This window comes from Zingiber officinale, chromosome 8B (genome assembly GCF_018446385.1).
Source record: "Zingiber officinale cultivar Zhangliang chromosome 8B, Zo_v1.1, whole genome shotgun sequence".
Lineage (NCBI taxonomy): Eukaryota > Viridiplantae > Streptophyta > Magnoliopsida > Zingiberales > Zingiberaceae > Zingiber > Zingiber officinale.
Genome location: NC_056001.1, coordinates 4821166 through 4892564, shown reverse-complemented (window position 1 = coordinate 4892564; position 71399 = coordinate 4821166). Strand labels below are relative to the sequence as shown.

Here is a 71399-nt window from a genome sequence, read left to right as displayed (position 1 = left end):
GAATTTGGCACCAGTTGGCCGAGCGGAATACCGAAGAAATTACAGACTTCGACGATGAAGGGGTGAAGAGGAAACCGCAGACCGGCTGTAAACTGATCGCGGAAAAAACAAACAGTGCCACGAGGCGGTTTGTACGGCCGAGCGGAAGGCGAGGGCAAAATAAATTCGAAATCAGAAGGGAGATCGAAGGCGTTAACTAAGCTCTCTGCGTCACGCCGATCGAACCGTGACTCCATGGTAGTATACCATGGGCCAGGAGTAAGGTCTGAGGGCTGGGAAGAGCTGGCCATTGCCGGAATAGTGGAAAGACCAAAGGCAGAAGGAAGAGCAGGGGGCTCAACGGAAAGACGATAATAACAGTAACCACGGAGCACAAACACAGCAAAGAAGGCGAGAAAAAGCACGAGAATAGAGGAGCAAGAGGCAAGAAATCCTTACGGAAAAGAGGGCGGCCGAAAGAAGTGGGCAAGGGATCGCCAGAATGCCGAGGGACAAAGTCGCCGGAGCACTGAGCGAAAGAGAAGGCTTCTGGACATGCGAAGGCAAAAGTGCGGCGGAGGAGAACGACGGGAGCTTTATAAGGTTAAGCTCGGTCCCGCCGAACCGTCGGATTCAGGTCACGGGACCCAAAGCCTATATCTGACCGTTCATTTCAAACCGTCGGAGGTCACATCGGACGCGACGCCACCGCCGTACGATGACGGCAGCAGCGCCACGTGGCATCTGGTCACAGGAGCGCATTTAATCAGCCCCATTACGGAGCAGGGGCAGCGTGCTCCGCCTTAATGGCAAGGATTTGCACGCATTCCAAGGAGATCCGAGAGGCATCAGGGTTGACCGCCAGCGGGTCGGCAGGATAATCATCAGTAGTCGGCCGAACGCAGTACGTGACTCCGTTTAGGCCTGGCGGAAGGGCATTATCGAAAGTGGCAGATCGGCTGTCACTCGGATAGACTCACAGTCCAGTCAGTCGGACTTAGCGCCTCCTTTGACTAGACTTGAGAGGGAGGCACGTGATCAGGTGGTAAGGACGCGTGGAGGTCAAAGGTCAGGAGGGTCAACCCTAAAGTCCTGCCGAGCGGATAGGTCATCCAATCGGCCGACCGGAAATCCCCCCAGGCCGGACGAAAGACGGCTCGACCACGGGTCGGGTTTCCGACGCTCAAGGTAAAAGAACTGTCGTTCCGAGTGGCCAGGCCGCTCGGAAGAATCGCAGACCGAGAAGGCGCAATCTCATCCGAGCATGTGACCGTGGACTTTCCCGGTCGGTCCGATACACTCAAATCCCCGTACGCCAGGAGAACCAAGTAGCCGTCCTGACCGGACCATTAGATGACAAAACCCAGAAGGAGACAAAAGGAGTAGTTGACGCTATCAGCCTCGAGACACCGGCCGCCAACAAACAGCATGGTCGGCGGCCGAGACGTACAGAGGATCGTACGGTGGAAGCTTCCACTGTCATGCCAGAGATATGCTCGGACGATTGCGGAATGGCGTCAGACATGCTTTTCTGACATCCACGTTTGAGGTATGTCTGGAGAAGCGTACACGCCTCAAAAAGCGTGCACGTGCCTCTCCGGGGTCCTATATAAAGACCCCCAGACTTCATTGGAGGTATTCAGAATTCTCGTCACTGTAGCCATAGTTACTCTGCCTCCTTTCTTCTTCATTGCCTGACTTGAGCGTCGGAGAGTCGTTGCCGGGAACCCCTTCCCGGCTCGGCTTCTTTGCAGGTTCGCCGGAGATCCACATCACCAGTCGAAGACAGCGGAGAGCGCCACGTCCCCAGCATCCATCGACTCAGCGCTCGGACAGGATCAATACTCATTTTCAAATGTATGCCATGATGAAATAATTTCATAATTTTAAAATCTCCAGAAGTTAGTAACATATCAAGTGCAGTAAAACATAAGAGAAATTCCTTTACTACCAAAGCTTCACCAATGTTCCATGTAACAACCAATCAAAGGTGCAGCATGTTGCATGTATCATCATGAGGAAGTCACAGAGCTTAAACACGGCACAAACTCTTCATATAGACCTTTTAGTACATTATTATAACTCAAGGCTTTTTCACCTGATATGAGATTGGACAACTGAATTTGCAGAAATCATATGCTCAAGAAATAAATTTTCCAGCTGGGTATGCATATTGGAGCATAGATACAAGTTTAAGGGGAGAAGAGACATATGACATAGACCATATTTGAGAATCATCAGATTATGAGATTAACAAAACTATTAGCAAGTAAAACAAATTGGGGAAATTAATCACAGGTCATTAAATCTACTTGACAACCATCAACAAATTTAAAATGTGCTTATAATTTAATTTTGAACAAAACTTACCATCTTCAGATTGGTCACAAATACTCCAAATTGAAGTTCAAGTACATGAGAACCACTATTCTCGAAGAGTTTACAAAGCTTCCATGTTGGACATTGAGTATCTGATTAATATGATTTAGAAGTGAATACCAAAGTAAGATGAGGATGATAAATATGGATCCAATAAAACTCAAAATGAAAATCACCAATAGTAGACTACAGACAAAATAATAAATAAAAACTAATACGAGGGCAAAGAAAAGAAGTAGCAATATGTCCTGAATTTTTATCAACTTTATTTCGCACTCAATTTTCACAAAAAGAGGTTTAGATAGGCATGCCTGGATGCCATAATACCATAAATTTATGAAGCATGAAGGAGAGAAATGGTGGAGTAAGACAGACAGGGACTAGTAATGCTCATACATGAATCAGCTAATAATTACCAAATGTTTGAACCAAACAAAAATCATATGCCAAAAAAAAAAAAAAACATTTTAACAAACTTCTTTAACTATATATTCTTGCTTTGAGTCCACTAGCAAGAAGGAGCGTACGAATGACCATATTACTGATGTTAAGGGTTTAGTTTGTTATTAAGGAGTTGAGGAGTTTATTTGTAATGTGACGAACATATTACATATATTACTATCAAATACAAAGGTCCAGGGAAAACGAAAAGATATGCATATTGAACCCTAGTTTATAAGTATTACCTTCATCGATCTCCTCCCATAATGAAAACTTTCCATCTTCGCAGATGCAAGCTATGGCATCTCCACACTCTGGAGGAGTCCAGACGACCTTCACAACGGAGCTAGAATGCGCCTGCAACGTCGTCAATCGAGCAAGGCCAAGACTTTGATTAAATATTCAATTCAATCAAAGCCCTAAAAGAAACTTAAAAAGATTTTTTTTTATAAAAAAAATCGCCTAGTTACAAAAGAAACCGCGGATATTGCGAATCAATCGATTTCAAAGCTACATTTGAGTCTCTAACAGGCGTGGGGGGAGGGGAAATGTGGCTGTATCGACCTTCCATTTGGAAGAGGAGGAGGGGGCGGCGGGATAATCATGGGAGTCGTGGATGGAAACAGAGCCATCGATGTGGCCCACGGCAATCCTCTGTCCGCAGTAGTTCCAAGCGCAGCAAACGGCGCCCTTCTCCAAGCTCGCTACCTCCCTCTCCATCGCTCGCTCTCTCGCCCCTGCGATGCAAAAAAGATTTGGAGTTCCCTGTGACCCCAAAAAGCCGGAGTGCCACGTAGATAACAACAAATCATCTCACGATTTGGATCACGGCCTGTGTCCCACAACGGAGGCCCACGGACCCCGGCCTGTCCCTATCCCGCACATGGGCCCTGGCAAACATGGCGTATATGGAAAGCCCGCCGGAGTAATAAAATATTAAAAATCTATATTTTTTAAAAATATTTATTATAAAATTAAAAAAAATCTACTGTTGATATATATTACAGACTTTTGGATAACAAAATAATCAAATATGGCAAAATCTGAATTTAAAAAAATTAAGAAAAACAGTGGAAACATCACAATCACAAATGCAGCCGAATTAGTATCATAATTCGGAACGCCAACAAATTAAAATCTAATTCAATTTTCTTTTCAGACACCAGCAAATTCCGTTTCTCAACTGCTCCGGCTCTTGATTTCTTCTTTATAATTTCAACAAAAATCTCTTATCTTTAAAAAAAAACATACTGAAAACCATTTTAGAAATAAAACATATAATTTATTTGATGTTCGGGCCATAGCATTGTCGAATTTGAGATCCGTGTGGAAAACGACCATCAACGATTCTCACTGTTTTCTGTTTTGAAACAAAAGATAGAAACTTAATCTGATCACAATTGCTTCGAGAAAACAGTACAAACATAACAGAGAGATACGGAGAACAAGAACTAAAACTTCCACACTACTTCACAATTTTCTCCAACAAATAACGCACGGCAGCACGCATAGATTTAAGCACCGCATTGATCCTCCTCTTCTTCCTGCCCCCTTCCTTCTCCGACCGATCCCTCAAAGGTCCGGCTGCCACCGAGTCGTCGGCCGAGAAGGGCAGGACCATGACGTGCCTCTCCAAGCAGTGGCTCAGCGAGGCAAGCTCAAAGGAATCATACAGTGGGCTTCCACAATCCCAAACTCCCACTGCTTTCTCTTCCATTCCTTCTTTCCTCGCTTCCTCATCTGTCCCCACTGTTTCCATTAGCTACATCAAACATTAAAGCACTGAGTTGTATTGATATATACACTTCGTACCTCAAATATTAGAGCAATTGACCCATCATGAATTATTAAGTTGTGATGATATATATATATCACTAAAAAAAACAGGGTTTCAGAAACGGATTTTTAAAATGAAAATAAAATCTGTTTCAAATTTATATAAATCAGAGACAGATTTAATACAGAATTATTAATCCATTTCATTTTAGTAAATAATATATATTTTTAAAAAATTTAAGACAGAATTTAAAACAAATTTGAAACAAAATTACATATAAATTTTTATAAACAAAAATAAATATGAATTATAAACAGAATTTGAGACTGTATAATTTCTGTGGCAAATTTCGTTTATAAATTAATTAAAAGTTAAAACGGAAATAAAATCTGTTTCATATTTATATAAATAAGAGACAGATTTAATACGGAATTATTAATTCGTTTCATTTTAGTAAATTATATATTTTTTTAAAAAAATAAGACAAAATCTAAAACAAATTTAAAACAAAATTACATATAAATTTTTATAAACAAAAATAAATATGAATTATAAAATTTGAGACTGTATAATTTCTGTGACAAATTTGGTTTATAAATTAATTAAAAGTTAAAACAAAAATAAAATCTATTTCGAATTTATATAAATCAGATACAGATTTATTACATAATAATTAATTTGTTTAACTTTAATGAAATATAATATTTGAAAAGAAATTTAAAACAAATTTTGATACAAAGCTATGTATAAATTTTATTTAAAAAATAAATATGGATTATAAACGGAATTTGTGACCGTTTAAACATTTAATGAAAATTTTAAATGAAAATAAAATCTATTTTATATTTATATAAATAAGAGACATGAAATTGTAAATATGTTCACTTTGACAAAATATAATATATGAAAAAACTTTAAGAAAGAATTTAAACCAAATTTAATATGAAATTACATATAACTTTTTATAAACAAAAATAGATATGAATTAGATTTTCTAACCCTTTCTCCTCGTCCTAATTTGGCTTTGGCTTTGTCTTTAGCTTTATGAGAGCAGGTACGAATTCTTTTTCCCCCTCCTTTGATTTTTTTTTCTCGTGCTTGGTGGCCATCTCATACGGCTGCAAGGTCATTCGTAGCTGCGAGGTCGGTCGTAGTTGTGAGGTCGGTCGCAACCACTTGAGGTTGTCTACAGTTGCTTCTCAAGGTCGCAAGATTCGCAACCTTTTCAATTAGCCCCCTCATATGACCGTAAGGTCGTCCATCCTATAGTCCCTGAATTCTTGTTATTTTTATTGATTTTTATTAATAATTGTGCACTTTTATTGTAAATTACGGTAATAAAATAATAATAATAATAATTAAATAATAAGATTTAATTGGGGAATAATCTTAACAGAATTTTTAGAAATTTTTAAGATTTTTTTTGTTGGAACACGTAAAGCGTAATTAGAGGGGATGCATTTGCGGGCTTGAGAAATGCATATTTGGAATATCCAATTTAGTAGGAGTTGATAAAAGAAATTACTTAGACTTTAATTAAAATAATCCTAATTTTCTAATTTAATTAATCAATTTTGGTTATAATTCCTCACCGTGCCCTACTCCTCCCTAATCGCCGAACCCTTCCTCACCTTATCTCGTCGCCGCCCCGATTATTCCTCCTCTCTCGCGCCGTTAACTCTCTGCTCTTCTTCTTCTCCTCATCTTCTCCAATCGGCACCCCTTTCTCTTCTTCCGCGTCATCTTCCCTCCTCTGCCATCGTCTCCTCGTCGCGGAGGTCCTCACCGCGCTGATTGTCACGAGAGCACCGCCGGCAGCAGTCCTTCTCTCCGTGAGCCTCACCAACACCAAGCTCTCTGGGCTATCAGGCGGCCCGATCCTCTTCTACATTTTCCCCTTGCATCTCTGCCCTAGATGCAGCCGGCGTCATCGCATCCGACCATAATACCTGCAATTTGGGTGGCTAGCATCGCCACCATCTCTTTCACCGGTTGCCACTTCTTCCTCTTCCATCTGCCACTGTCGGAGAGCTGAGTACACAGGAGAGTAGGGTTGTTCTTCGTATTAGCAGTTACGAGGGGTTACCACGCGTTGCCCCCTTCAATTGTACCGTGGCCATCCGACCAACCACAAGGAGGTATGAGATGTTGTCATCTCTATTCCTCATCCCTGTTTGACAGCCATCACAGCTTATCAACAGATTGGTATCTTCTGGATTGCAGATCCATTGCTGCGGTGACCCCATTTGTGCTTGGATTTGTGTCACTGTCGTGTATCGGTGAATTCTGAGGCGGTGAGGGTTGTTGGACAGATTTATCATCATCAGAAGAGCCACAAACTACTGATAAGGGTAATAATCTGAACCTGATCAGATTTATTGGGTTGTTTCTTTTATCATGTTGGATGTGTGGTATGTTTCTTATTGAATGCTTATTTCAAACTTGATCTCCCTTAATTAGATTGCACACACTTGGCTTTAATTGTTTCATGCACCCAACTTGTTTGATAAAATGTTCCGTAGTTAGGTTCTAATTCGTGCATGTCATGTGTTCGGTGAAATGTCTCTTTCAATAGTTAGGTTCAATCTGATGCATCTTAGTTTACTTAACTCTTACTTTGTATTGCTCTTTCAATTGTTAAGTTTTATGTCTTCATTTAAATTCAATTAGGTTAAGTTAGATTAGGTTTCTTTAATGCTCTAGGTTTTATTCCATGCTTAGTTTCGTTAATTACTTCATGTTGACTTTTATTTTCTGCAATTGTAGTTAGGTTAGACTTAGCTCTCAATTCTTACATTGTATTTTATTCATTAGGTTTGATTTTATACTTGCTTTGCTATTTCAAATCTTAGTCTTAGAATCTAAAATCCAAACTCCCTTGTTAATTCTTTAGCATTGACAACTATGGACTAATTAGTGGGTGATCATTGATACTGATTATGACTTTTGTACAATTTTAATTTATTTTGTATTAAAAATTTTGATATTGTAAGACTTACTCGTTTCATATTTTGATTTGTTAGATTTTCTCAACAAAATTGGTTGGTTCAATAATCTGTACAAGAGAAGCAATTTATCTCATGAAATTCGAAGACAGGGAGAGCAAAAAGAAGAAATTGAAGGCATGGATGCTATTAGCTCGAGGATGGAGGAACAAAATATTGAAAAGGAAAAAAAACTTGTTATTACATAAAGTAGGCAGAGGGAAGAAAATCTCAAGGAGATGATTCAGAAATGATTCAAGAAATGGAATGTACAAATCATTTATATCTAGGAAAATTTAGTCTTTATGGCTTGATTATTGGTCAAATTTGTTTGGATAATGTAAATATTTATTTATTTTAATATTAATTGTATAATACATTTGGAATTAGAAGTTATTTCTTTTTAATAATTTTTAATTTATTTGAAATGAAGAATTATTAAATATATTGATGAAAAATATAAAAATATAATATAATAATATTTAATGATAAATTTAAAAATAAAATTATATACAGATTTATAAATAGAATTGTAAACTGATTATAAACAAGATTAATAACAGATTTAAAACAAAATTAGAGACAGAATTTACATTTGAAATTAATTTTATTTTGTTAATTTGAAAACAGATTTATAAACAGTGTTTTCATCCGTTTCTAAAATTAGAGACGAAATATTTTCGTTTCAAAATTAGCTACGGGGCTTTCACTAACGGATTTTTGAGACGGAATATTCTGTCTCAAACTTTCTTTAGAGACGGAAAAATGATTTTCAGAGACAGATTTTTTCGTCTCTGAAGCCCTGTTTTCTTGTAGTGTATAGATAAAGTACGTACGATTCTTGGTGAAATCTTGGCAAAGTAGATGTGACTAATAATCAAACAACCACAAATTTATTGACATGTCGCCCAACCTCAGTGTGCTAATTGACAGATTGCCTGATCAAGTATCATCTTTTGTTTAAAACTAATAAAAGTAAGTCATTGGTACTTTTTATCAAAAAAACAAAACAGATATATATATAGCGACCGTATTTGACTTGTTCTCAAAATACAGTTGAATTGAAGATTGTTTATTGATGCACAGGATGAAGGAATCAAACGACGACTTGGATACGTTATTATTATTAATTTGCCTATGCTGATTCTGTTTAGATTCCAACCGACATGAAAATTGTCTACTGACGGGGATGCTTTTATTTAAAAAGAATGCTTAATCTAGTTATTTTTAGCCACATGTGTAATAAAAATTTATACAAATAAATAAATATATATATATATATATATATATATATATATATAAAAGAATGTTTTCCCGACAAACGCTAGCGAGCATGCTTAACACAATTTGCATTAGGCACAACCTCATCTTGTTTTTATTTCCCAAAATACCCTCTTTTCCAAAATATTATTGCATCAGGTGCTTTGATATTATCTAAAATTATTTTAATATTATTATCATACGTCAAAATTATCCAATTTTGACCAATATTGCAATATTTTTTTAACCAACATTAAACATTTTTTTCTATATTTCAAGTTAATGTTAGAATAATTTTGAGCAATGTTGAGATAATTTTAATTAGTTTTAGAATAATTTTGATTAATGTTTAATATTGCTCAAATATAGAGCAATTTTATCTAAAATTATTATTGATCCTCTTTAAAGTCGAAGAGATGAAAAGTCGGGGATATGACATTTCCGTTGATCTCCTATGGACTCCGCTCCGATCTACAATAAAGATAATGTCAGTATTGAGATAGGGAAGGGGTCCCCGGTGTTGGTCCTTCGACACTCAAGTCAGTCACCGTCGATAAAGTATAAGATGGAGCAACAAGAAGACTGTAGCGTAAACAATGAATATCGCATATATTACGTACCTAAGCCAATGTTTTGATCCCCCTTATATAGAGCTCCCATAGTGCATGTGCACACGCCCCAAGGCGGACACACTTCCCTAAGTTTTTCTGAAAAGACTTGTCAGTAAAGTGTCTCTAACACAGTACCTTAACAGGTCGAGTATATCTCTGAAGTGACAGTGGAAGCTTCAGTCATACGATCTTCTGGTTGTCCATGTCTGATGTCAGCGGCACCAACTCCTAAAAGGATATCGATGGATATCAGAGGGAGTGTATTGTTAGGCCGAGCGGGTCAGCCGCTCGCCTGGAATTTCATCGCTCTGGTATCTCGTCCGGTCGGCTAGAACTTCGCTACTCCTACGTGTGTGTCTGCTCGACCGAAATTCCACTTTGCCACTGTCGAGACTTGCTGTCGAGTCAAGCGGGATAGTCGCTCGGCCTAAGTTGAACTCTGCCCATACCAGGCTCTACTGTCTGGCCGACGGGGTAGCCGCTCGACTCGACTTATGTGCCTCGTGTCCTCCTCTGTTCGGCGTCCAATAATTCATTGAGTGTCAGTTATTTGACACCTCTCCCGTGTTGAACGTGAGATCGGACCAGAACCTTCTCTCCTAGTCGGGGCATGGTTGCCCGACCGACCGATGATATCTAAGCATTGATCACCTTGACTTTGACCTCCACTGTGACAACTATCTTTCGTAGGGTGGGGCTCCTCATCATCACTGTATCATTTGCCTCCCCCTCAAGTCTAGTCGAAAAGAGGTTGCAAGTCCGAATGACTGGACAATTGTCTGTGAAGCGTTCCATCAGATCGGCTTCGTCACTCCTTGACTTATGATCGGGCTAACGTAGCGCAACGGTCGGCTGTGTGACCGCTTTCTGCCAGTCGGCTTGTTGAAGCTTGTCGTTTGGTTGTAGGTATGCTCCCTTAAGCCGATTGGAACAACGAGCATTCATACTTGCCAATCTTTTCTGGGGCTCCCTCAACGTCGCTTCCATGTTGGTCGGTCAGAAGTATAACATTCACAAATTGTTGTTGGAGGGTGTCCTCTACATCTTCGGTCTGATTCCAATCCGCACCCCGACTTCCGTCCAGGCTAGGTATGCAACTTCTTCAATCATTCTTTTGATTCTAATTGATTTTTCTTCCTCTTTTACAGTCAAAGGCATGCTACGTGCACGTCTGGCTGGCAAGGCGAACCTTGCGGATGTCGCGATCAATGTGACTACTGTGGAAGAATTGGAGAGTCGGCCTGCAGCCAGTCGGCTCACAAGAAAAGCCGCAAGATGAGAGCGAAGCGACTCCCATCTTGGAAAGTGGTGGAGTGATTGGTGGCTCATAACCTCCTTCCGAACGGCTTCCGATCATTCAAGTTGAGGAGGTTTTGAGCTCAGCCGCCTTAGGTGAGCCACTGATCAGGGCATCAGGCGCAAGAGGCGGCGAGCGGAGCCTTCATCACGCTCCGCATCCTCCTTGGAAATGTCGACCCCCTCTCCAGTCCAAGAGATGGCAGCTCATACGTCATCTGATCAGACTCCCTCCCTATCTGGTTTGTCACAAGGAACCGTCTGCGCACCGCTAGTGGCCTTCATGCCACCAAAATCGAAGGCCAAGAAGTCTGGCATCCGTTCACCGTCTTCGTCTCAGGCTCTCGGGCGAACAACTGTTGCCCAATCTGCCTCGAGCGGCCAGCGTCATATAACAGCAGTGTTGCATCTGCCGACCGAGGAGTGGCACGAGTCTAGCACTGAATCTCGAGGTCCCGAGCACTAAATAATCATCCAAGGGTCGCTCGCCCAAATATGAGCTGATGCCTGGGGCTGTGCAGTGATGATGCCTCCAGGGACATTTGCGGACAACCATACCCAGATGTCTATTGGGGTAAGTTTTGCATTTTCATAGTTTATTTTCGATCGATGCACATATTCTCTTTGTTGCTTGCAGTACTGGGTGGAGAGTCTGGTCATGTGTCAAAGACTCGTATTTTTGGAGGAGAAAGTGAAGAGAACTGAAAGTGTCGAGCGGCTAGTCATCCTCCTCTTAGCAGCAGACGAATGCTACAATGGCTAAGCTGAGGACTGACCTGGAGAAGAACAACCAATTGCTAGAAGCTGAGCGGGGAAAAGGTGCAGAGCAGGCCACTCTGCTGGCTCGACTCAACAAACAGGTCAGCACCTTTGACAACAAGATCGAGTTGGCTAATGCGAGGAAGCTTTGAGCCATCGAAGACCTCGAACTGAAGAATAAGGAGGTCTGGGCTCTCGCCAAGAAACTCAAGGAAGCTGAGGATTTTCTGGTCGTTGAGTGGATCAGCTAGTCGGCCATAGAAGCTGCCCTTTACGGCCAATTCTCCGCCAAAGATAATGTGCTGGCCACCGCGAAGGATGAGCTGGAGGCCTCCCGAGTGGCTTTAAAGACTTACCAAGATGCCGAGGCTGGCCGATTCGAGACTATGAAGTAAAACTACATCCACTCGGACGCTTTCAATGACAAAGTTGTCGGTCGGACACTTCGCCTGTTCGATCTAATGATCAACGAGACAATTGTCCAGCTCAAAGAGGGAGGCTATTTGTTGGCAGCTCTGACCAATAACATCATTAGCCGAGACAAGCTTACTGCGTCGCTGCCTGATGACGCCCTAGATTACCTTGAGTAAGGTTGCGAGCTCTTGTAAAAATTTTGAAGTTTTAATGAATGATTGTCCGTCTGGCCAAGATTTATCTTCTTGTATTTAGTTTTTCAACTCATCTTTTGAGCATTGCAAGAACTCGTGGCCTCGTGACTCCTCCGATCGTCCACGATTAGTCTATCCAGCCAATCGATTTTTTTTCTTCAGAGTTCCATTATGATTATGCGACCTTCCGATCGGCCCTGGGATTATTTTGAAGAATAGTCCAGAGCGGTCCTTGTATTCTATAGACTTCGAGCTTTTGAGTAGCCCGGGTTTAAGGTCGCTCAACCATTGGGGAAGATGAGGGTTTAAGATCGCCGCTTGACCGTTAGTGAAGACAAGGGTTTAAGGTCGTCGCTCAACTGTTGAGGAAGATGAGGGTTTATGGTCGCTGCTCGACCGTTGGTGAAGACAAAAGTTTAAGGTTGTCGCTCGATCATTTATGTGGTCCCAGGTTTAAGGTTGCCACTCGACCGTTGATGTAGACTCGGCTTTAATGTCGTCACTCGATCGTTGGGGAAGACGAGGGTTTAAGGTCGCCGCTCAACCGTTGGTGAAGATAAGGGTTTAAGGTCGCCACTCGACTGTTGAGGAAGACAAGGGTTTAAGGACGTCGCTCGACCGTTGGTGAAGACAAGAGTTTAAGGTCGCCACTCGACTGTTAACGTAGACCCGGGTTTAAGGTCGTCGCTCGACGGCTGGGGAAGACGAGAGTTTAAGGTCGTCGCTCGACCGTTAAGGAAGACAAGGGTTAAAGGTCGTAGCTCAACCGTTGGTGAAGATAATAGTTTAAGGTCGCTGCTCAACCATTGACGTAGACCCGAGTTTAAGGTCGCCGCTCGACCGTTGGGGAAGACGAGGGTTTAAGGTCGCCGCTCGACCGTCGACGAAGACTAGAGTTTAAGGTCGTTGCTTGACCGTTGACGGAGACTAGAGTTTAAGGTCGCAGCTCGACCGTTGACGGAGATTAGAGTTTAAGATCGTCGCTCAACCGTTGACGGAGACGCATCTCAAGAGGCCTTCGCTTTTTATTTATATTTTGCCTTGCGTTCGGGATAAAAATACATGTATTCATTCGCGCACCTCTCATCTGCCCCTGTAGGGTTGGAGATGATTCTCGCTCCATGGCCTCTCGAGCTACCTTCCATCTTCATCCTTCAAGTAGTATATGCTCGAATGAAGCTTTTGCACGATCTTGAAAGGTCCTGTCCATGGGGCTTCGAGCTTGGTGACGTAGCCGACCGACTTCACTTTCTTCCAAACGAGATCGTCAACCTGGAAGGATCGTGGCATCACCCTCCGGTTGTAGTTCTATTTCATCCGTTGCCGGTTCGTCGTTAGCTGAACAGCTGCTTTTGCCCGCGTTTCGTCCACTAAGTCGAGCTCCATGAGCCTCCGTTCAGTGTTTCCTTCATCGTAGAACCGCACCCAATCAGATTCTACTATGACCTTCACGGGGATGACTGCTTCACCACCGTATACCAAGTGGAAGGGGGTTATGCCGGTTGCCTCCTTCGGGGTCGTGCGAAGGGCCCACAACACACTGGGGAGCTCGTCGACCCAGCTGCCTCCAACATGGTCGAGCAGAGCGCATAAAACTCTGAAGATCTCTCGATTGACAACTTCGATTTGTCTATTGCCTTGGGGGTAGGCCACCAATGTGAAGGTCTGTTGAATGTCATAGCCCTTGCACCACTTTCTGAGCCCCTGACCAGCGAATTGCCTCCCATTGTCTGATACGAGTCGACGTGGGATGCTGAACTGACATATGATGTTCTACCAAACGAACTTAATGATAATCCGCTCAGTTATTCTTACAAGCGGCTCGACTTCCAACCACTTCGAGAAGTAGTCCGCTGCGACGAGCAAAAATTTCCACTGGCCGATCGCCATGGGGAATGTCCCAATGATATCCATGCCCCATTGGTCGAACGGGCAAGATACTATGGATGCCTTCATTTCTTCAGTCGGTCAGTGTGAAAGATTGTGATACTTTTGACAAGACAAGCAGGTGGCCACCGTCCGAGCGGCGTCTTCTTGGAGAGTCATCCAAAAATATCCGGCCAAGAGTTTAGGAATTACTTATCAGAGGCCGGGATTCAATCCCAATTGTCTGCACCTGGAACACCCCAACAGAATGGTGTAGCAGAACGAAGGAATAGGACTCTTATGGAGATGGTTAGATCAATGATGAGTTATTCAGAATTACCAAATTCGTTTTGGGGATATGCTCTGGAAACAGCAGTATACGTTCTGAACTTAGTACCTTCTAAATCAGTTTCTTCTACTCCCATAGAATTGTGGAATGGGCGAAAACCCAGTCTAAGACATATTCGGATATGGGGTAGTCCAGCACATGTGCTGAAACCAGATGCTGATAAGTTAGAATCTCGTACAGAAGTTCGCGTGTTTGTAGGATATCCCAAAGGAACGAAAGGTGGTTTATTTTATAGTCCTAAAGACCAGAAGGTCATTGTTAGCACCAATGCCCGCTTTTAGAAGAAGACTATATAATGGATCACAAGCCCGAGTAAACTTGTTTTAGAAGAACTTAGAGAGGACATGTCTACTTGATTACAACAGGACAAGATGAAGTACCACAAGAGACCGCAACACGTGTCACACATGATACACAACCACGCATAGTGCCTCGTCGTAGTGGGAGGTTGTAATGCTACTGAAAGATTCATGTTTTGGGAGAGTCTTGGACTTGATCCGGGTAAACATGAACCCGATCATATAATGAAGCACTCCAAGATATAGATGCGGCATCTTGGCAAAGACAATGAATTACGAAATAGAGTCCATGTACTCTAATAAGGTGCAGGAGCTTGTAGAACCACCGATGGTGTAAAAGCCGTTGGATGCAAGTGGATCTACAAAAGGAAAAGAGGGACGGGAAGGTAGAAACCTTCAAAGCTAGGCTTGTTGCGAAAGGTACACTCAGAAAGAGGAATCGATTATGAGGAAACCTTTTCACGGTAGCCATGCTTAAGTCTATCGGATACTCTTATCCATTCGCTCATATGGATTATGAGATTTGGCAAATGGATGTCAAGACTTTCCTTAATGGAAGTCTTGAAGAGAACATCCATATGAAGCACAGAAGGATTTATTGAAAAGGCAAAGAGCATCTAGTATGCAGGCTCAATCGGTCCATTTATGGATGAAGCAAGCTTCAGGTCTTGGAACATCGGTTTAATGAAGTAATCGAGTCATATGGATTTATTCAAGGTCGGATGAGTCTTGTGTATATAAAAAGATGGCAGCGTGGTGGTATTTCTTGTACTATCGTAGATGATATTTTGTTAATTGGCAACAATGTCGGTATTATCGGGCGTAAGGGTATGGTTGTCAAACAATTTGATATGAAGGACTTAGGAGAATGTGCACATTCTTGGGATCAAATTATAAGGGATCGCAAGAAAAGAATGTTGTGTCTATCCCATCTTATATAGATACAATCCTTGCTCGTTTTAGCATGCAAGACTCGAAAGGTTTCTTACCTTTTAGACATGGAGTAGCTCTATCTAAAGAGATGTCTCCAAGACATCAAAAGAGATAGAGGACATGAAAGCGGTTCCTTATGCTTGGTGTAGGAAGCCTAATGTATGCAATGCTATGTACGAGACACGATATCTGTTTGCCGTAGGCATGGTCAGCAGATATCGAGTAACCTGGACAAGGACATTGGATTGCGGTGAAGCATATATTAAAGTACACGAGAAGGACTAGGGATTATATGCTAGTTTACCAAGCGGATGATTTGCTCCCTGTGGGTTACAGTGATTTTCAATCGAGATAAGGACAATAGTAAGTCTACATCGGGCTATGTGTTTACTTTGGGAGGTGGAGCCATTTCATGGAGGTGTTAGCGAAATGCGTTTGGACTCAACCATGGGCGAGTATGTAGCGACCTCGAGGCGGCTAAAGAAGCGGTATGGCTCGGGAACTTTCTAATGGACTTAGATGTGATTCTGGTTTGCCCAAGATCATCACAATTTATTGTGATAATAGTGGTCCATTGCAAACTCGAAGGAACCACGAGCTCATAAGGCGAGTAAACATATAGGCACAAGTACCGATACGAGATATCGTGAGCGAGGAGAAGTTGTCATCGCCAAGATTGCATCGGCGGATAACTGGCGGATCCTTTCACTAAGGCCCTTCCACAAAGCTTTCGATCGGCATGTGGAGGAATGGGAATCGGATGTATGGTAGAAGATATGGCGACTTAGTCATTAGTATAAGTGGGAGATTGTTGGAGTGTATCTTGAGAGCCTAAGCTTTGTAAACATTCATTATGAATAAAGAATCACATTTGGTCTAATTATCTACATTTGTTTGTAGTTGTTCATTTAATTTATATTGTAGATAACATAGTATGTGGTGTCATATGAAGAAGATGATGTCGGTACCTTATAAATTATAAGCGGTAGCTCACGACCGAATGGAAAGGAACAAACCATTAGAAAGTCGTAGTGTAATTGGGTATTAGTTTATCTTGACTATATAATTACACTAGTACACTCGAGTGTATTGAGTAGGACCATTTGAGGTCGTTCCTTTTATCTTGACTTTATAAAGGACAAAGACCTCGATTATTATGGAAGTGTGTGCTCTTAATCCTAATATAATAACAAGCACATATGTTTGATATTTATTTCTTTAATTTATCAATGGGTGAGATTTAGTTCGATGAATCAATAAACCCGATAAATTGGGAAATGGTATCACTCATAGTGTGTGTTGTTGATTATAGAAGGAAACTGTGTCCTAGTGATACTAGGTTGATAATGTCCTCAAGAGGAGCTCATAAAGATTGTCATGTTAAACCCTGCAGGTGGACTTAGTCCGACATGATAATAAGGTTGAGTGGTACTACTCTTGGACTTAGATATTAATTAAATGAGTTGTCAGTAACTCACTTAATTAGTGGACATTCGATATCTTAAACACAGGGAGACTAACACACTCATAATAAGAAGGAGCCCAAAAATGTAATTTGGGATTGGTGCGGTAGTTCAATGATAGTTCTCTAGTGGAATGAATTATCATTGATAAAATTAAGTTGTATGTTCGGGGCGAACATGGGATGCTTAATTTTATCGGGAGACCAAAACCAATTCCTCCTCTCGGTCCCTATCGTAGCCTCTTATTTATAGAGTACTATACCCACATATACCCACCTTCTGTTAGGACCAAAAGTAGCTAGAGGGGGGTGAATAGCTTGTCGCGTTCGCTCGGTGTGCTTCATTGCTTGTCGTTGCTTGTTTCTTCTTGGATGTACAGCGGAAAATACAGAAACAAATACAAAACGCTAACACTAGGATTTTACTTGGTATCCACCTCACAAGAGGTGACTAATCCAAGGATCCACACCAACGCACACACCCTCCACTATGAATAACACTCCTTTATGGTAACTACCAAAGGCGGAGAAGCCCTACAACACTCTCAATACAAGAAGAAGAAAGGGAAATACAAGTTAAGCAAAAGCTTACAAGATGTGCAGTAAAAACCCTAACCCTAACTTCTTCCTCTTGCAATAGATCCGCCTCTTGACTTGGAAAGCCTCCAAGAACCTTCAAGAACTGGCGATCACGTGCTTGTTGAGAGCTGTGGAGGAGCTGGAATGAATCTGAGAAGAGCTCGTGAAGGGATTGCCGAAGACCACGCTCGCCTGCGGCTTTAAACACGACGCAACGGTCGGATCTCGATCGATTCAAATGTTCCGAATCGATCGAGGAGGCTTTGGATCGATCCACGGATCGATTCAGAGCGCCTCTGTGCTCAGGAAACGCGCCTGGAACGATCCATGGATCGATCCAGCGCTTATCGCGCGAAGCAGCATCGTCCCGATCGATCGGCTGATCGATCGGGACCTCTGGATCGATCCAGAAGCTTTCTGTTCGCTGGGAAGAATCTAGATCGATCCACTGATCGATCCACATCCTGGATCGATCCACGGATCGATCCAGCACTTGGTTTTTGCCCAAAACCAAGTCCCAAACCTCCCTAACCAACATCCGGTCAACCTTGACCTGTTGGTACATCATGCCTAGCATCTGGTCACTCCCTTGACCTGCCAGGACTCCCCACCAAGTGTCCGGTCAATCCCTTTGACCCACTTGGACTTTTACTCGTCGTGCCAAGTATCCGGTCACTCCATTGACCTACTTGGACTTCCCCCAGATGTCTGGCCAACCTTGACCCATCTGGACTTCCTTCCTTGCCAAGTATCCAGTCAATCCCTTTGACCTACTTGGACTTCCCAACACCAGATGTCCGATCATCCTTGATCCATCTGGATTTCCTTCCTTGCCTGGCTTCACTCACCAGGACTTTCACCTAGCTTCACTCACTAGGGTTTTCCATCTGCCTAGCTTCACTCACTAGGACTTTCACCTGGCTTCACTCACCAGGATTTCCAGGACTTTCACCTGGCTTCACTCACCAGGATTTCCTTCTGCCTAGCTTCACTCACTAGGACTTTCACCTGGCTTCACTCACCAGGATTTCCTTCTGCCTAGCTTCACTCACTAGGACTTCCATTCTGCCTAACATGCCAGTTAGGACTTCCCTGTCAAGTATCCGGTCAACCTTGACCTACTTGACTCTTCTTCGATCAATATCTTATTGTCAAACATCTAAACCCTAACCAAGACTCAGCTTGATTAACCAGGTCACCCTTGACCTGAGGGATATTGCACCAAACACCTTCTATACCCACCTAAAGGGGGCCGGCCAAGCTAGCTTGGGAACCAAGCTAGGGCCGGCCTAAGCTTGGGTTTAAGGTGGCCGGCCCTAGCTTGAACCCAAGCTAGTAGGGCCGGCCATAATTAAATAAAAAAGAAATTTAATTTTAGATTTTATTATTATGTGGAAGATATAATTTAAAGAGAATTAAAATTAAAATATCTCTCTTGTAAAAGATTTACAAAAGATTAAAGAAAGAGATTAGATCTCTTTCTTTATTTGTAGATTGGAGAGTTTTTTATTTTCTCTTTAAAATTATTCACATGTTAATAAAATTAAAATTATAGATATTTCCTTTTATTAACCATGAAGAGATTTTTAAAGAGAAATTTTATTTTTTAAAATTTCCGGAAACAAATAAGGAAAGTTTTAATTGTTGATTAAAACTTGTCCAATTTGCTTCCTCTTGATGTGGCCGGCCATTAGAGTTTATTTGGGAAATTTTATTTTATTTTTCTCAAATAAATCATGTCAAGGAAATTAAGGAAATTTTATTGTAATTAAATTTCCTAATTTGCCTAGGCCAAGGAATATAAAAGAAGGAGTGAGGGTGCCTTCACAAGACACAACCTCTATTGTTTTCTCTCCCTTTCTCCTTGGTGTTGTGGCCGGCCATTACCCTCTCCCTCTCTTCCTCTTGTGGTGGTCGAATACTTCATCTCTCTTGGAGTTCTTGTGGTGGCCGGATACTACTTGGAGAAGAAGAAGAAGAAGGAGAGAAAGTTAGCATCTCTTGGAGCTTGGTTAGTATTTTGATTTTCTTCTTTGGTAAAGTTCTTCCTTTGTGGCCGAACCTTGCTTGGAGAAGAAGAAGGTGGTTGGTGGTTTCTCATCTCGGTAGATCGTTGCCCACACAACGTCCGAGGTTAGAAGAGGAATACGGTAGAAGATCAAGAGGTTTTTCTACAAGGTATAACTAGTAATTTCTATTTCCGCATCATGCTAGTTATTTATGGAAATAATACCAAATACAAGAGGCTTACGTTCTAGAATTTCGAATATGGTTTTTCGAAGTTGTGTTCTTTTGTTTCTTTCTTTTCTTGTGATTTGATTGTTCTCTTTGGTTAACCAAAGTTATTTTAGGAAATTAAATATTAGCTTTCTATTAAAGGTTTTGTCTAGTCGGTGGTGGTTGCTCCCATATCCAAGAAGGCCATGTGCCTCGCCACGTCAGTACTGGGAACCTTTTATGGAAATTAATATTTAATGGAATTAATAACTTAAGGAGACTTGGGTCGAACGTGTTAAGTTCCGCAGGAGATCCAAGTCAAAACCTAAAAGAACAAATAGATTAAGTTTTGGATCAAACGTGTTAAGTTCCGCAGGCGATCCAAAATTTAATTTAAAAGAACACATGGTAGCTAGGAAAAGGTTCATACCTTTGTACAAAATTTTTGTACAGTGGAACCTATAGGCTTTCCGAGTAGCAACCAACATAATGACCTCCTGAAAGTTGGATTTCAGCTTCTCGAAGGTCTCCGTATAGAGCCCGAGTCGGACATTGTTTATCTCGAACGTCCTGGATAACTGTTGAGCGGCCAACTGAGAGTCTCAACATACATACAGATGAGCAATATGTCAATTCCGTTGCCTTTCCGAGGGGACAAGCCGTCAAAATATATCTTCCATGTTACCTCCGGCTCGATATTCTGGACCTCTATGATAAAATCTGTAAGGCATGAGCCTTGATTGCCGCTCGGGGTTGATATTGTATATCAAATTTGCTTAGCTCGGTTGCCCATTTGATTAGCCTTCCTGATGCCTCAGGGTTGAGAAGCACTTGTCCCAAGGCGCTGTTAGTTAGCACAATGATTGTGTGCGCTAGGAAGTACGAACGAAGCCTCCGAGCGGCGAGAATCAAAACATAAGCTAATTTTTGAAGACCGATGTAGCGAGATTCTGCATCCTTCAATATATGACTTAAAAAGTATACATGTTGTTGCTTTTGGTCGTTCTGCCTAACCAGAGCTGACCCCGACCGCATGCTCGTTGGATGATAAATAGATCCAGAGTGGCTCACCAACAATTGACTTGGCTAATACAGGCAAAGAGTTAAGATATTCCTTAAGCTCTTCCAATGCCCGATCGCACTCGGCGTCCTACTGGAATGTTGTAGCTTGGCTAAACACTTTGAAGAATGACAGACTCTGGTCGAATGACTTGGATATGAATCTGGACAGTGCCGTGATCCGACTAGTCAGCCGTTGAACTTCCTTTAAGGTCTGAGGTGGTGGCATGTCTTGCAACGCTTTGAACTTGCTTGGATTGGCTTTAATGCTCCGCTCGGTGACGATATAACCCAGGAAGCGGCCACTCTTCACGCCGAACAGATACTTGTTTGGGTTTAACTTTATGTCATAAGCCCTCAGCGTTCGGCAGGTCTCCTCAATATCTGCGCAGAGGTCAGTAGCTCCGAGGGATTTTATTAATATGTCATCGATATATACCTCCATATTATGACCGATCTGTTGTCGAAACACCTTGTTCATCAGCCTCCGGTAAGTGGCTCCAGCATTCTTGAGTCCAAACGGCATAACATTGTAGCAGTACGTTCTGTCGGCCGTAATGAAGCTTACCTTCTCCTGGTCTTCGCGGACGAGCGACACTTGGTGATACCCTTGGTATGCATCGAGCATGTAGATCAACTCACAACCCACCGTTGAGTCCACCATCTGGTCTATCCTCGATAATGGATAGAAGTCTTTTGGGCATGTCTTGTTCAAATCATGGAAGTCGATGCAGACTTGTCATTTATTGTCCGACTTGGAGATCAACATGACATTGGCTAGCCAGCTCGAGAATTGAACTTTCCTAATATGACCGACCTCCAGCAACTTCTCTATCTTCGCCCGGATGATCAAATTTTTCTCTCCGCTGAAGTCTTTCTTTCTTTGCTTCACCGGCCGAGCGTCCGGTCGAACATAAAGCTCATGTTGAGCCACACTCGGGGAGATACCGAGAAGCTCGTGTGTCAACCATGCGAATACATCATGATTTCGTCTAAGGCAAGCGATCAACTCTGCCTTCTTCTCCATCTCCAAGTCGGCGATAATAAAGGTGGTCACTTCTACTCTAGGGTGGATTGAACCTCTTATTTTTTCTTTGTAACCTACTCGGCTAGGGCGAACACATCATGATTTGTAAGAGATTTCTCGGTGATTGCGTTCACCTCCAAGCATAGATTCTTTCGAGCGCTTCTTGCTTCGAACTTGACCATCTCGATATAGTATCATCGAGCGGCCAGCTTATCGCCTTTGACCTCGCCCACTTGGTCACCCACCGGGAACTTGATCTTTTGGAAATAGGTATATACCATCGCCCGGAATTTGTTGAGGGGCGGTCGACGATGATGTTGTAGGCCGACGGTGCGTCCACCACGATGAAGTTTGTGGTCCTTGTTCTCCTTAGTGGTTCTTCTCCGAGCGAGATGGCTAATCGGGCCTGTCCAAGCGGCATACTTCATTGCTCGTGAAACTGTACAGAGGGATCGTCATAGGCAGTAATTTATTTCGATCAATTTGTAATTGATCGAACGCTTTCTTGAAGATGATATTCACCAAACTCCCTGTATCAATAAAAGTTTGGTAAATAGTGTAATTAGCGATTACCGCCTAAATGATCAGCGTATCGTGGTGAGGGATCTCCACTCCCTCTAAATCGTTGGGGCCGAAGCTGGTCTCGGACCCTTCGACCTTCTCCTTGCTACCGTGTGGATCTCCGTCCGTCGATTGTATGACTTCCTGGCCCTGTTGGAGTCGTCGCCGGTCGGCCCTCCGGCGATCATGCCTATTTCTCCTCAGGACGCATTGCTTTTGTTTTCTTCTATCTAAGCGGAGGGTCTATTTCACTCGGTTAGAACTTGGGAGGGGTCGGTGTCATCCCGCCGCTGATATTGATGGTCCCGCTCGGGCGCCCTTCTTTTGTCCTCTCGCCACCCAATAGAGCGATGTCTTTGTCGCCGATCGAGAGAAGGAGATCGACGACGGTATCCTCTTGGAGCAGGTCAGCTGACGATTGGTGTTAGACCATGACAATCACGCGTGTTGTGGGTCGCCGACTGGTGGAAAGAATAGAACATCGGTGTCCACACCTTGCCTTTTGTCGCATTCTACCGACCGGAAGTCACATGTTGCACGACATGTGTCCTGGTCTTCTGGTGCGACCACGCTCCTTCGGCTCTTGGCCCTTTGGACAGCTGATAGCTGCTTGACTGTCGGCGCTCGGTCATCGTCAAGGGTTCGGTTGGCGCCTCTTTTCTTCTTGTCACTTGAGCCTCTTCCACATTTATATATTCGTTGGCCTTCTTGAGCATGTGGTCGAAGTCTCTGGGTGGCTTCCTGATGAACGATCGGAAGAAGTCTCCCTCAACGAGCCCCTGAGTGAAGGCATTCATCATTATCTTGGATGAGACCGAAGGGATGCCCATGACTATTTGATTGAATCGTTATATGTAGGCTCGGAGTATTTCTTTTGATCCTTGCTTCAAGGAGAAGAGGTTGACGCTCGTCTTTTGATAGCATCGGCTATTGGTGAAATTGTGTAAGAATGCAGCTCGGAAGTCCTTGAAACTACGTATAGATCTGTCCGGTAATCGTCTGAACCAACGTTGCACCGATCTGGAGAGTATAGTGAGAAAGACTCGACACTTCATCCCATCTGTATACTAGTGCATCGTGACTTCATTATCGAACCTATTCAGATGATCATCTGGATCGGTTGATCCATCGTATGTCCCGATCGCCAGCGGGGTATAGTGTCTGGGCAGAGGGTCTTGTAAGATCTCCTTGGAGAATTGTCGATTGATCTATTCGGACGGCACGTTGTTTCGGGGCGCCTTGCCTTTTCACGCATCCTGAACGAGCGCGTCGTCCGAAGATGATCCCCGTTCTTGATTCACCTGGGCTATTTCTAAGGGGGTTTGGAATAAGGCGCGATGGAAGAGGATTGGCGTGAGCGGCACTTCCCCCTATATGCCAATCGGCCTTCTATTCTGCCCCCATACAGATATTTGCTCCTCTCGGTCTTCTTGCCCCGCTCGTCTCCTGGCTGCCGATGTCGCAGGCTGCGGTGTTTGCCGATCAGCTAACGCTTGTTTTTTGCTGCTCGATCATCTTTGCCATTCGGGCTTGCACAAGCATGTCGAGCTCTTCCTGGGTGAGCGTTACGGTGGTGTGTCATCCAGTGTCCTCTATCCTCTCAGCTTGGATGCAGGTTAAGTTCCCACAGACGACGCCAAATGTGATCCTGTTCGAAAGTCGAAGAGATGGAAAGCTGGGGATGTGACGCTCCCATTGACCTCCTGTGGACTCCACTCCGACCTACAACAAAGATGACTTCAATGCCGAGCCAGGGAATGGGTCCTCGACGTTGGCCCTTTGACACTCAAGTCAGTCACCGACGATAAATTATAATGCGGAGCAACAAGAAGACTGTAGCACAAATAGTAAATATCGCATGTATTACGTACCTAAGCCGATGCTTAGATCCCCCTTTATATAGAGCTTTTGTAGCGCGCGTGCACGCGCCCCAAGATAAGCACGCTTCCCCTAGTTCCTTTTGAAAAGACTTATCGATAAAATGTCCCTAACACAGTACCTTAACAAGCCAAACATATCTTTGAAGTGATAGTGAAAGCTTTTGCCGTACGATCTTCTGGCTATCCATGCCCGGTGTTGGCGACACCAACTCCCAAAAAGATGTCGATGCATATCAGAGGGAGTGTACTGCTAGGCCGAGCGGGTTGACTGCTAGGTCGGAATTTCGTCGTTCTGGTGTCCCGTCTGGTCGACCATAACCTCGCTACTCCTGCGCATGTGTCCGCTCGACTGAAGTTCCGAGCGGGGTAGCTGCTCGGTCGAAGTTGAACTCTGCCTATATCAGGCTTTGCTGTCTGGGCGAGCGGGGTAGCCACTTGGCCCGGCTTCTGTGCCTCGTCTCCTCCTCCATTTGGCGTCCAATAATTTATTAAGCGTCGATCATTTGACACCTCCCCCGTGTCGAACGCGGGATCAGACCAGAACCTTCTCCCCTGGTCTGGGCATGATCGCTCAACTGGTCGATGATATCTGAACATTGACCGTCTTAATTTTGACCTCTACCGTGATAGCTATCTTCCGTATAATGAGACTCTTCATTATCATCGCATCAATTATAACAAAATGAATTTTAATGGGATGAATAGCTTTAAAAAACAATACATATGATTTCTTATGATTATAAAGTTTTATCAAAAATAATTATTTGATAAAGAATAATAATTCCTGGCTAAATCTATGCCACATTATTTCAATTCTACTACACAAACGTATTTGATGCCATTTACAATTTGTGGATGGAATCTTTACATAAGAAGCCAAAGGTAGGCTACTTGTTTTATCTCAAATGATGTAATCCACTAATTTATTCTCTCTCTGTTTTTTTTTTTTCAAATTTATCCTCTTCCTCACTGGTCACCACTATTTTTTCTTTTTTTTTTTCGAAAAGGGGAGGGAAATTGGATTTTGGAAATTGTGCTCTTGCAAGGTCACTTTCCTCTCTATCCAATTGAGAGTTTTCTAAAAATTAGAGGATTAAATTATGAGGTGTCAATTTTGTTTCAATTAATTTAATGAAATTTAAACTATCCAAATTGCTAGGGTAGAATGGTAATTTGAACCAATAATTAGGTTTTGTGTCTGTTGACTCAATTCCCCCAACAACAAAGGAGATGTTTAAATAGGAGGAAGGGCTGAGACGATTCGATCCCTTCTCGCTTGACCCCCCTCCTTCAGGTAGACAAGCGCCGCCGCCAAGTGGCCCGACGCCTTCCCAGACTACCAGTCCCAGCTGCTTCTGCCCTCCGCCATCATCGGCGTTTATAGAGATCGGAGTCGGCCGCAACCTGACCTCCCTCTTTGAATCCGAGCCTACTCTCTCGTCTGCTCGCTGTCAGGTCGAGGTTCCCAGTTGGCCAGGGTACGTTCTATGGCATCGGAGGATGTGGTTGGAAAGAGTACGGGGGAGTCGGCGGTCAATACGATCGTGAACCTGGCGGAGGAGGCAAAGTTCGCGAGGGAGGGCGTCAAGGCACCTGGCCACGCGATCCTTAGTATCTGCAAATCTCTTGTTGCAGGAGGTGTCGCCGGAGGAGTGTGAGTTGACTCATCTGCTGTCTCTTTAGGTTAATTGTTGCAAAAGCTACGTTTTATCCTTTACAAAAAGGTCATTTCCAAGCATTATCTGCAGCATTGTTTCTGTGTTTCTTTTTAATTTCCTTTGGTATTGTTGCGATTAATGATATTCTAGCTTTTATTTTTTTGGATAATACTTTCACGTATAGATTAATTCTTGCATGCTGTCCCCGGTAAAATTAATTTGGATTATACTATAGCTTGAGTATCTGTTAGTAGGAGTTTCTTTAAGGCTCGTTAGATCCCTAATCCTCATAGAGAAGTTGGAAGACAACCTTGAAGAACTAAGAATATATTGTTCGTAAATGATTCCGTATACATCAAAGATAAACAACTGTAATCAGTACAGCAGTAAATATTGCATGTTCTTTATGTGGGATTTTCCCGCTTGTTTGCGAAAGTATGGCGTGTAAGTGTTTCAGATTCCATGGATAGGGTGGTTTGAGAATATAATTTTCCTTTCCATTCTCATCTAATCTCGCATTTTCTCTCTTATGCATGACATAATTCCTGAGTAAAACTAAATTTCTTTGTACGCTCCATTTAGCTTTAGAACCTGTGTCCATAGTACCATTATTCACTGGTATTCTTGTTCAAAGTAGGCATTCAAAGGAATTACAACAAAGTGTTAATGCAACAGAGTCAATGGTTACTTGTATTTCACTTTTTCAGCTCTTCAAAAACATATATCTCAATGACTTTTCCATGCAGTAGTCCATGGAGAATAGACCAAAAATTCATGCCCTTAAATACTTGACTTAATATAAGTAAACAGAACAATTCAATCTAATAAAGACTGACCTTTATTTTTTCCTCGCTAGTATGACTTGCAATTTTATTTTTTCAAGTTTTTTTCTTCTTCAGGAGTTGTTTTAGTAGATTTGATGGTATGCTATTATTTATTCTACTAATGTAAAGACGAATTGGCATCTGATAGCAAAATGTTTGCAGATCAAGGACTGCTGTTGCTCCACTGGAGAGGCTAAAAATCTTACTTCAGGTAAAGTTTCCTTTTCATCTGTTTTTTTTTTGTTTTTTTCCTTTTATGGATGTTGAAAATATGACATGATTTAGATTATCTAGTCCTTTTTGGCTTTGTTTATGGTGAAGTTTCCGAACTTACTCTTTTTTTCGAGATCTTGTTTGAATATAGAAAATCGATTTTTTTCAACACATTTGATTATTTGGTACCTGAAAACTGAATCAATAATCTAAGTTTTAACACATTACAGCAGAAGCCAGAAAGTTAGAAGCGTGATGTATGAAGGACTGAGATTGAAGAAAGAAATAAATGATTCACTTTTTTTTAACAATTCAAATTCCAATTTATTGGAATGTAAATAATGCATGCCTCCTTGAATGTTTTTTTCCTCTTTGCCAACTTGATCGGAATTCATAAAAGTACCATTTGGTAACTTGGTTGCAAATTAGAACCATTAAACTGCTTTTTGAATTATACAATCAACATCATGATAATATAGGCATTGTTGGGCAGTTGAGAATATACCGTCCAAAACTCACGGGAGAAATATGATATATTAGAAATGCTTGACATAGTAAAACAGTATCTTAGTACGGTTGTCAGAAGTCCAGGCCATCACTAAATTATTGGTCCTAATCCTATTATTATGTAAGTACTTAGAAGCAATATCTGGGGCAGTACCAGCCGTTTATTATTATTGAATCCAATGTACTTAGCTTCCTGCTCTCCTTATTAGTCATCAGATATGATTCAAATTAAGTATCACAACAAGAAGAACTTTGCTAGTTCTGATTGGTTTTGTGGAGTTTTATTTTGTCAGATGCATCAGCAGTTAAAAAATCTGTATGGAATATTAGGGGACTCGCAAGAGTTCCTATATAATAAAGAACTTGAACACATGGGCATAATGCAAGCATGTATGACCATTTCTTGAAATCTACAGTGTGTGTAGCTGACATAGTGCAACCACATGTTGTAGTTGATGATCTCACAATGCAAAGGGTACGAGGAAGGAGAAAAGGATACCAAATATACATGTAAAAATAATAAAAAAGACTATTTCTGTTACCAAATACATCAAATTATATTTTATAATAATTTTCAGTGTATTTTCTTCTAATATAGTAAATAACTCTTGAATACACTTAATGAAACTCTCTAATGCTCGAATGGATTATCAATAAGCAAGGCAATCAGATCAATGATTGAGAGTCAATAATGATAAATAAAGAGTCTTGAATTTCTGGTTTTTTACCAACTAGTCACCCAAGTAAATTACTTGACTATGGCTGACATCCTTAATTTTACCTTCAATTGATTGATCAAATTTAGTTGGACGTTGAATACTTTCATATGGGTTTTCAAAAATACCAACAAATTGATATCCATATCACATATGATGGACATAGATAATCTGCATAATTTAACAATCTTCTTATAAACAGTCTGGCTATATGTGATTCATTGTTTTTTTTTCTACAATTAAATTTCATTTTGAAAATCAATCCATAAACAAAAATTAGTCTAATTGAATAATTGATAATGTAAAATGGAATAATCTAATAATTAATCTGTAGATATCCTAGAAATGAAAATGGTCTGGACTTGAGAACAGTCTTTGCTTTTGTTAGCTGGCCGCCTTTGTATTTATGTAAACTAGTGTGTTTAACTGAATAAAGCTGACTGCATGCAGGTGCAAAATCCTCACAATATTCAGTATAATGGAACGATTCAAGGGCTCAAGTTCATTTGGAAATCAGAGGGTTTCCGAGGGCTATTTAAAGGCAATGGAACCAACTGTGCACGTATTGTCCCAAATTCTGCTGTTAAATTCTTTAGCTATGAACAAGCTTCAAGGTATTTCTATATTTTTATCGTTCCCATATAATCAATACTTCAATGAGAAAATACATGATGCTGTGCCATATGAAGATTCTAGATAACAAGTAGTTTACACCTTTTCCCTCAAGCTACTGTATATATATCAGCAAGGCTTATTATTATTGATGTTTTTGTTGTGTCGGGGAAGCTAGCTTTGTTTTGGTGTTGATGTTTTTGTCGTGTCTTTTTTTCAACTAAGCAGTGCTAATTGTTCTAATCCTGTACTTACACAAATTTTAATTCTATTGCAGTGGAATTCTGTGGTTTTATCGGCAGCAGTCTGGCAACGGTATCATTCTCTTTCCTGTTGTGCCATTCTTTGTTTTTTTTTTCTCTCCAATTTCTTTCACTGCTAATATTTCTCATTTGAGAATACCGCTTTAAGAAGCAAACTGCTTTTGTTTGGATTCTCTGAGCTCGCATATTTCACACATGTTAAGGTGTTCACTTCGTTAGATTTAATTGAATTACCGATATTCCCCCGTCTGAAAAGCTTAAACTTTGGGAAAGGGCAAATTATACTGTGTTATTCTAATCACGTGCAAGTCAGATTAACAACTGAAAGGCTTGCGCATGAAACCAAGTAAAGTGTGGTAAAAATCAAAGACGGAACACCAAGCCAAAAGTGTGAAATAAATTCTGTGAGATAAAATCTCTTGATTACTCTTGCCTGAAGTTGAAGCTCTTAGGTAAGGATTGCTTAAGATGACACAACTTATTTATACCTTTGATGATCTAAAATAAGTGTAACTTTTGGCCTTTTACCTCTGTGTTCTCTATTTTATTGATACTTTCATCTCGAGAACTCTGACTAACTTGATTGTGTTTGGAAATTATAATATGTAGAATCACTAAAGCTATTTCTACAGAAAGAGAAATAGGTATTTGGTTTGACAAGGACTTCTTGTTGACTTGCTATTATTTACTACAATTGGTAATAAAGAGAATGTTAATACAATTTGATAAAAGTATTGCATACCCACTCTAGGTCAATTATGTCTGTGAACTTCAAAGACCAGTAGACAAACGTCTAACAAGAACTGACTTCTTTCAGTTTGGGTTGTACATCATTTATCTAGGATGGTATCCTATAATTGGAATCAAATAGTGCTACTGTTTAATTTACTTAATAAGGGAATGCCACACACATACAGATGTGCATCTATGTTTTCAGATCCAGATAATGGGTAGTATCTTTGAAGGAATAAGTCTCAACATTCTATTTCACACTGTTATCGTTGTTGTATCTCAGTTGCTTTCTCTTTTTTTTTTCCATTAAATAATTGCACTTTTATTCACTAAATGTGCTTTTAATTGCTACCTGTACTTCTATATGCAATAGAAGATTACAACATGGTAATAGATTTGTATTTAAGGGTTGGTTGTGTTTGCTGAAGCTAACCAGATCAAGGACACCTATTCATGCATCTTTGTAGTTGGATAGTATGATTTATATTGTATGGCAACATTGTACCTAATTGGTTCTGTTTACCAAAGCCAAACTGATTAAGGGGGAACTGTATGGATATCCATCCATATATTCTTCTGCATTGATGGTTGGTGCCAATTTTCCAATGTGTCCCGCATGTTTCACTGAAATTTGTATTTCACTCACTTGTCCAGTTATTCTTCAATAGTTATCAAGTTATCTTGAAACATTATTTACCTGCATACTTGCATTATTCCTTCAGTTGGTTGCCTATGTTTTAGGTTTTTAGGGCATGTTTAATTTTTCTTCCTTGCGAGTATACGATCCTCTCAGCTGAAGTTAATTCATTCACCTTGCTCACAAAAAATCCAAAAGATTCAAACTTAACTGTGTATCTTTTTTCCCTTGGACATTGTCTTTGGATGCTATTTTTCTGTTTGTGGGACAAATCCATTGACATATAAAACAAGATCAATTCTCTTTCAAAATTTTTCCCCATTTCTTTGCGATGTTTTGGAACCAGTATAGGGTTGCGTCATCCACACCTATGTCAGTTTTTTTTGGTTCAACTGGTCAAAAATTGGGTTCAACCAGGTATTTTCTATCATTTCAACTGGGTCGAATTGGCCTTTGTTTCCAAGATTATTTGATTGATTTGGCTGGTTGAGGCTGGTTTTAAAACACCACTAGTTGGAGTGGATACGTCTGGATGAAACAAAATCAAAAATAAAAGATGCTCTCCTCACAACCATGGAAAAAAGAATATTTGAGTTTTCTATTATTCTGTTGTAATATTATTATTCTTGGTTATAATAAAACAGTAAATTATCAGTATGTTTTTTATAGTATGTGCAATTCTTGCAGAAGATGCTCAGCTTACGCCTGTTTTGCGGCTTGGAGCGGGTGCTTGTGCTGGAATTATTGCAATGTCTGCTACTTATCCTATGGACATGGTTCGTGGCAGAATCACTGTGCAGGTGCTCTTTATCTTCAACTAGTTACTCTTCTTTATTAAGATTTGCAATCAGCAATGAGTTTGATTGGTATTATTGCTCATCCTCTTGGCTTGTTAATTATGCAGAGTGAAAAATCCCCTTACCAGTACCGAGGAATGTTTCATGCTTTAGGATCTGTGTATAGGCAAGAAGGTTTTCGAGCTCTTTACAAAGGCTGGCTCCCATCAGTCATTGGAGTGGTATGTTTCTATTTACTATGCCACTAGTGATAACAAATACATATATGTGCCACATATACATGCGACACAATTGACATGGCTTTAGCAAAGTCATTACAATAGTTTGATTATTTTGAAGGAAAAAAATTTGATCCTGTTTTCCTTTAATCTGGCTATTCCATGCTTTGCTTCTTCTCGATGTTTAATTTTTTATTTAAATATTGCGAACAACTTAAATTACTCTGTTACTGTCCTCTCCTAATGTTATCCGAAAGCCTATTCCTTGAGTTTTCACAAAATGTCCACATTTCGCGCTTTTTTTAATAAATTTGAATGATCTCTGTTTGAAGAAATTCCCTCCTGGTTCTAATATGGGAAAAGAACAATCCTGTACTCATTCCTAATTTAAACTGGTCAGTCCAATCGCATGTGCAAGAAGATAGCTAAAACAGTAAAAAATCTGCATCCTTTTTAATACAGTGATAACCTATGTTTATAAACACTGGCCATTCAGCATGGTTTCAAATCTGTTCCTCTTTATATGAAAAAGGTTACCTAAAACTTATTTTTCAATATCTAAGTTTTTTAATTTTCTTTTTCTAACATCTCGTGATATATTTTTGGCTTGTAGGTTCCGTACGTGGGGCTCAACTTTGCTGTCTATGAATCTCTGAAGGACTGGTTGCTCAAAACCAACCCATATGGTATTGTCAAAGATTCTGAGTTGAGTGTCGTCACACGGCTTGCGTGCGGAGCAGTTGCTGGAACTATTGGTCAGACTGTTGCCTACCCTCTTGATGTAATCAGGCGAAGAATGCAAATGGTGGGTTGGAAGGATGCTGCCCCTGTTGTCACAGGTCATGGGAAGATCAAAGCACCCTTGGAGTATAATGGAATGGTCGATGCCTTCAGGAAGACTGTCCACAATGAAGGCTTCGGTGCATTATACAAGGGTCTTGTTCCCAATTCCGTGAAGGTTTGTGCTTCCATGCTATATGCCAGTAGCTTTCTGAGATTGTGTATCTCAACAAACAAAGTGTCATCTTGAAACCAAATCCTCCATCTTTGTTCTAAGGTAGTGTTCGTTTTTTTCCAGGTGGTGCCGTCTATTGCGATTGCATTTGTGACGTACGAGGTGGTGAAAGATGTTCTTGGAGTAGAAATGAGAATATCAGACTGATGTAGATCCAAATGCTATTGGAAGTAGGCTTGTTCCTTTTTTGTTGTTTTATGCATAGAATTATAAGATAGGGAAATGTTCCATCTTAATGGTATTCATCCCTAGTTGACACTGAAACATTCAACGCTTGTTTCTGGACTTGATCGTCTTGATGAATAAAATTGTTGTTAGCGAAGTGTAGTGTGGGTGTTTCTCACACTATCAAATCTTAATTATTGTGAAACTTTTACTGGTGATATATTAACAGTATGCAGACTTTATATTTCATCATGGTCTCTACATTTTTAAAATTTTAAACTTTTATCTTACTTCTTTTTTTTTTTTTTTAAACAAACTATTTGAAAATGGACTATTTATAGTGGGTAACGTTAGCCTTTAGATGACCCTTTAATTGTTTTTTTTTTTAATTTTAAAAGTTGGCTTAGTTTAATTTACTGAATTTACTTATTCAGCTCTGCTTGATACTTTTAGCTCATAAAATGCAAAGAATTTAATAGTTTTTAAAAGAAAACTATAAATTTGGTTCATAAAAATGTAAATAAAAATAATCTAAAATTAAACTATTTGAAAGATCTTTGATTCTTTCAATTAAATTATTATTTTTTAATATTTTTATCTTGTTATCAAAGATCTTTGATTCTTTCAATCCACTAAATAAAAAAATTATTCAGGCTTGTAAAGACACTGGAAATTAATATCTGTGACTATTCTGCTAAATAAATGAGGTCCAAGAAAAAGGAAGAAAAGAATCAATGATGTCGGCTTGCGGTACGCTTACCCCCACAATCGCCACCTCATAGATTGCGCATGATCCAGTGGCATCCACCCAAGCGGGTACCAACCAATCGCAACATGTTTTAGGATTCGCATCCTTATCTTCCTTCGCCCCCCTGTGATTTTTATAACTCCTCTCCCTTTGCCCCCAAAAGCAGAAGCTGCAGCAATTCAAGAGCAAGGAGAAATGGCGTCCACTGCCCTGCGGAGCTGCGCCGTTCTCTTCCCCAGCCTCCTCTCGTCTTCCAAGTCCAAGTTCGCCGCCGGCTCCCTCACCCTCCCAGCCTCCCATGGTGCCTCCGCCGGCCGCTTCTCCATGACTGCCGACTGGATGCCCGGCCAGCCCCGGCCGCCCTACCTAGACGGCTCAGCCCCCGGGTGAGTCCTTCGTCTCGTCGAACATGTCGTCGTTGAGTTCGCTTGTGCAATCACCACCAGCTGATTCGCTTTCTTCCCCAATCCAGTGACTTCGGGTTTGACCCGCTCCGTCTCGGAGAGGTTCCGGAGAACCTGGAACGGTACAAGGAGTCCGAGGTCTACCACTGCCGGTGGGCGATGGCCGCAGTGGTGATTAACTCAATCCATCCATTCTAATTCAATACCATTTTTTTTAAACACAATTGGTTTTGATCTCTGAGTCATGGGCCTTAATTCAGCCGGGGATCTTGATTCCGGAGGCGTTGGGACTGGGCAACTGGGTGAAGGCCCAGGAGTGGGCGGCCGTGCCCGGCGGCCAGGCCACCTACCTTGGCAACCCGGTGCCGTGGGGTACGCTGCCGATCATCCTTGTCATTGAGTTCCTCGCGATCGCCTTCGTGGAGCACCAGCGCAGCATAGAGAAGGACACGGAGAAGAAGAAGTACCCCGGCGGGGCCTTCGACCCCTTGGGCTACTCCAAGGACCCTGTCAAGTTCGAAGAGTACAAGGTCAAGGAGATCAAAAATGGTACAACACTATCTCCTCCTCCTCCTCCTCAATCCTTAATTCGATACACAAACACATCATCTATTCCCCTCTTGTCAGGTCGGCTCGCTATGTTGGCATTCGTGGGATTTTGCGTGCAGCAATCTGCTTACCCGGGCACTGGACCTTTGGAGAACTTAGCCAGCCATTTGGCTGATCCATGGCACAACAACATCGGGAACATTGTGATCCCCAGATCCATTGTGCCATGAGTTAGAGGGGCTTGTAGCTTCCTCGCTACACCGTAATTAAAATTTCATGTCGAACATGCCTTGGCCCTGTTGGGTAGTTTGTTGTATTTAATCGGTGACACGATCGATATTAGTTGCATGATCTTGTTTCTAATCCAAAAAATTTGGACAAGTGAATCACTGATCTCAAAGTTTCAAGTTTCCCATGGATAGTAAGTACATCAAAACACTAGATAAGAACACAAACTCTATTGCATGATCTAAATAAATGTATTGATTACATAGTTCGACAGAATTTCTAAACTATCGCGAGTTAGATTGAATACATGAATCTTGTTCAGTTATTTAACTTAAGTAATGTGATTTACTAAACGTTGGTTTTCTCCACTTTAAACAATTGCAAATGGAGAGAACTGGAGCAATGGCCTTTGTCGCTAAAGTGTGTTTTTCCTATAAACCATTCGCACATGCTATCTGATAATATCTCCTATAATTTTATAATTACGATGAAATCTAATAATATCTCCTATAAATTTAAACTTGAAAGTGGACTTCAATGCCAAAACCTTAATGCTAGAACTGAATACGATGGCAAAGCAAAATGGGAGAGAGCAACTTGCTACAGAGATTGATCCAGCCGAAAACACCATCCACTCTCTCCTTATTAGAAACACCAATACAATTGTTCGATACAATCCTTCAGCCATGTTCGATACAATTGTTAACTGCCTCCCATACCAAATTCTTTTGAACTGGCTTGGTAAAATCCCTAGCTCGCAAAGCAGCAGCTCTAAGAGTTCGAAGTGTCATCTTGTTTGCCTCCGTGAACGAGGCACTGAAGCAGGGCAGCTTGTGGTTCTTGCGTAGCTCCTTCACAAAAGGTGAGATCTTCCTTAGGCGGGCGTTGTGATTCCGCTTCCACCATGCAATGCTGATGCTGGTGAGGCAGTTTCCGGAGACGATCTGCACCAAGTGATTGAGGGGTGGATCGGACACCATCCAGTAGTGGCCGGAATTGTGGAGGAAACCCATCATCCGACCAACAAGGGCGTGGACAACAGTGCTACCGGAGAATACATGAGGGGAGCGATGAGACCCTTTCAGCCGAATAAGACAGCAGAGAGAACTAAGTGGCTTATCGAAAGGGTCAAATAAGACCCTTTTGAAAGGATCACACAAGAAACAACGCAATAGTTATTGGCTTATGGCATAGACAGATATCTATTAATTATCAAACCTATACTAAAGCTTCTCTTTAGGACGCTACCTCGAAACTATAGCATATTTCATTCATATAGTGATCCTGTCCGAAAGCTGAATCAACGGACGCTGGGCACGTGGCGCTCTCCAAGTTACTGGCGTAGATCTCCGGTTGATCGCAAGGTGCTCCGGCGAACCTGCTCAGAAGTCGGGCCGGGAAGGGGTTCCCGACGACGACCCTCTGACGCTCAAGTCAGGTGAGGGAAAAACAAGAAAGTGGCTTCAAGGATTGAAGATTTTCATCATACCTCCGGTGAAGTCTAATGACCTTTATATAGAGCCACGGGAACTTGGTGCACACAAACCGAGATGTACGCGTGCCCTACACCATACCGCAGCATGAGATTGTCAGAAGAGCATGTCTGACGCCATACTGCTACAGTCTGAGCGTCTCCTTGATGGGACCGCAGAATCTTTTGTCATACGATACTGAGTATGGCCTGGTCTTCAAACATGCCGGTTGTCAACAACAAGGGTTACTGAGATGACGTACATGCTGTTCCATACTTTTTGACTTCCTCGTCCCGGATCGGCCTTCAGGCCGCTCGGCCAGGATGTTCACTTTTGGTCCGACGTAGGTGGTTGTCCGTCCGAGAAGGTTCAGAGTCGTCGCCGACCCGGCTCTCATAGCCTGACACCTAGGCCGAGCGGACAACCGCTCGGCCTTCACTCTTGATTTGCAATGCAGCCGAGCGGAATATCTGCTCGGCCATATGATCTCTCTCCCTTGGAAATTTGGGCTCACGGTCAGCTGGTTGCTCTCTTGGGTGAAAATCATTGCCCAGTGATCGACCTGTTCCGCCCGCTCGTCGAGCCCATGGGATTGACCCCCCTTTGACTGTTGACCTCCACGCGTCGTTGACCTTTCCCTCATGAGGGTCCTCCGGCCTTACCACTGGATCACTTGCCTCCCCCTCAAGTCTAGTCGAAGGAGGCGGAGTCCGACTGACTAGACCTACGGTCTGACTGAGTGACCACCACTATGTTAGGCCCGAGAAGGTTCATCCGCTCGGCTTACCTTCTTCTTCATGCCCGTTCGGCGCTATCATGCTGACGCCTTCAATATCTCCTCGGAATTCACGCCGAATCTTCTCCATTAACGCCAAGCACGCGCACTGCGCGCGGTAAGGGGCGTTAATTAAATGCGCCCCGTGTCCTGTTGACACGTGTCGCTCCCTCTGTCGTCATCGCACGGCGCTGGCCTCACCTCCGATGGGACAACCGCCGTTTGAAATGAGCGGCTGGATGACAGCCTTGTTCTTTACGACTTGAATCGGACGGCTGAGGCTATCCGAGGCCAACGCTATAAAGCTCTTGATTCCTTCTCTCCTCCGCATTCCTGCTCTATCGCGCTCCGAAGCCCTGCTACTCTCTTTGCTCCGACGACTTCATTTCTCAGCTCTTCGACGACCTTGCAGTCCCTTTCGATCATCCTTTTACTTGTAAGCCCCTCCTTTCCTCACTTCCTCGCTCCTCTACGTTTTCTGTTAGCTGCCCTTATCGTCCTGACACCTTTCTTCCCTGCCTGATTTTCCTTTCTTTTTACCCCGCATTTCTTTGTCGCTTTCGACTATGACTAGCACTTCCCAGCCGACCGCCGGCGCTCCTGGTCTTTGGTACACGACCATGGAGAGTCGGTTTGACGAGGAGGACGCCCTGCGCCTCGCTCGGACGTATGAACTCCCTGCTAACCACAATATAGTATTAGCCACCCCCACCGACCGACCCTATGAACCGCCGTCCGACACCGTTCTCTTTTTCCGAGACCAATTTTTGGCCGGGCTGTGATTTCCTCCGCACCGATTCTTCTTACAAGTGTGCAACTATTTTCACATCCCGCTCGGCCAACTAGTTCCGAACTCCATTAGGCTGCTGAGCAGGGTGATAATTCTTTTTAAACTGAACAACATCCCCTTGGACCCCAAAGTTTTCCACTACTTCTACTATCCGAAACAATCCGAGTGGGGCACTTTCATTTTCCAGTCTAGGATAGGTTTTGTTCTTTTCGATAATATGCCGAGCTCCAACAAGCACGGGAAAGAACATTTCTTCTACTTGCGCTTTCCCGAGCTGCCGGCTTTCCGGACCAAGTGGCAGACAGCGGTGCCGATCCAACCGGAGCTTGGCAAATTTAAGAGCGATCCAGCCTATCTTCATGCAGCCAACCGGCTGGTCGACCAACGATACAACATCGATAAACTGCTCCTTCCCGGAGTGCTATATATATTCGGCTTGTCTCCTGTCCACGCCGACCTGCCCTACAGCATGAGTAAGCATTCTTCTCTTCCTTTTTCCTTAGTTCTAACTGATTTATTCTTCGTTTCTGCAGCGGAAGTCATGTGGCGCGCTAAGGCTACCGAGCGGCTTAAGTTGAGAGCTGCTGAGATTGAGGCAGCGAAGAAGAAGGAGGTCGCCGAACGAGGATTGATCTTGGCGGGCTCGGCACCTGAAGGGGATGAAGGGGATGAGGGGACTCAGATTGCCCCTGAAGCCCTAACTGCTTCTGCCTCTCTCAACGAGGCTGGGGGCGATATCGCATCCTCTGCTCAAGCCGAGGTAGCGGGCCGCTCGGCGGATGAGGCCCCTCTAGCGACTCGGAAACGCAGACGGTGAGAGCAGACCTCTCAGCCAACCCCATCCGATAAACAACATTCCGAGCGAAGTGATGATGCTCCCTTGATCTCCGGCGCGATCTCCACGGAGAGCACCCATACGCCGCTCAACTCCCCCCGGGCTGCCTCCGAGGTGCCGCCTACTAGTCCTCCTCGGACCCTGCGTCGCCTGAAACGATTGGGCGACCGTCCTTCCACAATCGGCGAGCCGTCTGGCACAGCCACTGCGCCACAAGATGATCCGAGCGGACCGCGGTTGATAAAAACTGTTCTGCGATTTCCGTCGGAGGAATATTTATTGGCTGCCGACAGGCCAACGGTTCCCGAACAGCAAATCACTCTCACAGGTCCTCTGGCCCAAGATTGGGAGGACGCTCGACTTCGCATCGCTCTTATGACCCCCAACCAACTAGGGGACAACAATTTGCAGCAGGCGACCGGGGTATATCCTTTGCCTTGCTAGTCACTTTGATTTAACTTCTAACTAGATCATATCCATTTGCAGAACTGGGTGGAGCAGATTGCAATCAGCAACCGCCTAGCCGAGCTGGAGGACGAGCTGAAAAAACTCAAAGCTTCGGGAGAAAGCAGAGGACAGTCCACGGCCGCTCTGGAGAAGGCCAAGAAGCTACTGGAAGCCGAACGGAATAAGTCCTCCGACTTGTTGGGTGAAGTGGCTAGACTTGAGGCTTTGGTCAAGCAGCGGGACAAGGAGATAAAGACTGCAACCACCCAGAAGCTCAAGGCTATCAACGACATGGACCTGATGAAGGTGGAAAATCGGGGGCTAGAACAGCGAGTGAAGGACTTGGACGCCCTATTGACCACCGAACGGGAAGGCCGCTCGGCTGACCAGACTAAATCAGAAGGAGCTTTGAAAGATCTTCCGGCGGCCCTTGACGCTTCCAAAGCCACTCTTAAAGAATATCAAGATGGGGAGCCCGGCCGATCGGCGGAAGTGCGCAAAGCTTTCGTTAGCTCGGACGAATTTGGCGAAAAGTTCAGCGACAAGCTGTCCTTAACTTTTGAAGAGGCTATCAAGGTGGCTGTTGATTATCTGAAGACTAAGGGCCACCTACCAGCCGAGCTGTCTGTCCCCCCCGAAGATCTGGCAGTCATGATGAGCTCTATCCCGGACGCCCTCTTTAACTTTGATGAGTGAGGAGTATTTGAGCTGTTTTTTGTACGCTCATCGTTCGGCGCTAATACCCTTGTTATTACTATTTTTGTCTGTCTGCCGTTCGGCGTAAACGAAACCTGTTTTTATTTGCTTGCTAGACCAATATTCCTCTTTAGCCTTTGTTTCCGTCATAATAATTTTTTCACGCTAAGTATTCTTTATAATGGAGCCGCACGGCCGTACAATGGCCTTATTCTTGTCTTTATAGTAGGACCGATTATGGGTCGGTGATTACAACCGGGTCGCGTCATGCGAACTGCTATCCGTTCAGCGGCTTTATAAATGTCTATTCATCGCTCGATTTTTAACGTCGGCGCTCAACGGTTTTCCGGCCGGTGGGTTAATAGAAGCCGGTTCGTCTCTCGATTTTTAACGTCGGAGCTCGACGGTCTTCCGCTCGGAAGGTTTATAGACGCCGGTTCGTCACCCGATTTTTAACGTCGGAGCTCGACGGTCTTCCGGCCGGCGGGTTTATAGACGCCGGTTCGTCTCTCGATTTTTAACGTCGGAGCTCGACGGTCTTCCACTCGGAGGGTTTATAGACGCCGGCTCGTCTCTCGATTTTTAACGTCGGAGCTCGACGGTCTTCCGCTCGGAGGGTTTATAGATGCCGGCTCGTCTCTCGATTTTTAACGTCGGAGCTCGACGGTCTTCCGCTCGGAGGGTTTATAGACGCCGGCTCATCTCTCGATTTTTAACGTCGGAGCTCGACGGTCTTCCGCTCGGACGTTTATAGACGCCGGCTCGTCTCTCGATTTTTAACGTCGGAGCTCGACGGTCTTCCGCTCGGAGGGTTTATAGACGCCGACTCGTCTCTCGATTTTTAACGTCGGAGCTCGACGGTCTTCCGCTCGGAAGGTTTATAGACGCCGGCTCGAGCTCGACGGTCTTCCGCTCGGAAGGTTTATAGACGCTGGCTCGTCTCTCGATTTTTAACGTCGGAGCTCGACGGTCTTCCGCTCGGAGGGTTTATAGACACCGACTCGTCTCTTGATTTTTAACGTCGGAGCTCGACGGTCTTCCGCTCGGAGGGTTTATAGACACCGACTCGTCTCTTGATTTTTAACGTCGGAGCTCGACGGTCTTCCGCTCAGAGGGTTTATAGGCGCCGGCTCGTCTCTCAATTTTTAACGTCGGAGCTCGATGGTCTTCCGCTCGGAAGGTTTATAGACGCCGGTTCGTCTCTCGATTTTTAACGTCGGAGCTCGACGGTCTTCCGCTCGGAGGGTTTATAGGCCGGTTCGTCTCTCGATTTTAACGTCGGAGCTCGGCGATCTTCCGCTCGGAGGGTTTATAGGCTCGTCTCTCGATTTTAACGTCGGAGCTCGGCGGTCTTCCGCTCGGAAGCTTTATAGAGCCGGCTCGTCTCTCGATTTTAACGTCGGGCTCGATTTTTCGCGCGGTTTATAGCCGGCTCGTCTCTCGATTTTTAACGTCGGAGCTCGACGGTCTTCCGCTCGGAAGCTTTATAAACGCCGGCTCGTCTCTCGATTTTTAACGTCGGAGCTCGACGGCCATTAAGGCTAATTTTGACACTGTCGTTCGGCGAAGCTATTTGCCATCCTTTAATTATTTCTGCTTCCTGCATTACAAGGACATAGACGGCCAAAACATATATAAAATTACATCAGCGCTCCTCTCACCCAGCTCGGTACGGCTGGAGATGATTCGCGCTCCATAGTCGATCTAGCTGCCGCCCGTCTTCATCCTCCAAATAATAAGCACCTGAACGAAGCTTCTCGATGATTTTGAAGGGGCCTGCCCAAGGAGCTTCTAGCTTGTCGACGTCGCCGACCGGCTTTACTTTCTTCCCGACAAGGTCGCCGACCTGGAATGATCTGGGGACTCGCCGGTTGTAGTTTTGCTTCATCCGTTGCCGGTACGCCATCAGCCGGACGGACGCCTTGGCTCGCTCCTCATCAACCAAATCCAGCTCCATGTTCCTCCGCTCGACGTTGCCATCATCATAATTCTGGATCCGAACGGATTCGACGCCGACTTCGACAGGAATCACCACTTCACCGCCGTACACCAGATGGAAAGGCGTGACGCCCGTTCCTTCCTTTGGGGTCGTTCGGATGACCCATAGGACGCCCGACACTTCATCCACCCAACTTCCTCCCAGATGGCCGAGCCGAGCGCGCAAAATGCGAAGAATTTCCCGATTGGCTACTTTTGCTTGACCATTGCTTTGGGGATATGCCACGAACGTGAAGTGTTGCTCGATGCCATAGCTTTTGCACCAATCTTCGAGCAACTTTCCTGCGAACTGTCGCCCGTTATCGGAAACAAGTCGACGGAGGATGCCGAACCGACAGATAATATGTTGCCAGATAAACTTCTTGACCATCTGCTCGGTGATCTTGGCTAGCGGCTCGGCCTCCACCCACTTAGAAAAATAGTCGACCGCCACTAGTAGAAATTTCCGCTGCCCGGTCGCCATAGGAAACGAACCTACAATATCCGTTCCCCATTGGTCGAAAGGACAGGACACAGTAACTGCTTTCATTTCTTCCGCCGGTCAGTGTGAAAAGTTATGATACTTTTGGCAAGAAAGACACGTCGCAACGGTCCGAGCGACGTCTGCTTGCAGAGTTGGCCAAAAGTATCCGGCTAGCAGGATCTTCCTAACCAGCGATCGTCCGCCCGGATGTCCTCCCCACGATCCTTGATGCACTTCTTGGAGGATGTACGCCGCGTCTTCCGAGCTCACGCATTTCAGCAGCGGGCGGGAGAAAGCCTTCTTGTAGAGCTGGTCTCCAATAAGCGTGAACCGACCGGCTCTCCTTCTTAATTGCTTGGCTGTTTCTTGATCGGATGGTGTTGCCCCCGATCGAAGAAACTCCATGATAGCTGTTCTCCAGTCGCTCGAAAACTCGAGACCCTCCATCCGGTCGACGTGCGCCACCAAAGATACTTGCTCAATAGGCTGCTGGATGACGACCGACGTTATTGAACTTGCGAGTTTGGCTAACTCATCTGCAGCCTGGTTTTTCGCTCGGGGTATCTTCTGGATAATGACCTCTCTGAAATTGACCTTGAGCTTTTCGAAGGCTTCCGCGTAGAGTTTGAGCCGAGCGTTGTTAATTTCAAAAGTACCTGAGAGCTGTTGCGCGGCCAGCTGTGAATCTGAATGTAGTGTCACCCGACCGGCACCCACATGCCGGGCGGCCTACAAGCCTGCTATAAGAGCCTCATACTCTGCTTCATTATTTGTAGCTCTATAATCCAGCCGGACAGACAAGTACATCTTTTCTTCTCGTGGAGAGAGCAACAGCAAGCCAATCCCGCTACCGAACTGGGTGGACGATCCGTCCACAAATAATTTCCACATTGCTTCGGGCTCTGACCTTTGTACTTCAGTGATAAAATCAGCCAAGGACTGCGCTTTTATCGCCAAACGAGGCTGGTATTGAATGTCAAATTCGCTCAACTCCGTTGTCCATTTGATGAGCCGTCCGGACGCTTCTGGGTTCAACAGCACTCTTCCCAATGGGCTGTTCGTCCGGACAATGATAGTATGAGCCAAGAAATAGGGACGGAGGCGTCGAGCGGCGAGGATCAAAGCGAAAGCCAGCTTCTCGAGCCCAGTGTAGCGAGATTCAGCCTCCTTTAAAATATGACTTAGAAAATATACAGGTTCTTCTCCGCTTGCCTTCACTAGTGCCGAGCCGACTGCTTGTTCAGTTGAAGATAAATAGATACAAAGTGGTTCACCCACAGCTGGCTTGGCTAGCACGGGCAGAGAATTCAGATATGCCTTCAGTTCTTCGAACGCCCGATCGCATTCTTCGTCCCAGTGAAATTTAGTGGCTTTGCGCAATATTTTGAAAAATGAGAGACTCCGATCGGCGGTTTTTGAGATGAATCCGGACAATGCTGTTATCCGACCTGTCAAGCGCTGCACTTCCCTCAGATTTCTTGGAGGCGGCATATCTTGTAGAGCTTTCACCTTGCTGGGATTTGCTTCGATACCCCGCTCGGTCACTATGTAACCCAAGAAACGCCCTCCTTTTGCTCCGAACAGACACTTCTGGGGATTTAGTTTAACTCCATAACTCCTCAGCGTTCGGAAAGTCTCCTCCATATCTTTAAAGAGATCAGCCGATCGGACGAACTTGATGAGAATGTCGTCCACGTATACTTCCAGATTTCGCCCGATCTGCTCTTTGAACACTTTGTTCATCAAGCGCTGATAAGTGGCTCCCGCGTTCTTCAGTCCGAACGACATCACATTATAGCAATAGGTGCCGTTAGCTGTAACAAAACTGACTTTTTCTTGATCCTCTCGGGCGAGCGGCACTTGATGATAGCCTTGGTATGCGTCGAGCATGCATATCAATTCGCAGCCGGCCGTAGAATCCACCAGTTGATCGATCCGGGACAGAGGATAAAAATCTTTTGAGCACGCCTTGTTAAGGTCCCAGAAATCGATGCACACTCTCCATTTATTGCCCGGCTTGGAGACTAGTACCACGTTCGCCAGCCAGCTAGGGAACTGGACCTCGCGTATGTGGCCGGCCTCCAAGAGTTTCTCGACCTCCGATCTGATGATTGCATTCTGTTCGGCGCTGAAGTCCCTCTTTCTCTGCTTCACCGGCCGAGCGTCTGGTCGGACGTGGAGCTCGTGCTACGCTATACTCGGTGAAATTCCGGGCAGCTCATGCGTTGACCAGACGAAGACATCCCGGTTTCTCAGGAGGCATTTGATCACTTCCTTTTTCTGGTTGGCCTCCAGATCGGCTGCAATGAACGTTGTGGCCTCTGATCGGGTCGGGTGAATCTGCACTTCCTCTTTTTCTTCATAAACCAAAAAGGGAGGTTTTTCAGTTACAGCGTTCACCTCGATTCGTGGCGCCTTCCGAGCGGCATTGGATTCAGCTCGGACCATCTCGACGTAGCATCGCCGAGCTGCCAGTTGATCTCCTCGTACTTCTCCCACATTGTCTTCTACTGGGAACTTGATTTTCTGGTGGAAGGTGGAGACGGCCGCTCGGAATTCACTTAGAGCCGGTCGTCCCAATATGACATTGTACGCCGACGGAGAGTCCACTATGACGAAGTTTGCAATCCGCGTCCTTCTGAGCGGCTCCTCTCCCAGCGATATGGCCAGCCGGATCTGTCCGACCGGCTGAACTTCATTGCCCGTAAACCCGTAAACCCGTAAAGGGGGGTTGTCATGGGCAGTAGCTCGGCTCGATCAATTTGTAGTTGATCGAAGGCCTTTTTAAACATGATGTTGACTGAGCTTCCTGTGTCAATAAAAACACGGTGTATTGTGTAATTGGCTATTACCGTTTTGATGAGAAGAGCGTCGTCGTGAGGAACTTCAACTCCTTCCAAGTCCCTGGGCCCGAAACTGATTTCGGGTCCGCTTGCTCGTTCCTGGCTGCAGCCGACCGCATGGATCTGAAGCTGCCGGACGCTCGCTTTTCTTGCTCGGTTAGAATCACCTCCGGTTGGCCCGCCCGCTATAATGTTGATTTCGCCTCGGGAAGTGTTACTTTTATTCTCTTCTTCCCGAGCAGACGGTTGGGGCCGCTCCCTTGACATCCGGGGATTCTCATGCCTTGGAGTGGGATGTCGCTCGGGAGTCTGCTGTTGTCACCTGTCGACTACTGTCCGATCGGCTTCGCGAGACCTCGGTCGCCTGTCGGATGATGGCGATCGGCGGTGGCCACTCCGGGGCACGGGATGAGCGATCAAGGGAAGACTCCGACAATCCCTTGTGTTGTGCGTGTCCGTCCGGTGGAATGAGCAAAATATAGGGGTCAATACCTTTTTCTTCGGTCTAGGCCGCTCTGCAGCCACTTCTTGTACATGAGACCTAACATGGGGGGAGCGGATCGCTTCGGCCCTCGGTCCTCTTGGCGGCTGATGAGCGGTGTGCGGCTTCCGCTCGGCAGGGGGAGCCCGCTCGGTTGAAGTTTCCTTTCTTCGGGCCGCTTGAGCTTCTTCCACGTTGATGTATTCGTTAACTCAGTGTAACATATGGTCGTAGTCTCGGGGCGGCTTCCGAATGAGCGAGCGGAAGAAATCCCCGTCCACGAGGCCTTGTGTGAAGGCATTCATCATAGTCTCCGAGGTGGCAGTAGGAATATCCATGGCCACCCTGTTGAACCGCTGAATATAGGCTCGGAGCGATTCGCGGGCTTCTTGTTTGATGGCAAACAGACTGACACTAGTCTTCTGATAACGCCGACTGCTTGCAAAGTGGTGGAGGAAAGCCGTTCGGAAGTCTTTGAAACTTGAGATAGATCCGTCCGACAATCTCCGAAACCACCGTTGGGCCGATCCCGAGAGGGTGGTAAGAAAAACCCGACACTTCACTCCATCTGTATATTGGTGAAGAGTAGCCGTGTTATCGAACTTACCCAAATGATCATCCGGGTCGGTGGTTCCATTGTATTCACCGATCGCCGGGGGCACATAGTGCTTTGGCAGAGGGTCTTGTAGAATAGCCTCTGAGAATTGACGGTTGATCCGTTCGGGCGAGGCGTCTACTCGGGGGGCTTTGCCTTTTCAACTGTCTCGTCTTGGTACTTCATTTGAAGATGATCCTCGATCACGATTAACTGCTGCGGCTTCAGGAGTGCGGAATAGAGCCCGATGGAATGGAACTGTGGCTGGTGGTGCTTCCGCTCGACCACCAGATGCTGATGTTGCCTGCTACTCAGGCCGCTCGACTTGTGCCTTCTGTTTTTGTTCCACAAGCTTAGCGGCCCTCGACTCGATCAGAGCGTCGAGTTCCTCCGTGGAAAGCGTCACCGTGTGCTGTCGTCTAGCTTCGTCCATTGCTTCCGATCGGATGCAGGAGCATTCCCACAGACGACGTCAAATTGATCCTGTCCGAAAGCTGAATCAACGGGTGCTGAGCACGTGGCGCTCTCCAAGCTGCTGGCGTAGATCTCTGGTTGATCGCAAGGTGCTCCGGCGACCCTGCACAGAAGTCGGGCCGGGAAGGGGTTCCCGGCGACGACCCTCTGACGCTCAAGTCAGGTGAGGGAAAAACAAGAAAGTGGCTTCAAGGATTGAAGATTTTCATCATACCTCCGGTGAAGTCTAATGACCTTTATATAGAGCCACGGGAACTTGGTGCACACAAACCGAGATGTACGCGTGTCCTACACCATACCGCAACATGGGATTGTCAGAAGAGCATGTCTAACGGCATACTGCTACAGTCTGAGCGTCTCCTTGATGGGACCGCAGAACCTTTTGTCATACGATACCGAGTATGACCTGGTCTTCAAACATGCCGGTTGTCAGCAACAGGGGTTATTGAGATGACGTACCTGCTGTCCCATACTTTTTGACTTCCTCCTCCCGGATCGGCCTTCAAGCCGGTCGGCCAAGATGTTCACTTTTGGTCCGACGTAGGTGGTTGTCCGTCCGAGAAGGTTCAGAGTCGTCGCCGACCCGGCTCTCATAGCCTGACACCTAGGCCGAGCGGACAACCGCTCGGCCTTCACTCTTGATTTGCAATGCGGCCGAGCGGAATATCCGCTCGGCCATATGATCTCTCTCCCTTGGAAATTTGGGCTCACGGCCAGCTGGTTGCTCTCTTGGGTGAAAATCATTGCCCAGTGATCGGCCTGTTCCGCCCGCTCGTCGAGCCCATGAGATTGACCCCCCTTTGACTGTTGACCTCCACGCGTCGTTGACCTTTCCCTCATGAGGGTCCTTCGGCCTTACAACCGGATCATATAGTATTTAGAACGATAAGAAAGCTTCAATAAGTCACATGTCAGCATAAACAAACTAATTTTCACTTGAGGGAATTCAAAGGTATGAACAATAGAATAACCCCGACCACATTTAATCCAGAAAGATCAGATATTGAAAACAACAGATATGATTTTTACATTTTAAAATGATTCCAGACAAATATTCAAGCTGCATATTACGAATTTATTTGTCCTATGCTAATCTGATTCTTTAATGGAGTTTCAAGGAAACTGAGAAGACTTAAAATAAGCCACTGATTGAAGGGTAATTTTACTTTCGCAGAACAAACTGAATCACTAACAAATATCAGACAGATTATCTAAGAGACATTCATAATGTCAGTATTCCTTTATAGGCCTTGAAGAAAGTTGACATCAAAGTAACCAAAATGAAGGGAAGAATCCAGAGTCTTGCAAAAGTAGCATAATATTTTGATGTAGGGGGAGAAGTAAAAAAATAAAACAATAGAAATAGCAAAGAACACAAGCAACCCACATGATATTCGAGTGTCTGGTTATGAAAAAACACTAGCTAAAACTAAGGAGCATAAGAGTATTGTTACTACAAATAGAGTTTTTTTTTTTCCATCAACATGCTTACAATTTTTTTCGTGAGGATAATATATAATCTCCATGATCAATCTGTTTTTGTTCAGGATTGACCCATTTTCAGTTGTGCAGTCATCAAGCCCAAATTGTCAGCACGATCAATTTCAACACAAGCGTTACAAAAAAAACATCATTATGGTACAAATGGCAAACAAAGATCAAATTCCAAAATTGCATGCCATGAATTTACCAGCGGTGCAGTTGTAGATTGGAAATGTCGTTCTCTATTTTTAACCACAAGCATGATCAAATATTAATAATTATTAACTGGTTTGTAACAAAGCCCCTTTCTTGAAATTAAACAAATGCATCATCAGTATGACTAGAATTTGAGTGTAAAAGTGGCTGAGATAATGCAAACTGGAAATTGACTAAAGAAGCACCCTTTGTATGGATTTATATTCTTAACAAAAAAAATAAAGAATAAAACTTATTCTCTTTGTTCAAGTATTTGATCCTTTTGGAAGCAGATCAAAATTGAGTGATATAAATATCAACCATTCTACAAAATATATTCTGGATCCGTTAATGAGGCTTGACTATTCAAGAATATCAATCACATTAACAAAGGAAACTAGATCCACATCTCCAGATGGATTAGCACAAACAATTATGCATGACAACATCCAAGTGATCAGATGCAAGTGTAATATGGTTGAAAAATTAATAATATTCGAAGTAATAATCCTACGCAGGAAAGATAGCGAACACGAATTACTAGCACCGTCTGATCCAGGAGCGCGGCCGAGGAATCAACCCCTAAATCAAGCAGCTAAGAAATTCCCATTGTGAGACTGTGATCAAACCGGGCTGAGGAGCTGATAGATATGGGGTTTGGGCTCCGAGTTCATGCCGATGACGATTACGAGGGGGATGAAGCCGTAGTGGGCGATCACCTTCGCCTTCTTCATCGCCCAGTTGCTCCACTCCTTCACACACTTCTCGGCCGATCGCTCCTCCGTCCCCTTGGCGGCCTTCCCCTTGGCCTTGAGAGAGATCTTCGAAGCCATGGATCGCGTCTCCTTTTCCTCTCGACTCCGATTAGCAACCCTAGATATTCTGAGGCTAAGTCAATTTATAGCGGATCCAATTATAGAAATATGACTTGGGCCAAGGGCCCATGGCCTACTCATGCAAGTATTGGGTTGAAAGTAAATTGTCACGATGAACGGGTCGGATTCGCGTAATGGTGTTGGATTATATAACAATGGCTCCACTCGCGCATCAGATGGGCGCCGGCAGAAGCGAAAGAGAGGCCAATCGGGGAGAGGAGAGAGAGAGATCGGAGACGAGTCGAAATGGGGAGCGGCATGGAGGTGAACAAGAACAAGTTCATTGAAGACTGGAGAACGGCCAGGGAGAACCTCGAGCTCAGTTTTCGCTGGACGCGCCGCAACATCGCCATCGCCGGCTTATTCGGCATCGCCGTCCCTATCCTCCTTTACAAGGGCATCGTCCGTGAATTTGTATGACCTAGATTTAGATCCCTCGATTCCCGTATATTTCTCTTTAGAAATGGCCTTGTTTCTTCTTGTTGATCTGCTTCACTTGAAACCTCCGATTATCCGCATCGTCCCTGACACTCTTCCTTGTTTTGGTTTTGATCGCAGCACATGCAAGACGAGGATTGGGGAAGGCCCCCGAGGAAGTTCATGTGACAAGGTCCTTTAGCGGTTGTGCGTTTTCCCCTTTTGCAATCACAATAATGGCAATGTCGTGAAATTGGCTGCTAGGGTTTTATATGACTTACAAACACGATGGCTTGATTCTCCTATATTTCGGGTTTATTTTTATTTGTCTGGACTTCGACTCTGGTGAAATCATGCTTTGCTTGTCATCATAAAACTAGTTGTATGATATGCATCGGCTGCTACTTAAAATGATTAAGATCTGTTTGTGCGTAAATCTCTCGAAGTAAATTTTCTCTTTTTTCCATGTTTATGGAATCTATCTCTTTGGCTTGTTGTTAGATGATCAGCTGTAACCATGAAATACCTGATTAACTGTCAAACAATAATAGATAAGTTCCTGTGTTTATTACGATCCATTCTCGGAATTTAGGTATTCACTGCAAGATAAATTGCTCAATAGCTCCCTACAGGTGGAAGGGGACATATTATTTATGTGAGATGGAACCAGGAAACAGGGCGGATTGTAGTCTGTTCTTGTACTAGATGTACCTACTTTATTTCACACAAAAATCCCTTTTGTGGTTACTCTTTTTCTTCTCATAGACCTTGCAAACCTTCTGCTTGAATGGATAACCAAGTGACTAGTGGATCTTATGACATCATATTAGTGAATTAATTATCATGAATGTGTTCTCCACAACCAGGGAACATCCATGATTAAGATTGCCATTCTCCCTTGGAAAATGGTCCCTCTCACAATTTATGCGTATGAACTTGGTTATGATTATTTACTAATTAGTGCACATGTGAAAATATGAGCCACACTGGAATCTCACCTTGTATAATATGGTACAGTGGTTGGTGATTTGAACATTTGGAGGAACTGATAGTTGTATTGAACTGATCTGTGAGGGAGTGGAATATTGGATAATGTATTTCCACAAAGTTCATATGTGAAGTCATTTCTTGGGAGGATTCAAAATTTCACCAACATGTAATTCCTATGCTTGCAGCTCTTTGTGTAAATGTTTTCCTGCCAATATTTTGTTTTTTTCCTTAAACACATAGCTTTTCAAAAACAAAAAACATCCTTGTATACTTTGTATGCCTTCTTTGAAGGGGCGTCTTGGCGCAACCTGGGGTTGAGTCTTGGAAACAGCCTCTTGCAAAGTATAGTAAGATTGCGTACAATAGACCCTTTCCCGGGACCCGTATTGGTGGGAATTTCATACACCGGGCTGTTTTTTTTTTTTTAAATTATTAATGTGTATACCATGCTTTGTTATTTAGATGGCCCATCAAGGTGAACGAAATCACCTACTTGTAGCAGTGATCTTGTTTTAACATGTTAATGAAAATTTTAACACTTGAAACTCTCTGATGATAGCTGGATTCAAAAGGTCAGTCTGTTAATAGAAAGGTTAGTGATATGTTTATTTACTTGTCGCAGTCAATGATGCTTTTGATAAGTATAAATGGTGTTTGATATGTTTATTTACTGTTAAATAAGAGAAAATGGAGCTTTATGTGGTCTGAAAAGGTTTAGACTCTAGATTCTTACAGCATATTCACTCAGGTTTCTTACTTCAAGATACCATTTTCAGAATTGTTGGTCAAACTCTTGAAAAAAACATTTATGCCTATGTTTTTTAAGATAAAAGCTAGTGGTTGATTTACTTTATGAACTTAGTTGTCATTACTCTGCGAAATTTCTTTGCGTGATTGCCATGAGCTCATGAGGAGCCTGTGGCCTAAAGCTAATGATGTGGAGTAGACAATAACATTGAACTGGAGATATCATTGCATATTCGTCATTACAACTATCATGTTGGTCTGCTGAAATGACTTCCATCTTTCGAATTAGATAAGCCCCAAATGACTAATAATGCAAATATTGACAATCATTATCATATTTGTAATTATTTTATTGTTGCAAATTCATTCTTTCATGCAGCCACACTTTTCCATCATTTGAGATTAATGTTTTATTCAAATGGCATAAAAAATAATTTATTTTTAAAAAATCATAATTTTTTTTTCATAAATAAATTATTTTGCTACAAATACACGAACTCTTATTGCGGTCATATTATTTTTCATAGTTTTGGTAGTTAATGTATCACTTTAGCGTGCAGTTTTTATAGCACTTCAAGAAATGTCTTGTGTCCTTGCTTGCATTGTCCTACAAATTTGAAAAGTTTGTAAAAATCAAATTTGCGATCCTATCCAGCCTCTTTCTTGTTTTTGTAATAGTTTAATGTGAATACATGGCAGCGGAGTACTTGTATCAGTTGTCCTTTGCATCATGTTTATAACTTAATACAATATTGAGTTGCATGAGTTGCATGGAAAGTTTGTTCTAGGATTCATGGTGACAAAAAGATGAATACATCCTTATCAATCTGTCTTAGGATTAACACAAAGAAAGTAAATTATGGATGCTTATTAACTTTTAAAATAATAATTAATACATAAAAGATGTATTTATCTCGATTTTATTAAAATAAATATATCTCTTTGAGCATGCCGAGCGCATGGAACATTTTTATCATCTGGCCAAGTTTGCCAGAATCGGCCGCTGAAAAATACTAATTATAACAAATTTATGAAACAAATGCTTTAAATGACTCTTCTTATTTTATTACTGAACTTCAACCCTAATTCTTTCTCGTATATGCTTTCCCATTTGAAAAATGAAAAAAATCTTGCTAGTGCTAGGTTTAATGGCATCATCAAGAATTCCTTTTAGTTTTCTTCTTGATAAACCCGGAAATTTATTTGTGATTGGGTTGCTTTAGATTTTATTTTTAGGAAGCATTGTATACTTTGTTTTTTTAAACTATAACTTTACCACTATGCCTTGGTAAGTTTTCCCCTTTTCGAAATTGGAAATTATTGAATTTCTTCCTTAAAAAAAATGCAACATTAAATAAGTTGCCTCCGTTTCGCATTTCTTAGCCTTCCAGCAGTTTCTAAGGAGCCAATCACCAAAACTTGCTCAAATCCAATCACTGAAATCCTCGCAATGAGTTTTACTGCCTTCTAAGTGCGCCAACGTAGTTGCCACAGTAGTTCATTAACTTCATCAAACCCCAAATTCCATTTTCGTCATATGACGTCACTGCCTCCCTCCCTCTCCCACCATAAATCCAGTCAACCCTCCCCCGCTCCGCTTTCTCATCCATGAACATGGAAGAGGACTTCAACGAAGCTGACGTTCTCTGGCCGGACACTGCCACCCGCGACGCCGCCGACCGCAACGAGTCTCCAGACTCTCCACCACCATCCAGAGCACGGAGGACCCCGCCACCCCCGGGCCCGCGCGTAATGGTGTCGTCGTGCCCTGTCAACATCCCCGCTCCGAGCCGGAGATCTTCCGAACTCGGCCATGCCTCTGACGACGACGATTATCCTCCGCACGTGATGGTGGAGATGAGGGATGCCGCGACGTCGCTGACGACGCCGGGGTCGACCGTCAGGAGGGAGAAGGGGCGACGGCTTTGCCGTGTGAGGAACCTGGTGCTGCAGATGACCGGATTCATCGAGAGATGACGGCGCGACACTGTCGTTCCCATACTTTCCTTTTGGGTCAATAAGGCAGAATTTTTCATGACTTGGCTTTTTCCCCCCTTTTTCATGATTATATATATCTGCCAGAACTTTGAACATTTGATACTCTCTGTAAAGTAGAGCGGAGAACAAAAATTTTATATTGCCGTTCTCTTTTCATGTTGATGCAATTTCTTTACGGAAATCAGATCAAAGTCGTCATTTCATTGGGAAAATGGGTTATCTTCTTCTTGCATTTAAGGGGGTTTAATTGGAAACAAATGGCTTCTGTGGAAATAAATGATTAGCCGGTGCAAACATTGACTTCCTTCCACTTATGGCCGGATGAATGGGCCGATTCAGGACTGTTTGTGTAAATGGAGCAATTGAACCGGCTTAGTTTCAAAATCGAAAGGATTAGAAGAAAGAGGAAAAAACGTTAGAAGTGGCCGGAGATGGGAGAATTTGATGATTTTAAGAATTTCTTATTGTTATCTTTTAAAGAAAATAAGAAATTAATTGTGGAACATAAATTGGAAGCTTCACTGGCTAAACATATCTTGCAACGTACGTTAATTCAAACCGTACTACTAGCTCCGCGTCATCTTATTAAGTAATGAAATAATTAATTATAATTTAATATTGTCATTATATTTTGGCATTTTATGTCATAATTTCGCTACAAGCATATAAATTCATAGATGAAGGTTTGAATGCATCCAGCATATAATATATATATATATATATATATATATATAAATGAATTGTGATATGCGCGTCATGTGTTCGGATTATTGAGCAACACGTGATCAAGTTAATTCTTTTGAAAATCTATACGCATAGCTAAATGAGTTGTGATATGCGCGTCATGTGTTAAGATTATTGAGCAACACGTGATCAAGTTAATTCCTGATAGGGTCATGCCTCACAGGTACGACCGTGTCAATTTTGGAGAAGGACAATGAAGGCACTCATGGCAAGGTTGTTCCTTCTGACACGGCCGTGTTATTAAAAAAAGGGAGAAAATGAAGTTGGTCACAAATTGTTTCATGACATGGCCGTGTCTTTTGACATGACCATGCCTAAAGAATCACGATCTGGTCGTGTCCCATGACACAACAATGTTCCTTTGATGAAATTGGAGCCAAAATGATGTTAAAATGGAGCCAAAAACCTCCCACACGACCAAGCAATGCTAAAAAGCACGGGCATGTAAAATTCAAGGCAGCCCAAAATGTTTCATGACACGACCATGTCAAATTCAGAACAGCACTGCAGAGCAAAAGTAAAATGACTATAACTTTCTACTTGGTTGGAGCCATGGGTCAAGCCATTTATCAAAAATTAGATAATTTCAAGATCTAAACTTTGATTTAAAAAGTACAAACTGAGAAAACTAGATTTAAAGGTCGAAAAAGCTATTTTAGCGGAGCCCAACAAAAGAGATAGATCTATAAAGTTTGGAGAGGTATAAAACAGTCAAGCAAACCCTTACTTAATTATCCTAGGACTAGGGGCTCCGTCCCTTTTCTTGGGAGAGGGTTTTACCCCTAAGGAAAACCCTAGAGCAACCATCTTCTTACATCAAGACTATCTGTCCACCTCCGGAGCAAGGTTTTCATCTGAGATGACCGACAACACATTGATAAGTATTCTTTTCTTTCTATTTTGTGTTTTGAGTTGTATATTGTTATTTTCTTTGTCTCTTGGTTGTATTTCCTTTGCTATGGAGTAGATTCTCCATATTCTAGGAGTAGAGAGTAACTATGATGTGATATTGATATATGAACTATATATTTGATCATTTTCCTACTCTATAATATATTTATGCCTTATTTTTGTTTGATTAAATGTGTGTGTTGAATGATTACATGTATGAGATGTTTGATTGAATGAATGTGAATGATTGGCCACCATGTATGAGAGATGTTCCAAACTGTATGACCGTGAGACTCTCATATGACAGGGGTATCCCTTTAATTACACTTTGTATGTTATCTCTTTACTTAATAGTATTGAAATTCAATAGGGTAAACACTCTGGTGTAACCTTCGTAGGTTCATATCGGTAATTTCGCTAGAATCCCTATAAGAGCGTAAACATGGAGATAAGGAGATGGACAATACATAAAATATTAACTAACATCATAATGAAACTAAAATCCTAGAACCGTTCCCCCCAATCCAACTTCTTCCTTCGATTGTTTGTCTTCCCTTGACTTACTTTGTTCTAAGCAATCTCTCAAACCTTTCCTCTTGCTCTCTCAACTCTCTCTCTCTCTCATTCTCTTATTCTTATGACCACGTATAAACTTGACTTTCTATATAAATTACTTTGCGAACTCAGCTAGTACTTAACTTGTAGTATATATGAATCGATATTTTTATTGCTTGACTACTTAACTGCACATTTATAATTTCGACATCCGTCATTGAGGTGGACATACATGGACAATCTATTACCTAGACTGAAAGAGGCAAAACATGTATATAACCTTTTCTAAGAAATTTATTCTATATTTTCCAACATGGATGGACAATTTTTATTCTATCATGCCATTTCTTCTGTTTGTTTCATAAACATGCCATTCTAGCGATTCTGCTTAAATAATTAGTGGAGCTAACTTCCAAGTCTTTTTGTTCTATCTGTCAGTGTCAATTCATGATGAGAGAAACGAGAATTCCTTTGTTCTTACGCTTGCCTTTCGTTTTTCGTTTTTCGTTTCGTTTTGTTTTTTTTTTCTCGTTTTGTTCTATCTGTCAGGTTGAGGTATGCAGTGCCCAGCTTCCTATGCGTAGTCTACTAAATTTGAAACTTTGAAGCTAATAGTTTTCTATGTTTTATTTTAACATCTATCAATGGAGTTAGAGGCGGTTAATTCCCTGATGAACACCAGCATTGAATTATTCCCTCCTAAAGATGTAAGTTGAGTTACAATCTGAACTAGTTATCTCTTACAACTCCTTAGATAGTGAGGCTTAACCTGACTCCAGGCTTTTATCATTGAAAGTCCACTTAAAAATCAGTTTGTTCTAAAATCCTTCCTTTTTATCTTCTTTGTTCATTTACTTGTATTGCACTTAGGTTTATGGTAAGGATTGGTTCTTTATTATACGGATGGATTCATTACATGGACTCTTACACTTATAGATTCTATATTAATGTCATTCAAAGCACAAGTGCTGCATCCGTGATGTTTACTTCCTTGACTAATTTGGCTCGTATCATATTTCCATGGACCAATATTTTTTTTTAAAAAAACAAACAAAAGAAATCATTTCCTATCTGAAATTGATGGAGATGGCGTGATGAAAACGTGACTTTGATGTTGACTAGGTGAAGATTCTATGGGGATACTTTGGAGTTAGAGGGGAGGTGAATAGCTTCTCACACTTCAATGATGATGATTTATAACGGAATACTCGAAGCAAGCTCTCCAATGCTAATAATATGAATTTACTTGGTATCCATCTCAAGAAGAGGAGACTAATCCAAGGATCCGGTCCTTACTCACACATCCACTAATAATGCACTCCTTCTCGAAAACACTCCGGAGGTGGAGAAGTCTCGTACAAAACTCTCAATATAATAAGAAAGAAGCAAATACAAGAAAAATCTTACAAGATTTACACAAATAAAATCCTAGCTAGCTTCTTCTTCTTGTTTGGGAACGTCTTTTGACCTTGAAAGTGCAGCAACATTTGTCTCCAAGAAGCTTCAAGAACTGGCGAGCTCGACGAAGAGAGTAGAGAAGAAAACCTATGAGCGATGCTGAGAACCGTGCTCAAAAAATCCTTTTCTAGGGTTACCATTGGCGTATTAATCGATTAAGAATTCCCTTAATTGATTATCATGTTAGCAACTTGGATAAACGACTATATTTTCAGTCTTAATCGACTACCCTAGTCGATTAGGCATTGCTGAATCGATTAACCAAATCGATTTAGCAACATTCTGTCCAATCGTGAGAAATAGCTTAAGCGATCAACCTGATCACTTAAGCTTCGAATAGAAGCATTCTGTTCGAACCAAAAGACACCATAAGCAATTACCCTAATCGCTTATGGTGTCCTAGCTAATTGATTACACCAATCGATTACGCATGCTTTCTCGCAATTCCGAGCTTAAGCGATTAGCGTAATAGCTTAAGCTATGGTAATCGATTAGCCTAATCGATTACCGAATCCTAACTACCAAACCTAGGTTCAGGGTTTCCTTACCCAACATCCGGTCAACCTTGACCTATTGAGACTTCTCATTGCCTAGCATCCGATCAATCTTGACCTGCTGAGACTTCTTCACCAAGTGTCTGGTCAATCCTTTGACCCACTTAGACTTTCCTCCTTGCGCCAAGTGTCCGGTCAACCTCGACCCACGTGGAGCTCCACATGTTGGGATATGCCTGATACGGTGTGTGCTAAAATACGTTTCGTAAACATGCACAACAAAAAATAAAACAATAATAATTCCTAAATTATTACATCACATGCACCACACGCATACAAGGATACAACATGTCAAACATGATCGCATAATTAAATTTTTACAGAAGGTAAATTTACGCTAGGTGCACCCTACGGATGACCTGTAACGAGAAGAGCATCAATCGTAGTGACGTTGTCGAACCTCACCTCTATTCGTATCCACGTTGAGCTCCTCAAGACAACTCCTTGAGTACAAGCATCTCCTTCGGAAGTTACTAGCCATAAACAAAGAAGAGGGATCAAGAGGAAGAGGAAGAGGAAGAGAAGCACACAAGAGAGAGTTTTCTCCCTTGTGGTGGTCACGGAAACAAGGGGACATGCTTCCCCTTGTTGGCGGCGACATAGAGAGAAGGTAGAGGGAGAGGAGAAGAGAAATTAGGTTAAAATTTTCCAAAAATCTTACAAGCCAATTAATGATCTTATGTGTATAATTTTCTCTCAACCATATCTATATATAGCCCTTATTAATGAGTTGGATTAGAAAGCCCAAATCCAACCCATTATCCCTTAACCAAAAATTAGCCCATTAACCCCTTGGTTTAGTTTACAACTAAATCAAGTTGGGTCATGACTAATTCATGACTAAACCAAATATAGTCCAACTCTTCCATAAGAGATGTGGTTCATCCGCGCTTTCATTGTGACAAATATTTTCATATTTGTTTTATGTATGGTCCAATCAAATATTTATCTCTGGATCTAAATACCTATTTTTTTAAACTTGTTTTATGTATTTTAGAGACTCGTTCGTGCGTGTGTCCCAATAGGTTCCCGATTTATCTTGACCGTCGATAATTAACTACTTAATTATAAAACGATCATAAGTGACACCTAGTAGTACATCATGATTCCCAATTAGCCGAAAAATTATAGTTGATATTAAAATTAATTCTAAACCCTTCAACAGCTATAGTGAGTCTTGTTTTGTTCCTTTCACTCGTCTTATACCCACTTAGTTCAGGACATGGTCTATGTGTCTTGTCCCCATTAGGCTGACTATGCCACACCTAGCCCAAGTAATACTTCCTCGCTTTGCGGATTCAAATTACTCGTACATGTGTACAAGAGTCTTGCACTCTTAACATGTGATGCTTTGACCAAAGATTTTGAGTAATAATCCTAACGAGTGGCCATAGGGTATACGTCTCCTCGTAAGGAGCGGTGAATCTTCTGTGGGCTGTCCAAACACTTTCAGACACTTCAACTTATACCCAATCATCCTGGGTCCACACTTCAATAAGATGCTTGCTTAATATGTCAAAGTATAAGTCTCCATGACCATGATGATTTGTATACCTCAAGTCGAAGGAAACTTGCACTTATGCTGCAGTAAGAACTTCACAGACATATCTATATATATTATATATGTAGAGAATCATATGAAGTCATACAACGAGTCACTCCAATGAACTAGTTACCATAACCAGCATCCACGTTTAACTCTCGGCATCCCAATGTCTCCAGCTAGTGAGAAACCAACTACTTGACTGAACCAAGGAGTATAACCCGTGCTAGTCTTACAGAATTGATCGTGTCTGCATATTTAATTCGACGACTAGGAAAATTTCAATATATTCATAATTGCACATGTAGAAATAATCACTAGTTGTGATCCAATCATAAATTCTCTCATGCTAAGAATTTTATTACGGACATTCAGTAAATGAGTTTAAGACAATCAAATATATAATATGCACTCAAATATTGAATCTATACTTATCAAATAAATAAAAAAAATATAAGGAAATTGCCTTAGGACATCCCTCAAATTCTAACACTCCCACTTGGCTTAAAGCCAATTGTCATGGTGTCCTAAACCGTAAACACAGACATGACTCTCAAACTTACTTTGTAGTAGAGCCTTTGTCAAAGGATCCTCTAGATTCCTTTCAATAGGAATTTTCTCTAGTTGTATTTCTTTTCTACTAACGATCTCCCTGATAAGATGATTACAGTGAAGCACATGTTTTGATCGCTGATGAGACCTTGGTTCCTTTGCTTGCACAATGGCTCCAGTGTTGTCGCAGTAAACAGGTAATGCTTCAACAATGGATGGAACCATTCCAAGTTCAGTAACGAACTTCTTGATCCAAATTGCTTCCTTTTCTGCTTTCGAAGCAGCAATGTATTTCGCCTCATAGGTAGAATCTGCAACAGTGTCTTGCTTTAAACTTTTCCAACTAACTGTGTCTCTATTTAATATGAATATGAATCCAGACTAGGACTAGGTGTCATCCTTGTTCGTCTGAAAACTTGTATTTGTATATTCGCGTATGGTCATATCACCATCTTCATAAACTAAGAACATATCCTTAGTTCTTCTTAAGTACTTAAGGATCATTTTGACAGTCATCCAATGATCCATTCCTGGATCAGACTGGTATCTGCTCGTAACACTCAGAGCATATGATATATCAGGTCTTGTACATAACATAACATACATGATAGATTCTATTACGGATACATAAGGTATCTTATCCATGCAAATTCTCTTGTCTTCTGTGCGTGGGCACATAGACTTTGAAAGTTAAATTCCATGCTTCATAGGTATGAAACTTTTCTTGGATTTAGACATGCTAAATCGTTTTAGTACTCTATTTATATATGTCGACTGTGAAAGACCAAGCAACCTTTTCGATTTATCTCTATAGATTTTCACCCCGAGGATGTAAGTTACTTCTCTCATATCTTTCATGGAGAATGTATTGGATAACCAAAGTTTAATTGACTGTAGAACAAGTACATCGTTTCCTATAAGAAATATGTCATCAACATATAATATTAGAAATACGACTACACTCCCACTAACCTTTTGATACACACAAGGTTCGTCTGGATTTTGTGAGAAATCAAACTATTTGATCGTCTTATCAAAATGGATATTCCAACTCTTGGATGTTTGTTTTAGTCCATAAATGGATTGTTAAAGTTTACATACTTTATTCTTGTTGACAGATGTGAAGCCTTCGAGCTGTGTCATATATACATATTTGAGCAGATTTCCATTAAGGAAAGCTGTTTTCACATTCATCTGTCATATCTCATAATCATGATGAGCTGATATGCCCAGGAATATCTGAATGAATTTAAGCATGACCACATGTGAGAATGTTTTGTTATAGTCAATGTCTTACCTTTGACGATAGCCTTTTGCCACTAACCTTGCCTTGTAGGTAATAATATTACCATTCATGTCGATTTTCTTCTTGAAAATCTATTTGCACCCTATAGGTGTAATGCCTTCAGGTGGGTCCACCAAGTTCCAAATTTGGTTTTCGTACATGGAATATATTTCCGACTTCATGGCTGTAAGCCACTTGTCCTTTTCTGAACTATTCAGGACCTCTTCGTAATTAGTAGGTTCCTCATCCTAAATGAGTAACACATCATTTGATTCTCTTACAAGAGATCCATATCTTTAAGGAATATTATGTGTCTTACCTGATCTACGAGGAGGTTATGTCATAATTGGTTGTGGTTCTTGACTATGCATCTCATTAGTGTTTATTAGAGTCTCTTGAACTTCATCAAGTTCAACCATACTCCCACTTGCTTCTGTAGGATCGTAAATCGCTAGAGGGGGGAGGGTGAATAATGCTCGTGGCTGATTCATTTTTCGAGTAAACACGCAGCAGAATAAACAGAAATCAATTATAAACACCAAGGATTTACTTGGTTCGGAGCCTGTGGCGATTCCTACTCCAAGACCCGCACGTAAGAGTACTTTCGATGGGCAATCACTATGAATTCACATAATTACAAGTACAATGGTTTATATTTTAAGTGCAACAATAAAACTATACCGACGACTTTTTAGATCTCGATGGTCGTGCTTTTGGTTGTCGGAGTCGCGTCACTCGGTAGCCGGAGTTGAGTCGCTCGATCATCAAAGTCGCGTCGCCCAATTGCTGGAGTCGTGTTACTGAGTAGCAGGTTCGTCTTGTAGAGCAGTGCACAGTAGAAAGATCGCAATTGGAAGTTTTGTTATGCATCAATTCATGACCTGCTTATATAGGGTCGTTGAAGGCGCCTTCAAGCTCCTTGGAAGGCGCCTTCAACGAATTCTTATCCTCCAAATCTCGATCATCGATAAGCTCCGCTGTGGTTGCTAATTATCCACCCTAATGCATCTTCAAGATCCATGGAATGCGCCTTCCATCAACTGTCCAAGGTGCCTTCAAATCCTTTAAAGGCGCCTTCACTCGTTGTCGTTCGGATCCTTCGACCAACGTGCTCAAGGCATCTTCCAGCCCCATGGAGGCGCCTTGAGCACTGTTCATTTGAGACAAAAATGTCCAATTAGCTTCCTGCAACATATGTTAGTCCAAGAAACCAACTATACCGTACAAAACAAAGTTAGCACAATATAGACATGAATAATAAAGCATTTGACAGTCTTCGGACTGTTTAGTTCCGACTTCAAGTTTCTCGGAAACCTTAGGTCGAACCAACGCCTACTGTTCCTTCGTCGGGGAACGCGTCATCACCTACCCCTCTCAAGAGAGTTTACTTGTTGCCAGATTAATCCTCCAGACTAATTGGATTTTTTCTCAACGTCCGAAGCTTCCGGTCTTAATGCTGGATGCCCGCTCCACAACCTGTCCAGACTTCCACCCAGTTCGCGACACCAGAATTTCAACCTAGAGTCCCCGACTCTAGGATTTTTCCCTGAAGCTCTCGACCCGATAAGACTTTCCGCCTAGGGTTACCACCCCCTAGGACTTAAGGTTACCACCCCTTAAGGTTTTCCATTTGCCTAACCGTAGTTAGGACTTTTCCTCACCTAGGGTTACTACCCCCTAGGGTTTCCCACTTGCCTAACCGCAGCTAGGACTTTTGCTTAAGAACACTTAGGACTTTCCTATAATCTCATTCAAACTTGTTAGACAACAAAACAACTTAACTTTTGATCCTCTGACATACTCAAAATTCAGGTTTGATCGTCGGATGCTTACCGCACCAATAACTTCCTGTAAGAAAAATTCTTTCTCTAGGAAGGTAGCACGCCTTAAAACAAATACCTTTTGTTCCAAAGGGTGATAGAATTGCTAACCCTTAGTTTTCTTAGGGTATCCAATAAAAAAACACTTATCAGACTTGACGTCCAATTGGTCAGATATAGTCCTCTTCAAATAAGCCAGAACATCCCCATATTTTCAAATAAGATATGAGAGGTATCTTACTAGTCCATACCTCATATGGAGTAGTTGAGATTGCCTTCATCGGGACTTTGTTTAGCAAGTAAACAGTTGTCATGAGTGAATAACCCCAAAAGGTCTTGGGAAGATTTGCACGATCCATCATTGATATAACCATGTCTAACAAGGTCCGATTACGCCTTTTCGATACACCATTATGTTGTGATGTATAAGGTGAAGTCCATTGAGACAATATACCATTATCCCTTAGATAATCTAGAAACTTTTGGCTTAAATATTCACCACCTCGATCAAATCAAAGTATCTTAATATTTTTACCAAGTTATTTCTCTACATTACTTCTGAATTCTCTAAACTTTTCAAATGATTCAGACTTGTGTTTCATTAGATACACATACCCATAATGAGAGTGATCATCAATGAAAGCAATGAAGTAGTTATAACCTCCTAATGCATGAATTGTCATTGGTCCACATACATTGGCATGTACAAATCCAAGTAACTCATCAACTCGTTTACCCTTTCAAAAAAAAGTAACTTTGTCATCTTACATTTTAAACATGAATTATATGTATCAAATATATCTAATTCAAATGATTTGAGAACTGCAATCTTTTACAATTCAGACATATGTTTCTTGCTTATATGGCCAAGGCAACAATGTCATGAGTAAGAGGTTAATTGATTATCTATTCGGGCGTATTTATTGCTCTTTTCGATATTGAGCATGCCACTAGATATATCTAATGCATAGATGTCATTGCATAAAGTTCCAGTATCATAAAGAACGCCATTTAAGGTTACATAACAATAATTGTTACTAAAAGTTAAATGGAAACCTTTTCTATCTAAGCAAGAAATAGAAACAATATTTTTTATTAATACTGAAACAAAATAACAATTATCTAGTTCTAAGACAAGTCCACTAGGAAGCTTTAACATGTATGTTCCGAAGGTGATTGCAACAACCTTTGCTCCATTCTTAACTCACAGACTTGTTTCTCCCTTAATGAGTCTTCTACTATTCGTTTGCCCCTGTATGTCATTATATATATGTGAGTCACACCCAATATCCACTATCCAAGTGTATGAGGAAATAGCATGACAATCAATAATGAAAATACCTGAAGAGGATGAGGCATCGAATGCCTTATTCTTCTTCACGGACTCAAGATAGATCTTGCAGTTTCTTCGCCAGTGTCCCATCTTGCTACAATGATGGCATGAGCCCTTTTGTACCGGTTCTAATGTTTTGGCCTTTTGCTCTTCCCTTTAGCCTGATGTTTCAGCTTTCTCTTAGAATCTTTCTTGGAGGAGTCTATTAACATCACAGTTTTCTATTCACCCTTAATAGAAGACTCCACAGTCTTGAATGTATTTATCATCTCGAGGATGCTCGATTCCAAATTATTCATCTGATAATTCATCATAAATTATGAATGAATTTTTGGTAAACTATGTAGAATTAAGTCAATACTTAACTCATGATCCATCGTAAAACAGAGTGATGCTAAACGCTCTATATAGCTATTCATCTTTAATACGTATTGTACTATAGACAACCCTCTTGCATCTTTGAGCAAATGAGTGTTAGGACCAAAAGTAGCTAGAGGGGGGGTGAATAGCTCGTCGCGTTCGCTTGGTGCGCTTCGTTGCTTGGCGTTGCTTGTTTCTTCTTGGATGTGCAGCGGAAAATACAGAAACAAACATAAAACGCTAACACTAGGATTTTACTTGGTATCCACCTCACAAGAGGTGACTAATCCAAGGATCCACACCAACGCACACACCCTCCACTAAATAAAACCTCCTTTGTGGTAACTACCAAGGGCGGAGAAGCCCTACAAGACTCAATACAAGAAGAAAGGGAAGGAGTACAAGAAATAGAAGCTTACAAGCTTTACAATGAGTACAAACCCTAACCCTAGCTTCTCTTCTTGGCTTTGATCCGCCTCTTGACTTGGAGAGCTTCCAAGATCCTTCAAGAACTGGCGATCTGAGCTTTGTGAGTGCTGTGGAGGAGCTGGCGAGAATCTGAGAAGTTGTCGTTAAAGTTCTACCGAAGACCACGCTCGCTGGCCTTTAACGACGCCAACGGTCGGATCCCGATCGATTCGAATGTTCGAATCGATCGGGAGGCTGGATCGATCCACGGATCGATCCGAGCGTCTGCACTGAAGCGCGCTGGATCGATCCACGGATCGATCCGGCGCTATCGCGCGAGATCGTCCGATCGATCTGGCGATCGATCGGGACCTGGATCGATCCACGGATCGATCCGAGCTTCGCGACGGAAGAACTGGATCGATCCACCGATCGATCCACCTGGATCGATCCACGGATCGATCCGACTTGGTTTTGCCCAAAACCAAGTCCCAAACCTCCTCACCAACATCCGGTCAACCTTGACTGTTGGTACATCATGCCTCGCATCCGGTCACTCCTTGACCGCTAGGACTCCCACCAGTGTCCGGTCAATCCCTTTGACCCACTTGGACTTTTACTCGTCGTGCCAAGTATCCGGTCACTCCATTGACCTACTTGGACTTCCACTAGATGTCCGGTCAACCTTGACCCATCTGGACTTCCTTCCTTGCCAAGTATCCAACAATCCCTTTGACCTACTTGGACTTCCCAACACCGGATGTCCGATCATCCTTGATCCATCTGGATTTTTCCTGCCAAGTATCCGTCGGTCCTTTGACCTACTTGGACTTCCCAACACCGATGTCCGATCATCCTTGATCCATCCGGATTTCCTTCCTTGCCAAGTATCCAGTCCTTTGACCTACTTGGACTTCCCAACACCGGATGTCCGATCATCCTTGATCCATCTGGATTTCCTTCCTTGCGGCTTCACTCACGGGACTTTCACCTAGCTTCACTCACTAGGGTTTTCATTCGCCTAGCTTCACTCACTAGGACTTTCACCGCCTAGCTTCACTCACTAGGACTTTCACCGGCTTCACTCACCAGATTTCATACGCCTAACATGCCGATTAGGACTTCCAATCAAGTATCCGGTCAACCTTGACCTACTTGACTCTTCTTCGATTGATGTCTTATTGTCAAACATCTAAACCCTAACCAAGACTCAGCTTGGTTAACCAGGTCACCCTTGACCTGAGGGATATTGCACCAACAATCTCCCCCTTTTTGATGTTTGACAATACCACAATAACACTTACAATCCCACATGTAAGTTAGGCTAATCCTATAGCCTCCTTCTTCATGCCACTAGGTAATGAACCCATAAATTAAGCTTTCCATTCTCCCCCTAAGAGGGCAAACTCCTCCCTCTAGGTAAGGAAAACCTAACTTACTTCCTTTCATTCTCCCCCTATTGGCACACATCAACCCCCTACAAAAAACATCAACCCGTCTTTGGACACACATCAACCTATGCTCCAATTTTGGGCACACTTCAACAACTCCATTTGTTGAAGACTCTCCCCCTGAAGAGTTGCTCATCGTGATCACACTTTTACTCATTGTGATCAACTCAATATTGAAGGTCCCATACCCTTCATTTATCCTTAACTTCTTCCTCAATGTAGACAAATACCCAACCTTGAGCATTTTCTAACATCTTGAGTTCCCACTTGAAATGATGAGGATATCCACTCCCCATTTATCCCCATTTCAAGTTTAAATGCTCAACCTTGAGCAAGTTCACAACAGAAGGTTAACCACCTTCCAAGGTTCATGAAAAATAATTTTCATGTCTTTAAAGAGTCCCTCCCCCTAAAGACATGGTGGAAACTTCTGTCATTGCACCAACAATGACTTGGAATCCCTAAACCTTTAGGAAACCCAGATTTAGAAGTTTTGAGGTTCAAATGTTCAAAATTTGAAACAAACCTCAACCTAAACTTCAACTTAGCCTTCCTTTACCATTCCATCCTTGTTTTCAACACGAAAACACCCTTTTTATGTATACAAATGTATTTTAAGGGTTTGGAATGAGTACCTAGACTAAAAATAGGTTCAAAGTGCTGAAATCAGGCTTTCCCAGCCAAAATCAGCAACTTGGATCGATTGGAGTTGGGTTCCAATCGATTGAACCTTTCTGAATCGATCCACTGATCGATTCAGACTACCTGGATCGATCGGCTGATCGATCCAGCTCTAATTTCTGTTTGAATCGATCCATGGATCGATTCAGGCACTCCAATCGATCCATGGATCGATCGGAGCTCTGATAGTTGCTGAAATTCCATTTCAGTCAACTTCAGAAACCCCTAGAAAATTCTACAAAAATCCAAAAATTATGAAATTTTGTGTAGACATTGTTTAGGGTATATATTATCAAGGAAAAATAGTTTTCTATGAGAATACATCATATTTTCAAAGATTGACACAAACTTGAAAACTTGCAAAAACTTTAGTGTTTTCTTCAAGTTTGTGTCTAACTATTCAATGGTGATTACTATCAAAAGATAGCCTTCACCAAGGTTTTCCAAAATCATTTTTAAAAACTTTTTCAAAACCAATATCCCACCATATTCCTTGGGCTTAATGCACATGACTTGTACATTAGCTTTCCCAATGATGGGAAACCACATAACTATGTGTTTTGATGAACTTAAAAACTCAAATGAATGCACTAAATCAACATCTTGAGCTTTGTTCATCATCCTAACATCTCACTTGTATCTAATGTGCACTAAAGCACATACAAGTCACCTTATAGTCTTTGTGAGATGTAGATTTTGGTTTTGCCCTAATCTAGGGATCATGCATATCTATCTAGACATTTCAAAGATATTAGACATCCACCTAGGATGTCACTTGTTAATAAGTGTTGTTAAATGCCATTTATCCTTAATTACAAGGAATTAAACTAATGCATGATAATGTTATGGCATACATCAAAAGGAAATAATTTTCAAAAGAAAATATCCTATAACTACATGATGTATGAATGTCATGACATGGTATTCTTGTATTTTTCATAATAAGTCATGAATGCAAAATACACATAAGATAAAATATGATGTCATGGCATATTATGAGCAAACAATCATGGCAAGGTTTAGCATAAATAAAATATACCTAGATTACCTATCTAAGTATCCTTAAAACCTTAGCTAAACTTACAACTTAAACCTAGATTGCCCTTAAGTGCGTCAAGAAAACGCCAAAACCTAAATTTGCATTTCTAATTCCCTTGATTAATTTATGCCAATTGAAATTAAGCATATTCCTCAAATGTTGGCATATTTCACTTTTCCACAAGAGTAGCACTTTAAAGTTAAGGCCCGGATTGCCTTAAATTTCCTAAGAACATACCAAAATCCCAACTTGGTAGCTCTTATGAATTTCCCAATATGTGCCTTTTAAGATTAAAATCAACTTTTCACCACTAGGCACATTTTACTCTTTCAAGGAGTAAATAATAGTTCCATTTCATTTTCAAAGGTTAACAAAAACCTTGAAAATGCTCCTTGAGTGTCAATTTCCTCAAAGTTGGGTTAACTACCCTTCTAATCGGAGTTGACACTCTCTAACCCATTTATGGGGTAGAGAAAATGCTCCTAGGAACCCAACACCTATTGGTGCTCCTTGGATGCTCTAGGTACTCACTAGGGATAACTTCCCTAGATACCTTCCTAGTGACCTTGTTGGGCTTCTTAGAAGCCTTGGTCACATTTTCTAGGTCAACTCTAGGGATAGCCTCCCTTGTGACCTTGTTAGTGACTTTCTTAGACTTCTTAGATGTCTTAGTCACTTTGGTTGCAAAGATACTCTTAGGGATGACTTCCCTAGTATTCTTAACTTGACCTCTAGACCTAGGGTTTATTCCATAACTATATGGAACTCTATGGTAAGAGGGCACATCCTTCTTAGCCTTTGGTTTGTATCCCAAACCTCTATGGCCGTTAGATGACCTTTGTGCTCCTAGACCTAGGCTATGCTCATTTTGCCCTAATAGGATATTTTCCATCCTTTTAGGGTCTTTTCCATTTTATCAAGTCTTGACCTTAAGACTTGATTTTCTCTCACTAAGTCCTTAGTATTTGATTTTTCATTAAGTCCATGAGCATTTTGGTTTCTAGGCTTGTATCTAAAATCCTTAGAGTTATTGCCTAGATTTCTACCTACATTCCTAACCTTAGGTGTAGTAGTCTTAGCATGAAGAGCTACATGTTTTTCCTTAATGCTATCATGCTTCCTATGTTCATGGTAAATAGCATTGAAATGATATAAATTTGACCTAGCATGCTTTTTACCATAACGTAAAGGGGTAGGCTCAATAAATGATACCTTCTTCTTTACCTTGGAGGCTCCCCCTTGATTAGTGCCTCCTTGAGCCTTGACCATCTTCTTCCCCTTGGGGCATTGACTACGGTAATGCCCCTTTTGATTGCAAGAGAAACATATGATATGCTCCTTGCTCTTCTTTGTGTTGGGGATGGTCTCCTTGGGCTTCACCTTGCCCCTTTGTGCCACTTGGCCCTTCTTCTTGGCCAATTTAGGGCACTTGCTCTTGTAGTGCCCATGTTCCCTACATTCAAAGCATATAATATGATTTTTATTATTAATTGAAATATTTATACCTTTTTGTGTAGGGGTGGCACTTGTTCCGGATGTAGAAGCTTCTCCATTTGATCTTTCTTGACTTGTGGAGGTAGAAACTTCTTCCTCCTCTTCTTCTCTTGACCCGGATGTAGAAGCTTCTCCTTCTTCTTGATCCGGTGTCACCAAGGGTTGCTCCCCCTCAATCCTAGAGGTGGAGGCTTCATCATCTTGAATGTGAAACAAGGAGTATGCTCCCTCCTTGTTCCCTTCGTTGCATTCCCTTGAGGATGAAGCTTCTTGGATTTCCTCTTCTTCGGAGGTTGAGCATCTCTCAACCTCGGAGTCCTCCTCTTGGTCTTGCTCCAATGAGTCGCCCTCTTTGGATTCCTCTTGATTTGGTACAGTGGAGGGGATCTCTTCATGAAGCTTGGCCAATTTGCTCCATAATTCCCTTGCATCTTCAAATTCTCCAATTTTGCAAAGGATGGTGCTTGGCAATAGATTGACCAAAAGCTTGGTCACTTTGTCATTGGCCTCGCACCTTTGGACTTGCTCCGGGCTCCATTTGCTTTTCTTTAGAACTTTGCCCTTGGAATTTGTTGGAGCTTCGAAGCCTTCCGTAAGAGCAAACCATTGCTCTATCTCCATCATAAGAAAGTTTTCGATTCTTGATTTCCAAGAATCGAAGCTCGTGGAGGTGTATGGTGGAGCCACCCTCGTGTCAAATCCAAGTCCATCTTGGAATTGCATCTTGAAGTTGAGCTTGATAAAGTCTTGAACTTGAAGAATTTGCTCCAACTTCTTCACCCTCTAGCTTTTCTTGTTATGCTTGACCCTTCCGGCGATGATTCCGGTGAAGAGCGGCCTTGCTCTGATACCACTTGTTAGGACCAAAAGTAGCTAGAGGGGGGGTGAATAGCTCGTCGCGTTCGCTTGGTGCGCTTCGTTGCTTGGCGTTGCTTGTTTCTTCTTGGATGTGCAGCGGAAAATACAGAAACAAACATAAAACGCTAACACTAGGATTTTACTTGGTATCCACCTCACAAGAGGTGACTAATCCAAGGATCCACACCAACGCACACACCCTCCACTAAATAAAACCTCCTTTGTGGTAACTACCAAGGGCGGAGAAGTCCTACAAGACTCAATACAAGAAGAAAGGGAAGGAGTACAAGAAATAGAAGCTTACAAGCTTTACAATGAGTACAAACCCTAACCCTAGCTTCTCTTCTTGGCTTTGATCCGCCTCTTGACTTGGAGAGCTTCCAAGATCCTTCAAGAACTGGCGATCTGAGCTTTGTGAGTGCTGTGGAGGAGCTGGCGAGAATCTGAGAAGTTGTCGTTAAAGTTCTACCGAAGACCACGCTCGCCTGCGGCTTTAAACCTGACGCAACGGTCGGATCCCGATCGATTCGAATGTTCCGAATCGATCGGGGAGGCTTTGGATCGATCCACGGATCGATCCAGAGCGCCTCTGTCTGAACGCGCTGGATCGATCCACGGATCGATCCGGCGCTATCGCGCGAAGCATCCGCGCCCCGATCGCTGATCGATCGGGACCTCGATCGATCCACGGATCGATCCGAGCTTCTGATTGGAAGAATCGGATCGATCCACCGATCGATCCACAGCTGATCGATCCACGGATCGATCCAGCGCTGGTTTTGCCCAAACCAAGTCCCAAACCTCCTCACCAACATCCGGTCAACCTTGACCTGTTGGTACATCATGCCTCGCATCCGGTCACCCTTGACCTGCTAGGACTCCCACCAAGTGTCCGGTCAATCCCTTTGACCCACTTGGACTTTACTCGTCGTGCCAAGTATCCGGTCACCCCATTGACCTACTTGGACTTCCCAACACTAGATGTCCGGTCATCCTTGACCCATCTGGACTTCCTTCCTTGCCAAGTATCCAGTCAATCCCTTTGACCTACTTGGACTTCCCAACACCAGATGTCCGATCATCCTTGATCCATCTGGATTTCCTTCCTTGCCAAGTATCCAGTCAGTCCCTTTGACCTACTTGGACTTCCCAACACCAGATGTCCGATCATCCTTGATCCATCTGGAT

The 71399-nt window shown here is 42.6% G+C and overlaps 6 protein-coding genes across 7 annotated transcripts in view; 4 read left to right on the top strand and 2 right to left on the bottom strand.

Moving 5' to 3' along the window:
* LOC122017551 (protein SEH1-like) overlaps positions 1-3569 on the bottom strand; it is a 17252-nt gene extending 13683 nt beyond the window's left edge. For both annotated transcript variants that reach the window (XM_042575196.1, XM_042575195.1), the window contains exons 1-3: positions 3364-3569; positions 3045-3156; positions 2350-2450 (exon numbers count right to left, since the gene is read on the bottom strand). In XM_042575196.1, the coding sequence (XP_042431130.1) occupies positions 2350-2450; positions 3045-3156; positions 3364-3519 (369 nt within the window). In that variant the 5' untranslated portion in view covers positions 3520-3569. The remainder of the gene's footprint in view (positions 1-2349; positions 2451-3044; positions 3157-3363) is intronic.
* A 21983-nt stretch (positions 3570-25552) lies between these two features.
* LOC122015526 (mitochondrial adenine nucleotide transporter ADNT1-like) lies at positions 25553-32877 on the top strand. Its single transcript, XM_042572472.1, has 8 exons — positions 25553-25980; positions 26971-27019; positions 28695-28858; positions 29134-29171; positions 31176-31288; positions 31393-31506; positions 32117-32461; positions 32582-32877. The coding sequence occupies exons 1-8, from the start codon at positions 25814-25816 to the stop codon at positions 32663-32665; spliced, it is 1074 nt and encodes a 357-aa protein (XP_042428406.1). The 5' UTR covers positions 25553-25813; the 3' UTR covers positions 32666-32877.
* A 704-nt stretch (positions 32878-33581) lies between these two features.
* Positions 33582-34765, top strand: LOC122015769 (chlorophyll a-b binding protein 6, chloroplastic-like). The gene is made up of 4 exons (XM_042572795.1): positions 33582-33817; positions 33904-34006; positions 34096-34384; positions 34463-34765. Exons 1-4 carry the CDS (start codon positions 33627-33629, stop codon positions 34612-34614), a joined length of 735 nt encoding a protein of 244 aa, XP_042428729.1. The 5' UTR covers positions 33582-33626; the 3' UTR covers positions 34615-34765.
* Positions 34766-48523: 13758 nt separating this feature from the next.
* Positions 48524-49033, bottom strand: LOC122014265 (mitochondrial import receptor subunit TOM7-1-like). Its single transcript, XM_042570450.1, has one exon. It carries the CDS (start codon positions 48989-48991, stop codon positions 48782-48784), a length of 210 nt encoding a protein of 69 aa, XP_042426384.1. The 5' UTR covers positions 48992-49033; the 3' UTR covers positions 48524-48781.
* A 155-nt stretch (positions 49034-49188) lies between these two features.
* On the top strand, positions 49189-49886 carry LOC122015694. Its single transcript, XM_042572709.1, has 2 exons — positions 49189-49447; positions 49592-49886. Exons 1-2 carry the CDS (start codon positions 49280-49282, stop codon positions 49637-49639), a joined length of 216 nt encoding a protein of 71 aa, XP_042428643.1. The 5' UTR covers positions 49189-49279; the 3' UTR covers positions 49640-49886.
* Positions 49887-52225: 2339 nt separating this feature from the next.
* LOC122013414 lies at positions 52226-53256 on the top strand. The gene has a single exon (XM_042569690.1). It carries the CDS (start codon positions 52796-52798, stop codon positions 53162-53164), a length of 369 nt encoding a protein of 122 aa, XP_042425624.1. The 5' UTR covers positions 52226-52795; the 3' UTR covers positions 53165-53256.
* The last annotated feature ends 18143 nt before the right edge of the window (positions 53257-71399 follow it).

Bases quoted from the DNA above. Each gene is read 5' to 3' on its own strand.
- LOC122015526 (XM_042572472.1), top strand. From the start codon at position 25,814: ATGGCATCGGAGGATGTGGTTGGAAAGAGTACGGGGGAGTCGGCGGTC. The intron at 25,981-26,970 runs GTGAGTTGACTC...AAATGTTTGCAG, and splicing joins GGAGGTGTCGCCGGAGGAGT to ATCAAGGACTGCTGTTGCTC. The intron at 32,462-32,581 runs GTTTGTGCTTCC...GTTTTTTTCCAG, and splicing joins TTGTTCCCAATTCCGTGAAG to GTGGTGCCGTCTATTGCGAT.
- LOC122015769 (XM_042572795.1), top strand. From the start codon at position 33,627: ATGGCGTCCACTGCCCTGCGGAGCTGCGCCGTTCTCTTCCCCAGCCTC. The intron at 33,818-33,903 runs GTGAGTCCTTCG...TCCCCAATCCAG, and splicing joins CTAGACGGCTCAGCCCCCGG to TGACTTCGGGTTTGACCCGC. The intron at 34,385-34,462 runs GTACAACACTAT...CCCTCTTGTCAG, and splicing joins GGTCAAGGAGATCAAAAATG to GTCGGCTCGCTATGTTGGCA.
- LOC122014265 (XM_042570450.1), bottom strand. From the start codon at position 48,991: ATGGCTTCGAAGATCTCTCTCAAGGCCAAGGGGAAGGCCGCCAAGGGG.
- LOC122015694 (XM_042572709.1), top strand. From the start codon at position 49,280: ATGGGGAGCGGCATGGAGGTGAACAAGAACAAGTTCATTGAAGACTGG. The intron at 49,448-49,591 runs GTATGACCTAGA...TTTTGATCGCAG, and splicing joins AGGGCATCGTCCGTGAATTT to CACATGCAAGACGAGGATTG.
- LOC122013414 (XM_042569690.1), top strand. From the start codon at position 52,796: ATGAACATGGAAGAGGACTTCAACGAAGCTGACGTTCTCTGGCCGGAC.